Source organism: Muscardinus avellanarius (genome assembly GCF_963383645.1).
Source record: "Muscardinus avellanarius genome assembly, chromosome: 11".
Lineage (NCBI taxonomy): Eukaryota > Metazoa > Chordata > Mammalia > Rodentia > Gliridae > Muscardinus > Muscardinus avellanarius.
Window position 1 is genome coordinate 53,013,696 of NC_137797.1, and position 72,089 is coordinate 53,085,784.

Below are 72,089 nucleotides of genomic sequence, written 5' to 3' on the forward strand. Positions count from 1 at the left end.
ACCCTTCAGCGGCTGTCCTGGGTATGGCTGGTGTCCTCACAAAACTTCTACATATTGCCCGAAGAATTACTAATCTCCTACTTAAATATGTTGCACAGTCCATCTCTAACAGCAATGAGCCTCTCCCTGTATGCGATAAAAGGGTTATTTTTTTAAATTTTTCTCTTAACAAAGTAATATACATATGAAATAAAATTCAAACACTGCAGTATTGTGTCCTATTAAAAGTAAAGTTCCCAGCTGGGCATGGTGATACACACTTGTAATCCTAGTACTTGGGAAGCTTAGACAGGAGGATCACAAGTTCAATATCAGCATCAGCAACTTATTGAGACCCTCTACATCTTAGTTTCAAAATATAAAATAAGATAGGGCTTGGGGGTATATCTCAGAGGTAGAATGCCCCTGAATTCAATCCCCAGTAACACACACACAACACACAACACACACAGAGTTCTTTTGTAATTCCACCCTACAGAGAAAACCGCTTTCACTGTCTAGTAATCGTCAACTTTTTTCAATACTGGCTAGATTATTTTTATTTTACAGAAAGGAGGTCACTCTCTCCACACTTTTCCATTTTGCATCTGCTCTTAGGAAGCCTGCCCAGTTTCTCCATATGCTGAAATCTCAGTCGCAGTGGTGATTCAAAATGGCCTTGCTCCCACTCATTTTCACTCATCTCCTGTCTTTGACTGTATGGTGCAGATACTAGGTACGCTGAAGGGAGAGAGGGGTCTTGGTTTTCTTGCCTAATTCTGACCAGCTCACCGTGCAGCTGTAGACAAATCGCTCAACTTCTCTAGCCTCAAGTTTTGCTTGTAGCATTAAGGATCTTGGCACATGATCTCAAAAGCCCCTCGTAATTCTATCAGACAGAACCATTGGTAAAAGATAGGGATTGAGGTATGATTCGGGCACTGTCCCAGGTGCTGAGGAAGCAGCAAAAACAATAACAAAAACAAAAAACAAACGAGAGAGGACATCCCCGCCCTCACAGAACTTCCATTTCATGTCGAAATGGAGTTTTCTTTTCTCTGCATAGCACAGTCAAACTTTCGTATGGAATTCTATCTCCCTTCCCTCCATTTCTTCATCTCCCAATTATCTTCTAAAACAAGTCCAAGTAAGCTCTTACTTCAGCCACTCGCACAAAAGTGCTCTAACAAATGACAGTCATTACCTTCTAGCCATGCCTTCTGATGGATTCTATCCAATCTTCATCACATTTGAGTGCTCTGTGAAATGTGACACTATTATCTCTCTCTCTCTCTCTCTCTCTCTCTTACTAATAGTGTCCTTCTGGAACTGATTTCTCTTGAAAACCACCATTCCCTCCTGTAAATGTATGTACAGTCATCTCTTATGATTTCAGATTCTCTATTTTTGAATTCACTTCTGCTACAATTTATTTGTAATTCCAAAATCAACATTGCACGCTTTGAGTTGCCTTCTGTGCACACTCACAGCTGAGAGTGAGAGAGGGGGCATGTTCCCTTCAGCGGGCAAACTACAAATGAGTTTCCTCATCACACTGTGTTTAGTGTATGTTTTTCACATTTCTATGCTTTTAGTTGATGGCTGTACTGGCCATCATAAAAAGGGGCATAGTGTTCCAAGTATCTAAATGAATATTACTCACCTCCGGAGTTAGAGATGACTGCATAACATTCCTAAGCACAAGGAGTTTTCCTATGTCCTGTGGAGTAAATCTGCTTCAAGTCTTCTGCCTGTAGTCAGCCCACTACCTACCTATGCCTTCAACCCATTTTGACATTGAGGCCAGAGTGGCAGTTCTTGCAAAGTAATAGCTGACATTGATTTCACGTCTCTGTCCCATGTATTGTGCTAGAGATCTAAAATTTTTTGTTTGTTTTTATTTTTTATTTGGTAGATTATGATTTATATCATATTGGGGTATTAAGTGTCAGATAAGTGTATGCACAACACGCTTGGTGCCATCCCTATTGGGTTCTTTCTCCCTCCTTCCTCCTTCCCATGTGTGTCTTTGATATTGAAATTGGTAGTTTTGTATACATCCATAGCATTATTTCATCAATTATACTTTTTATGATTTCATCTCCTTTCCCTAATCCTCCTCAGTCACTCCCCTATGGAGACCAGTGTGGAGTTTTCTCAGAAGACTGGGAATGGAACTACCATATGACCCAGCAATAGTTCATCTTCCCAAAGGAAATGCAAGTAGAATATTATGATACTTGCATATCTATGTTCATATCAGCACAATTTACAATAGCTAAATTATGGAATCAGCCTAGGTATCTGTCAACAGATGAATGTATCACAAAACTTTGATATATATACTTAATAGAATTTTACCAGCCATAAAGAACAAAATCACACCATTTGCAGGAAAATGGACAATTCCAACAATATCATACTGAGTAGAGTCAGTATCAAAATGTGAGTAGATGTATGTTTTGTCTTATATGTGGAAGCTAGAGAGATATTCGGAAAAAAGGGCACCATCAGATAGATGAGCAGAGATCTGATGTTTTTGATTTGTAATGCAGACAGTCAGGTAGTTACACCCACTCTCAGTCAAATGAGACTGAGGACTCACACGTGATAACATTCTAACTTCTTCCACTAGAACCCTATATAATTTATTCTCTGGCTACTCTGCTAGCTTCATGTCTTGACTTCTTCTTCATCATCATTATTATTATTATTATTATTATTATTATTATTATTATTGCTTCTCTTGCACTCCATACTCCAGCAAATCCAAACTACTCACCACTTTTCACACATTTAATGCCCTATCTCTCTGCCACTATTTTATGACATCCTCTGCTGGCCTTGATCTTTCTTATCTATATGATGAGAACCTACTCAATTGACCACACTTGGCTTATGTATTACTTCCTTTCATAAACTTCTAGAACTTTCCAAGCACAACTGGCCACACCCTCTTTTTCTGTTCCAACTATTACCTGTAGAAGCTTCTATTGTAGCATCATGTTGCTGCATTGACCACCTAAGTGTCTTTCTTTCTTCATGTGGACTCCCTCCTCTGGGTGAGCTCTTCTGAGCTGTGACTTCTCTGACTATTGGTGAGATGACAAGTGTCTTTCGATATTGTGGTCCAGTGGCCCTGCTCAGCTCCACTCCATATCCTTGTCTCTAACTGCTAACTGACCACAATGGCCCAAACCAAATGAGACACCTTTTTCTCTACTTTTTTTCTTCCTCTAGATGTCCAGTAAACAAAACCTCGTCAGCTTGCTATTCAGGTCAGAAAGTTTGGAATTGTCAACTTTCCCCATACTTTTATTTTTATATCCCATCTATCTTTAAAATGCTTTTATCTTAGTTCAATTAGTAAGTTTCATATTCTCTTCATCCTCATAAGCCTCCTCAGATCATTATCTTGTACTGCACCAGCTTCCTGACTTATGTCTCTACTTCCTATCTTGCCACAGTCTTCTCTCCCCTCTTGTCAGAATGTTCTTTCTAAGGAACGGATAGGATCTCAGTGGTTCCTTTCCCTGGAATCCTCTGGTACCTTGCCACTGCTGTAGGAAAAAGTGTGAGCTGACCAGAGTTACTGGCCTTTTATGCTTTTCTCTCCAGCCCCGTCTTTCTCTACCTCTCCCTGTCATACAGTATAAGTCTTTTAGCCTCACCTAACAACTCACAGTTCATCCTAGGTGGGTTTGTTGCCAAGGCTTGTGGCATGCACCTGTAATCTCAATATTTGGAAGGCTGAGACAGGAGGATCACAGGCTAGAGGTCAGCCTCAGCAATTTAGAAAGGCCCTTAACAACCGAGCAAGACCTTGTTTCAAGATAAAAATAAAAAGGCTGGGGGAGGGGGTGTAGTTCAGAGATAGAATCCTCCTGAATTTAATCTCCAGTTCCACCCCGCCCCCCAAAAAGAGGATTTGTGCATATTGATTCCTCTTGGGCTGGGAGAATTGCATTTTTCTTTATGACATGCCTCAGAGGATCTCCAGTTTAGAGTGTCTCCTCTGTCTTTGGAAAGCTCCCTTTCTGACTTTGTACATCATGCTTTAACTGCCTTAAAGGCAAGAACTGTGTACCATCCTCCAAATAGCCTAGGAGCAGGCATGGAGGTGGTGTATATTTGATTGACCAATGGACAGTATCACAAGACATGCCAATAAACTTCTTTTGACCACACCAAGGGATGCATTCCCTGGAGAAACAAATTCTGGGCATCTTCTACATGCTCTTCATTCCTTGTGCCTTCAAAGACACATCTAAGCTCAGCCAGGCTCCCTCTCATCCTCTGAGTTTTAGCAACATTTACCATCCCGAGCATTGATGAAAATGACAAATAGCATTAGAGTAGGCAATATGTTACCTTTTGCATAATAATACTTGCATAATGCATACTGTTTCTATGTCGTTCATTTTTTTTCATGAAAAGAGAATGGGCTTACTGACTGCGACATCATTTTGACTTGCTTGTTTTAAATTCTAGTCATTCTTTCTTCTTGGTGAAGTTAAGCATGGGGTCAGAAGACTTGAATAGCCAGTGCCATTTGATGATAATCTGGAGCCACTAAGGAAAGAAAACATTTATTTCCTTCAATAGAGTATTTTTTTAAAGTGGTTATAAGTAGGTTCAAGCTGAACTTTAAAAAGTGCACATTTGTCGACTTAAGCAGAATTTTGAAAAATAAAACACAAAAAGGAAATTACAATAGTGAGCAAACATTATGTTAATGTATGTAGCATGACCCCATTTTTGTAAAATAGAAATAAACTGGTTATCATGTCTTAGAAAACAGTGGCGGGGGATGCACACTTGGCTGTTAAAGGGTTACTTTTACTTTTAACATTACTTATTTCTGATTTTGCTATTCAAAAACTGTGCAGAAAACTCTAGAAAAAAACATATTTATAGCTTTATCCTGGGGGCTATTTGGTTTTTCTCCTTCCCCAGAATGGAAGTGCTGTCTAAAACAATGAACAGTTAGGGGCGTCACCGCTGCTGCCATGTTCCCAGTTCCCAGAAAAGGACCTGCGTACCATCCTCAGAATGCAGCCTAGTCAACCACATAATGTTTTATCTAAGTACAAGGGGATATGTAATTTTCTAGTAATAGATGACTATATTATAAAAACCTAAGCTCTTTGTCATTTAGTGAATAATGATTTCCCAAATCAACTATTGATTTCCAAGTTGTGAGGCTACTTCAACAGTAGGTGCAACTCTGGGGTGGGGCTGGGGCTGGGGAGCATCTTGGGCAGTGAAGCTCATGTGGGCATGGAAACATGAGCCACACCAAGAGTCAGAAAAGAGATCAGAGGAAAGGGATTCAAATGCCCCTACTGGTCCCTGGACCTCCCTGTGACAACCACAACGTGCCAGGCACCTTTTCAAAATTTGTTCACAGCTTCCTCTTCTCATGGGGCAGGGTCCGAACTCCTTGATATGGTCCTTGATATGTCTTCTACAACCTGGCTTCTTTCTACTCTTTCCAATATTGTTTCACTTATTCATTAATTCATCAAATCATTCTTTTTTTTACCTTTTTTATCATTTGGTACTGGTGATAGAACTCAGAAGAATTCTATCTCTAAGCTCTACTTCCAGCCCTATTTTATTTCTTTTTAATTTGAAACAAGGTCTTTCTATGTTGCTGAGGCTGCTATCTTCCTATCTCAGCCTCCCAGCTACTGGGATTATGGGTATGCACTACCATGCCAGGTTATCTATTCATTTCTTTCTATTCATCAAATATTTCTGGGCTCTCACTATGTTCCAGGCACTGTCCTGAGAATTGGGGATATACAGCAGCAAATAAAAGAGACCAAATTCCTGTGGAGTTTATATTCCAGTAGTCTAAAAGAGGTAATAAATAAGTAAAATAGGTCATGCCAGGTGGTAATGAATACCATAAAGGAAAATGAAGCATGGTCGATGTAGTGATTTTAAATATGTCCACAGAGTCTTTGCTCTTCCTTCTTCTAAGACATAGCTTCCCAAAGCCAGTGAGACTGCCCCTTGCGAGGTCTCAGGAATGCTCCGCGGGGAGGCAGAAGCTCAAGTGCAGGTGGAGGCATTGGATAGAAATAAGGGGGAGGTGGAACTAACAAGGGGCTACTGAGTAATTTATTTTCTGAAAATGGATGGCAAGCCAATAAATTGGAGGATCTTGTCTAAGACGTTAAGTCTGATTCCTTTTGTTCTTATACTTCTATTTGGTGCATTGTAATTGTACATCATATTGGGGTATAGAGAGATGGAAGCAAACATGCACACAGCTCTTGGAGCATTTCCTTTTGATCAAAGATGTGATGAACTCAGGTAACAGAGTCCAGCACATACAATAATCAGAATTCCCAGGTTATCTACCTTCCTATAACCTAGCTTTCCTTGCTTCTGTTTTAATTTTTCTTACAATTGCACATATTGGTTTATAGAGACTACTGTGTGGCAGAAGCTTAAAAAAAAAGACTATTTTCTTGGTACTTTAAACAAATACAACCCCCAAGCTTCTTTATCAGTACCATCAGAATAAGTCAGCGATGGCGTGCGACTCTGGGGCCTCGGTTGCAAAGGGCATTGTAATTTCCTCCTCTCCTTAGATCACTGGCTCTGGGGGTTGATAACTGCCTTGTATGAGCAGCCCTACAGAAAGCAGTGCCACATTATGAGGACCTACTGCCTCCGACAGCAGGCCTCCCGGTGGAACTTCTTGGCCATGGGTCCTCTGGCCCCAGTCAAGCCTTAGAGGATTGCAGCCCAGCCAACATCTCCACCATGACGTCACAAGGGACCCTGAACCAGAACCCATAGGCATTTTAAGAGATGACACATGTTTGTTGGTTTAAGCTACTAGATCTTAGTGCCATCTGTTATACAAATAGGCAACTAAAAGAAAGGAGAATGAGCAATGCATATGGCAGACAGCGTTTCCAGTGGCAGGTAGTTAGGGCAGACGTCACAGGGAGGAGCCTTGGAGCACACACCTGAAGGAGTGAGAGAGTGAGCCCTGTGGACCTGTGGGAGGCTTCTTATGACTCTGTGTACTGTGCTGGAATCCCACAGAGCTCACCTCGGTTGGGAGAACACAGCAATTTGTCTTTTTGTTTAATATTAACACTATTAACACATATTAATTGTACAAGTTCCTGAGTTTCACTGTGACATTTCCACACATGCATAGATCATGCCTTGACCATGTTCATCCTTCCTTCTTGATCATGCCCACTCCTCCCTCTCCTTCCCCAAGTCCCTTCTCTTTTTGGTTTTTTTTTTTTTTAGTTTCCATATATGAGAAGAACCCTTGTCCTGTGAACATACCATTTCTTCTCAACTCTAGACCTCCCCATATGCTCATCCTTCTCCCTATACTTCACACTCCCTCTCCTCCTCGTGCCTCTGAACCCCACCTGTGATGCTGGCCACCTCATCCACTTCTCATCTTAGAATAGATGTCACTTTTTCCAGAAATCCATTGAGACCTGTCTGGTCTGGGGTAAGTACCCTTCTATGTGCCTCCTGATGGCCCCATCATAACACTTGACACACTGTATAATGAAGACCTCTGATTTTATTTTGTCTCTTAGATGGATTGTACTGGCTGTGAGGCTGACTGTCTGTCATGGCTGTGATCACCAGACCTGGTAGAGTAATTGCTCCTTGGTACAGACTTGGTAACTATCTGCTAAATGCACGAAGCTATTCTGCTTCTCCTTGAAAAAGCTCCACCATCAAATGGCAGCCACATAGAACCTCTGAATTCCAGTGTCTGCATCTTTAAAATGCCATCCTTGGAGCATTATGGTGAGGTCTCAAATGGGCTAACCAACCACCTGGCACAGTAGGCTCTAGAGAAGCGGTGGAAATTTGTTCCTTTATAAGGCCATGCTTTTATTTCATTGTTGAGAAATTCTATTTAGGAAAAAAGTTTTGCCTTGGTACTGGCAAAGCTGGTGATAAATACCTTCTGTGGACAGGGATAATTAATTTTTAATTACAGTTAGATGGATATTTTAGGACACAAGAGAACAATACTAGTTAAATCTGTCTTTCCGTTCATTAGGTTTATTGCACTATTTTACATACAGTAAAATTTACCCTTTCTAGGAATAGTTCTGTGAAGTTTGACAAATGCATGTCACCTTCTTATTACCAAATCACTTAAAATTTCTATTAATTCTGTGTTGATAACAACTCAAAGCAGTGTACGGTTCTTATGTGCATTGTTTCCACTCTCTGAACAAATGGGATTCTCTAATTTCAAATGATTTTGGGTTGTGTTTTCAGGTTTGGTGCCTGAACATGGATGGTGCTTGGGTGTTTTCAACTGAGTCTCTGTCACTCTGAAGGATTAGTATTCTGAAACCTAACCAGACATTAACCAGGCTGTTACTACATTGATTCTGATTCCTTCTCTTACTGTCTCTTATAGCAGAAGTTGTGAACAGGTAAAGATAACTCCTCATCTTCATTTGGGACCATGAATGGCAAATTTCCTTCTCTTCTCCAGTGAAAAGAGAAAAAGTAAGGTGGCAAAATTTGTAAACAAAGAAAATTTTAACAATAAATTTGCATATGCACATTTTTACTCTGATCTGAATCTGTTATAACTGATGCCACCACTGTTACGTTCATGCACCTTAAGTTTTTTTGTATATTTGTCTCCGCTCATTCAATTATAAAATGAGGAACTTTTCCTTATGTTTCTTCCCTCTTCCTTTATGAGAGACCAGCTTGTGCAGAGCAGTACCTTTCGGTATATTCATGGAAAGGTCCTTTGAGGATAGATCAGGAAGTCTGGGACTTCCTGACTTTTAGTTTCTTATTATGAACACAGCTCTTGTCAGTTAACTGTGGTCTCACAAATTCACAAAATAAATCAGCTAGCAACAGCGTAGCAAATGCGGACATCTAGGAAGGTGGATTATTGCAAAAGATCAAGGCAGAGGTTTGGTTCTTTCTATCTGTGGGTGCAAAGAAATGAAAGAAAGAAGCACTTGTGGCTCTTGAGGTAAAGTGATGATAGCTTCCAGTTCTTCCCCCAATCCTCCTCAGTTTAAAGTCATTGTCGAGAATACTCAACCACCAGGCTGGTATGGGGGAATCCCATAGGCGAACATTAGAATAGTGTTCTCAGAGAGGTCTGAGAGAAGTTTTCTGGGCATCCTGGACGAGGTGGTGGCTCTCTGGTTGTAAGTATGCAGTACGGTCCCTGAAACCAACCTGATGACCAACAATACAATCATTTGTTCTGAGACCTTACGCAAGAAGATTAAAAGTGCCTTTTACTTTTTGTCAGTGGCAGTGAGTGCAATTAACCACAAATATGTCCAAAGAGGTCACAGACATTTTAAAGGTATAAGGAAGTGAAAGAAAGAGCTGTGACCAGGGCTAGCCCAACACAAGTGTACGAGGCACAGAAAATTGCCAAGAGACACGTCTCCAAAATCTTTACTAAACAACCTTGTAATTTTATCCAGATTTTCTATTAGTTATTCCTTCAAGCTAAGATGATAAAGAATCTTGCAAAAATTCTTACTTGCCTTAAGCTTTCCTATCTACTAGTGCCTAGGCGTGGGATTAGTTGGCCTTTACAAAGTCTCAGTTACCTGGTGCCACTGGGGAGTAGCATCTTAGACCAGGTAGGCTTTTGACAAAGCTGGAGCAGGATGGAGGGTCTGAAACACGGGGTGCCTCCTCTTCTGGTGCCTCCATTGGGGAAACCTGGCATCTCCGAGTAGGTTGGGGGTCAGCATAAGGGCACTGGTGTTGGTAGGACAACAGGACAGGTCTAGTGGAGAAGCTGGATGTGGTTATCACTGTGGTTTGCACCTTGAGTGCCCTTGGGATGAACCAGCCACTGATGGGGAGAGAGAAGATTGGCAGTGGGCTTAGGTCCGCTGGCGATAGACGTACCTGCCTAAGGTAGGAAGAAATGGGAAACTCTCTTGGGACACAGAGGTATCATTGCCCCTCCCTACCCAGCAGGAATAGAGCAGGAGGGCAGTCTATCCTCCTGTGCCCTTGGGCTTTTGTGGCACTCTGTTTTTTTTTTTTATGCTATCCTCTCAATCTCTGTAAAGGGGATATTTACTATAAAAATCTTCCATATTCAGCTTGACTCATCATGTACTTTATTGGAAATTAGATAGAGTAGCCATCCTTTCATTTCCTGTTCTTTTCATTTTAATACAAGCCAAACCCAGGCTAAATAGATTATGTGTAGTGTGTCAGGCATGATGGTACATACCTGTAATCCCAGGACTTGGAAGGCTGAGACAGGAGGGTTGCAAACTTGAGGCCAGCCTCAGCAATTTAGAGATTCTCTTTCAGAATAATAAAAAAAGGGTTAGGGCGTATAGCTTAAAGGTAGAATGTCTGTGATTCCATCCTTAGAGAGAACATAAGAGAATGGTAGTGTGTTGCATTTACTGGAATTGCAGAAAAAAATTAAAAATTGACTTGTCATTGCCTTCTTCCTTGATGGAACAGGCCAGCTAGTTGAAGAGGCAGAGACGTAACCAGAATATTTTATTTTGGATTGACATAGGAGTTAATACAAGGTACTATGCATTTTAGTGAGAAAATGCTCTATTTTCACGGACTTCAGGAAAGTCTCTTTTGCTGACCAAGTATGTCCCCTGCCTGACACTCTGTAAGTGAGGATGCACTTAGCTTGACCCGTCTTTCTGAGATAGCACGGTGCCTGCACACAACCCTTCCCTAGTCCTGGGTTTGTCACTGTGCAGCAGTGTGACTTGGAGAAAGTGATTTCACCTTCCTGCACCTTGTGCTTCTTATCTATTCTATTTTTTTCTGTGTGGTACTGAGAGTGGAACCCAGGGGCCTTTCTACCCCCGGGCTATACTCCCAGACCTATTTTATACTTGATTTGGAAACAGGGTCTCACTAAGTTGCTTAAGCCTCACTAAGTAGCTAAGGCTGGCTTCGAACCTGTGCGATCCTCCTGTCTCAGTCCCCCAAGTGCTAGATTACAAGTGTGCGCCACCACACCCGGCTTATCTATTCTGTTAATGTGAAATAACATAATTTGATAGGTTATTATAAAGATCAAATAAGATAAAATCCAGGGAAACAGCTTGAAATGATAAAACAGACTGGGAAAAAAGTGGTGGTTGGAGAGAAGGAAGAGACAATAGTGAGTGAAAGAGTAAAAAATGGGAGAGATGAAGGGTCCCCAAAGCACTCTTGTATTATTCCACAATTTTTCATGAAGGTAGCCCTAATTAGGATAACAGTTACTTGGGAATGCAGATAATTGACCCTAGTGTTGATGGGGGAAAAGAAAGAAAGACTAGGAAGTGTGTGGGTCGGTCTTCACGACAGCTCTGTCTACAGATGCACCATCTTATTTCCTTTCAGCAGAAGCTAAATCCACATCATCTCAATTCCACAAGCTCTGGTGTGGTTCTAGAAAGCTCAACAGGAGCACATGTTCATGGCTGGCTGAGAACAGCCCGAGCATTTCTAAGAAGTGCCGAGAGCAAAGCAGATCCCAAGACCAAGATGATGCCAACTATGAAGAACCTGAAAAGAGGCATTCTAGAGGCGGGAAGGTTTTGAATGGGGAGAAAAAACCACATTGGGATGTTGGGGGTGTTTGGCTAAGAGGGTAAAAAAGGTCAGACCAAAGAGTATCCTTAAGCAGGAACATCTCTGGCCACTTTCTTGATACTTTTGGGTAATGTCTGTCCTTGAGGTAAAATTCAGCATAAGCCCCCTTCCTGAGTTCTTCTCTCTCAGGCTCAGCTGGCAAGGCAGGCTGAAGCTGAAGAAATCAGTTTTCATCACTCACTCGCCTCCTTATTGTCTGAGTCTCCAGTGAGAAATAGAGCAGTTTTGGTTTAACTCAGCGCATGGTCTTGCTCAGGCTGTGTTGAGAAGTTGTCAAAACAAGAAGCGGAGGGCAGATCATCTTTGCCAACCCACTTCTGATTTAGGAGTAAATCACACTTCTCTGGCTTCTATGTGTCTAACCCGTCTTTCTAGGAGCAAACCCCTCCTCTCCCAAAACATTCCTGTCCCTGTGCTCCATCCCACTCCACCCCTTCCACAGGGGAGCCCTATCTGACCTCTGCGCTAGCTGGCACCCACACCTGTCATTCCCGAGGACAGGGTGGGCTCCCAGGCAGCTGCTTCCTTCCTCCTGGGCCTGGGAGCCAATGAGAAGAAAGTCTGTGTGAGGTATTTGGACTGCTGCAGCTGGAATCTGTGTCAGGGGCGGTGTGGTGATTCTGCCCAAGGTCTTCCTTTGAATCTGGCCTGCATCTCCCTGAATCCTAAGCTTTGGGTCCATTTGTCTTTTCCCCCTAAGTGGCTTGGCCTTTCTTAGAGACTTAGAGTATGTCATCTTTGCGTTCTGGATATGCCGTTTATTTTCCAGATCTTTCAGAATGATCACGAGTACTGGCGGGGTGATTGGTTTATACGAGTTCCTTCTCCGCTCAAGTGACTGTAGTGGCTTCTATTGCTCGTCATCCTGCGTGCAGACTATCCTGGCTGATAGTAAAGATGTTCTAGGCTTCTCTCTCACGCTCCCTACCCACCCTTTCTTGTTGTTACTTCTGTACATTCCTTTTTAATCCAACTGGTCATTTCTCTTTCTTCTACTAGCTCTATATCCAAGCTATTTTTCCTCTTTCCTATTCTCAGAAAACTTGTCTTTCATTTTTTCAGCTGCTCCCAATACTAATGCTATTTAATTTTTTAGTCAAACACAATATCCTTTTAGACCTTGGGTGTGCTTTCAGTATCAGTGTCTCTGTCTCTGTCTCTGTCTCTCTCTCTCTCTTTGCAGTACTAGGGGTTGAACCCAAGGCATTCTACCTCTGAGATACACTCCCAGACATATTTTTTATTCTTTATTTGGAATGGGGTCTCACTAAGTTGTGGAGAGCTTCACTAAGTAGCTAAGGCTGGCTGCGAACCTGTGATCTTCCTGTCTGTCTCCCAAGTACCGGGATTACAAGGGTGCGTCACCACGCCCAGCGCGGTATTGTTTCTAAAGAGGCATCTCTTCTGTAGTGGTTACAATTCCCTTGTAACATGCTCTTTTCATTTACAGTTAGTTTTTATTTGTGGCATAGTACATAGAATTGTTAGTTTTTCCTCTCTGAATAATTTTCATCTCCATGATACTCTGAGTGCTCCAAAAGCAAAAGCAAAAACAAAAACAACCCTCAAAACAAAACAAAAACCGAAAAGGTCTTCCTCACCTGTGCATCCCCAGTGCCTGGGGCACAGCAGTTGAGTTGCAAATGTATAGGATGCATTGTGTTATTAAGTTTTTTGAGGACACAACCTTGTCTTGGTTGCTTTATATCCCTCAAAGTCTATGACAAAACTAGACACATGGCATATATTCAGCACCATTGCACTGAGTATTCAGAGTAAAGAAGCAGAATTATCATGCTAGGGCTGAGTAGAGATTAATGTAGGTGGAGGGAAGTCAGTTCTCAAAAACAAATGTGCTATTCGTCTTGTTCAAGACCTAAGGGGAGAATCCTGAAGAAAATGCAAATGCCAACACTGGCCATTTCCTGGGAGATACAGAACAGAGGAGAGGAAGCCCTCAAGGTTATAGTCTAAATTAGAGAAAACAGGGAGCAGGAGACAGCTGGAAAGGTTTAGCTGATTCTGAGCATTAATGACTTCAGAAACCTCCTTTTAAAACTATAAAATACACATAGAAAAGTCAATAAATCATAAATGCGTGGCTTAATAAATATTCACCAGATTAGAACACCTATATGATTATCCAGGTAGAGAAACATAACATAACCAGCATCTCCAAAGCTCCTTCTGCCCCGTTCCAGTGTCTTGTCGCCTACAAAGGTAACCACTCTTCTGACTTTTAACACATGGACACATTTTTCTGTTTTTGAAATTCTTATGAAAGTAATTATGAGGTTTGTATTTTTTGTGTGTTTGTCTTTTTTTTCTCATCATTTACTTATGAGCTTCATACTTGCAGTTACATGTAGAAATAGCATGCATTTTATCATTACTATATGGCATTTTAGTGCATAATTACATTGTACTTTATTTACTTATTTTTGTGGTACTGGGGGTGGAACCCAGAGGTAGAACTCCCAGCCCTATTTTATATTTTATTTGGAAACAGGGTCTCACTAAGTTGCTGAGAGCCTCACTAAGTAGCTGAGGCTGGCTTCAAATCTGTGTGATTCTCCTGTCTCAGCCTCCCAAACGCGGGGATTATAAGCATACGCCACCATGCCCGGCTGCATTGTACTTTATATTAATGTTTTCAGTGTGGGGATATTATGGTAATGCTGTTATGAGTATTTTGTATGTCTCTTGGAAGACAAACTCATTTCTCCTGAGTATGTGACTAGAAACTGAATAACTGAGTCATAGAGTATGGCTTTAGTAACTATTGCAAAAATAGTTTTTTAAAGTGGTGTATAAATTTGTACTCCTTCAAGCAGATCATGAGAATTCCATTTTTTCTAGATGCTTGGCAACAACTGGTAACAAACATCTGTCATTCTTGTTTTGGCTATTTGATGAGTGTGTGGTTTTAATTTTGCATTTTCTTATGTCTAATGAATTCAAACCCCTCTCATATTTTAGCAGATATCCTTCTTTAAAAAATGTATGTTCAAGCCTTTGTTCATCTTTTACTTTTAGGTAGTCTTTTTATTAAAGTTTATAAGAACTCTAGGTATTCTGAATTTGAGAAATTTGTCATATATATTACAAATATCTTTCTGATATTATTTTAATAGCAACTCACCTAAAGTGGTTTCAAAAATAGAGTGTCAGTAGATGTTTAGATAGGAAGACATATTTTTAAAATCAAGACACGTGTGTGTGTGTGTGTGTGTGTGTGTGTGTGTGTATATGTATATATATACATATATATACATATATATATATATGTGGTACTGTGGTACATATATACATATGTATATATGTATATATACATATATATACATATATATATATATATATATATGTGGTACTGGGGTTCCTGAAAGCCCTTCTACCTCCAGGCTACACTCCCAGACCTATTTTTATTTGGAAACAGGGTCTCTTAAGCCAGCAAGGCTGGCTCCAAACAACCACGATCCTCCTATCTCCGCCTCCCAAGCATGGAGATTACAAGCGTGTACCACCATACCTGGTGATAAGACATATTTTTAAAAGGGAAAAATATTTAGAATAATTTGATGGTAGGAAGTGAAAAAAAGGACAACTCATGCTAAGATTTCAAGTTAAGAATAAGAATTCATTCAACACATCTGGCCTGTGTAAAATAAAACACCTAGTTAAGTTGTAGAATACCTATTTCTTGACTCTTGGTTAGCTTATCACTATTTTTATGCCTTTCTATTAGTAGTTCTGTCGGGGATCCAGCCCGACAGCTGATGGGGCTTGACGAGATGATGAGTACCGACGACTCGAACACAAACCCACGAGCCGGGAGTCAAGTCAAGCGAGATCTCATTTATTTCTCTCCAAGCAGTCCTATATATAGCACCAAGCCACGAGGGGAATTTCCATGAGAAATAGCCTAGCCTATCTGGGATAAAGATAACTAGCACGTAGTTTACAGCCAATCCCAGGCCAGTACATGAGCCATTCATGTGTGCGGAAAGCTCCTTTAAAGGTAGAAAGGGAAAAACCGCTCAGTCTCCCCACCCATAATGAATGGGGAAAGCACGCCTTCCTAGCCTCCTTCAGGCGCCATCTTTGCCCCTTTTTTGCTGAATCACTTTACTTAAAGTTTTGCCTTAGGCCGTAGGCCGCTCAGGCCGAATCTCCTTAGGCGCTGTATGGACACACCCCATCAGTAGTTCCATATCTTGTCCATGATGAAGCTCCTGGTTAATAGCTAACATTTCCTTAACATTTAATATGTTTCTGGTCCTAGCACAAGCACTTTATACAGATTGTCAGTAATTCTACAGGTACATAGTACTATTATCCTACTTTTATGGAATATTTAGGTAACTCAGCTAAAGCCATTCAGTTAATAAAAGGCAGAGCAAAGATTGATTGTAGACAGATGTATGAGGGAGCTCACATTCTTAGTTGCTGCTTCTCTGCAGTACCACACACTGGGCCTACTGTCAGCCACTGGACTTCCTTCTTTAATTCAAACCCAATGGAGGTCTTACCAAATGCATGGCTCAAAGTGACCTTCTGCAGTGAACTTAAAGAAGATACCAACTGTAGAGGACTGAAAATAAGAGTAAAGTCCTGGCCATTAAATTAGAACACCTGGATGAAATAAAATTCTGGCTTTTTCATGATGACTCTGGCTTTGAGTGAGTCACAGACAAACTTTCCTCTCCCCAGCTCAAAGAATGGATAAAACTATCTTCATTTTCTTACTTTACAGAGTGGCTGCAAAAAGAAGAAGTACAAAGGATGAAAGAGTGTGTGTGTGTGTGTGTGTGTATTCTTCTTCTTCTTCTTTTTTTTTTTTTTTTGGTGGTACTGGGGTTCCTGGAAGCCCTTCTACGTCCAGGCTACACTCCCAGACCTCTTTTCTATTTTTATTTGGCAGCATGGTCTCTTAAGCCAGCGAGGCTGACTTCAAACCTGTGCCATCCTCCTGTCTCCGCCTCCAAAGTGCGGGGATTACAAGCGTGTGCCACCACACCCACTCTTTTCTTTTTCTTTTATCTTTTCTTTTTCCTTTCCTTTCCTTCTTTCTTTTCTTTTCTTTCCTTTATTTTTTTTTCTTTTGCACTAGGGATTGAGCCCAGGGGCATTCTACCTCCAAGCTATACTCCCTCACACAATAAAAAATGTTTCTATTTTTATTTGAAGCAGGTTCTCTTTAAGTTGCTGAGGGCTTGGTAAGTTGCTGAAGCTGGCCTTGGACCTGCCATCCTCCTCTCTTAGCCTCTCAGATATTGGAATTATAGGAGTGTGACACTGTGCCTGAAGAGTTATATTTTCAACAAATATTAATTTGTTCCTTCAACTAAGAGGCAAGTGACTTAAGTGCCTACTGGATGCCAGGCACTATGCAAAGAGGCTAATAAATGGAATGATTAAAAGATGCTTATTGTCATGCCATTAAATCATCTGTGATGATTCTTTCAATCATCTAACTAGGACTTACTGAGGTCCTAAGTTGTGCTGAGAACTATGCCAGTAAACAAAAGTGTGGTCCATGGAGCGGATGTTAGAATGAATGAATGAATGAATGAAGCTTATTGCTTCCTTTTCTCTTATCCATTGCCCTGTTCATAGCTCTGTATCTCTGCTCTTTAGTAAGCAAGTTTCACCTAGATATCTCCTCTCATACCCATGTATTCACAAGCAGAAGATTTTTATAAGTGATTCTATAAGGCCTATATATTTGGGCCACATTACAAAAATCCCCCCCTCTAAATATATATACAAATATTCCAAAATCTGAAAAAAATTCAAAATCTAAAACACTCTGGTCTTAAGTATTTCAGGGGTTATTTAACCTGTAATGTTAATATGGTTTAAATTAAAGTTCTTTAATTAGTGTTTAGATACAGTCCATATTTTTTTCATAAAAGCAAGTTCACTTCAGATTAATCCTAAAGCCATATGATCATAAAAATAATCCTCATACTCATCCACAATTATGGTTAGCTATTTTTGTGTTTCTTAAAATATTTAGTGTGGGTCCAAGAACCTGTTTTTGGTAAAATGTTCAAACAGCAACAAAATAATACTAGTTAAACAGAATGTAATATTATTAGCTTAGTTTATTTGGTGGTTAAAAATTTGGAAGTAATAACAGAATCACAGTTCTTGTAAAGCACACTGAATTTCAGACTTGACTCTGACTCAGGGTGTTATCTTGTCCAACTAACCTGAATTTGTTATATTAATCCTATTTATAGCACACAGGCAGTCTTTGAATTAGGACAGTGAAAAGAAAAGGGAAAAGGGGCATTTTCTGAGGATTGACATTTGTCAAATCATCTCAGAACTGAAACAATGTTTAATTATTCATAATTTTAAAAGTTTACCAGGGTTGGAGAAGCAGGGGTGTGGGAGAGCACCAAGTACTGTGTGAATATATGCCATTGTCAACATGATCCACATTATGATTGCGACTACAGTGCATCAATAAAATAAAATAAAATAAATAAAATTGCAAAAAAAAAGTTTAACAGGGTTGTGAGAATATAGGAAATATTTAGTGTTCTATTTTCATACTTTTCTCATCAGAGGCTGAGAGGATCTGGAAAAACAACATCAAATTTATAGTGTTTCTGAATATGATTTGTGTATTGAAGCCAAAGACATTCTACCTCTGAGATATACCCCCAACCGTAATTTATTTTTAAACAGAGTCTTGCTAAGTTGCTAAGGGCCTCACTAAGTTGCTGAAGCTGGCACTGAAACTGAGATCTTCCTGTCTCTGCCTCTCAAGTACTGGGATTATAGGCATGCCTTGCCACATCTGGATATAAGTGGGAATTTTTTAAAGTTATGTTTTAAATAATATTTAACCCATGCAAAACAATTATGAGAAATCTTAATAATCCTAAACCTGATTAGAGAACTAGGATATAATGAATACTCACTAACCTAAGATATTAATTGTGCCTTTGAATTCCCAGTGGTATAAACTAGTGTGAGTTATGACTCTTTACCCCTAATTACTAATAAAAATAAATAAAAAAGAGATTGAGATGCATCTGTGGACTTTTAAAATGCCAGTGGAGGGTAGTTATTAGGAAGCCAATATTAAATTCTGTTTGCACCAGAGTCATAGGCATTTGCATAAATGTTGCTTTCTTCCATCTTTTAAATTAGTTTCAGTACTTGGCACTCCTAGTAAAGAAAATATACTCATGTCTGTTGTGATACAGTTCTGTGGATAGAGGCTCCCTTTTAAGATAAACAGCAGAACTGATTGATAACATCTAGTTCTCAGGAAGAAGAGAAAAGTGACCATGATTGGCAAGTGTCTTTGTGGGCAGGTGAGGTGAGTACCCTCAGGGTGAGCTTGCAACAGAACGTAGAAGTCAGTGACATTTCTGTTTGAAAACATAGATTCTGCTTTTGTTCTTGCTGATACCTCTACATCTTCCTCTCCAGTTACCCTAGATCTGAAAAGATGTATTTGCTTTTCATGTTCTCTAAAGATGAGCATCCCAGTGGTCTCTTTCTCCAAGCAACTTGGTATCATATGAGAAGATTTTGGTAGAGATATGGTCAGTGCTTCTGCTTGGAATGAGTTTGCTTTACAAAGATGTTAATTCTCCTGAAATTAGTCTTTGCATTAAAGGAAAACCCAATAAAATTTTCTGTTGCAATTTTTCCAGGAACTTGACAAATTTATTATAAAATTTATATAAAATACACACGAAAGGCTCATAAATATTAAATCAGCTTTGGAAAAGTAGAGCTGAGAGGACAAGCTTTCTTGCACACTTACAGAGACTTCTTGGTATCTTCATAAAATGTTATGGAACTGCCTCAAGAACAAGATGAGAAAAATAAGTGAATTGTGAAAATAAAGAGCCCAGAGAGAGTTATTTTTACATGTGGGAAATTCACATATGATAAAGGCCTCATTGTTTCATAGACTGTACTGAGATAACTAGCTTATCATTTGGAGAAAAGTAAAACGAATTCCATACCTCTCATCATCCATAACAAGCATTAAAGAACCAAATGTGAAAAGTAAAACCATAAAATAAATGGAAGATAAGATAGAAGAATGTCTTTGTGACCTTTGGGATTGAGAAGGATTTGAAAAAGAAAGGCTTGAAAAGTACAAAGCATATAATGAAAGATAAGGTCTTAGATGACATTAAAAGTTTTCTGTTCAGAAAAGGCTGCATAAATAAAGTTAATAGATAGACTACAAATGAGAAAAGAATTTGTTATGCCTTTCAGTCAAAAAAGAAGTAATTTCTAAGTTATCCAGGAACTCTTACAAGCCAACAAGAATAACAGAAGACCAAAGCCTACTAGAAAAATGGGCAACTAATTTCAATACTAATTTCAATACTAATTTCAATACTAATTTCGTGTACTAAAAGTACACGAAGAAGAGTGTAAATTCAAACAATAATGTGATGCCATTTTTAAGCTGACAAAGGCTGGCGAAGTTAAAGCTAGATAATAGCACTTGTGGGTAGGCAAACAGAGAGAGCTTTATGCACTTATGTTAGAGAGAAGATTAATATTGTCTTTTCAGAGTGCAATCTGGCAGTATTCAGTAAAAGCTAAGAAAATTATCCTTATAATCAAGTGCATCTATTCCTGGGTAAATATTTCAAAAATATTCTTTAGAATACCATTAATACAAGGTAAATGAGGTTACTTAGTGCTACGGTGTCTGCTGATAGTGAGCAACTGCAGGCAGTTCAGGTGTCAGTCACTAGGGAACATGGGTAAATGAAATGTGGCTGCATACTCTGGAGTACAGGTGGAAGCAGAGGCTTGGACAGACTGCAAGACCATGATGCTGAGTGAAGAAGTGAGAAGGAGAACCATTTCTATAAAATAAAAATTTCTGTACACACCAAATAATATTTTGTACAAGGATGCATATACATTCAGAAATATCAGGCATATACCTCTTACAGCCATAGCCTATGGCAAGGGTAGAGGTGGTGGTGGGTTTTTGGTGGGGAGAAAAGGAGACTGATGAGAGTGGGAACACACACACACACACACACACACACACACACACACACACATGTACACACACATGAACTTGTATTAATCAATACTTATTTTCATTGAACTTAGAAGTATGATGAATATAAATCTTTTAATTTATCATAATAAAAGTCTTCTTTCTCCTACAGAGATTTATAAAGAATGCATTTTCCTTTCTGGATTTTCATCCACCAGCCAATGCATTGGGAAGTAGGTGTTCTTCATTCAGTCAATGGATATGTATTCATTGTCTGCTAGACAGCAAAAGGCAACCTTATGGTTGGGATTTTCATTTGCCTTTCCTGGCAGCAGACCTGATAAATTGTTCCATTTATCTAAGATCGACCATGAGCAGAGTCTGTCTGGAATCCAAGAGTGTGGCAGTTGCTGTTCATCTGGGGTGGCTATTGAAGAGACTTGAAAATTCGCAAGGAAACCACCGAAGAGACCTACTGTGATCTGAAATTATTCAGCACACAAATGTCTCCAGCTGTCTTTTTACAGGATTAGTGACATTATATCTATGCTCTCCCCTAATGGCAAATATTTTTAGACTACTGGTATAACTGTTCAGAAACCCATATACAGCTCCAAAGCGGATGTTTTATGAGTTTTATACAAGCTCATGAAAAATTAGTCTTGGCTTTATTAATACTATGTTATTAATGGTTGATCCACTGGAGTGGATAATAAAAGAGAGACATATCACTGCTACTAAAGACTTCTTTACAAGTTTCTGGCATTTTATTTTTGTTTCAAAGTGATTTATCCCCATTTGGGAACAATAATGACGCTAATAAGTAGGACTGGTTCAACTTCAAAAATTGCTATAATATCTGTCCCCAAATTACCTTCATGTTCCCAGATGGGAAATTATTTAAATTCATAGATATATTAATTCATCCTATGTGTTTTTACTGCATCTTTTCTATGCATGCGGAACTGTTTTAAGTGTTGGAGTTGCAAAAATGAAAGAAAGACTTTCCTCAAATACATAATTTGATGATGTACAATTTATTTTACTGTGGTAACAAAGTTATAAGCTTGTCAATTTTCCAGGCAACAAAAAAATAAAAGCCCATTTATTAACAGAATAGATTAAGTCTAGTGCTAATATTGTTATACAGAGTGTGGGCAAAAATGCCCATGCTTCATGGATACGCAAAAGGTTTTTCATTTTTTCTTGCGCTCATGAATGACTCCAAGAAAATGTTCGGAACCTGTCTAGGTGGTTGCCATTTTTTAATTTAGAAAATTTGACTTTATTTTTAATTGACAAATAAATGTTGTAATTATGTTGTACATCATGCCATTTTGATATGTGTATACAGTGTGGAATGACTAAACAGAGCCAATTAACATCTGCATTGCTTCACATGAATGTTTTTTATGGTGAGACTTTTAAAATCTATGCTTTGAATAAATTTTGAGTATATAATATATTAATTATAATCATCATGATATACAATAAATTTCCTGAACATATTATTTGATATGTACCTTTTTATTATCATCTCCCCAAACTTTTCCCAGCCCCTAGTAATGACCATTCGACTCTTGCTTTTCCTCCTTCTCTCCCTTCCTCTTTACATTCAAGATACAACTCAGCCCTTTTTTATTTTTTGTTTTAAAACAGGATCTTGAAAAGCCGGGTGTGGTGGTGCACGCATGTAATCCCAGCACTTGGGAGGCTGAGACAGGAGGATCACGCAGGTTCGAAGCCAGCCTCAGCTTCTTAGTGAGGCTCTCAGCACCTTAGTGAGACCCTGTTTCCCAATAAAGTATAAGATGGGTCTGGGAGTATAGCCTGGAGGTAGAAAAGCTCCTGGGTTCCATCCCCAGTAACACAAAATACATAAATAAATTAAAATAAAACAGGATCTTGCTAAATTACTGAGGGTCTTGCTAAGTTGTCGAGGCTGTAATCCTTCTGCTCAGCTCTGCAAGTACTGGGATTACAAATGTGCACCACCACGACTGAGTTTGACTGTTCCTATGAGTTAGACATTTTAAGGTCACACATCTAAAAATTATATGTTTTCATTTAGTCTCATCTTCCCTGTCCTGTCTCTCTCTTAAGGCCACCTTCTCAAGTGCTCAGTATACTCATGTGGTTCTGGTCCTCATGGCAGCACCTCTCTCACACCTGTGCCATTTCTAAAATGGTCAAGAGTCCACAATCATTTGAGCCCCTTCTTCTAGTTCTTTAACACTGAAGAAAACTCTGATCAAACTAATTTTCGCCAATTCACATTCCTACCCTTGGCAACAGGTGCTTGCATTTTTATTTTTTGGTGGTACTGGGGTTCCTGGAAACCCTTCTCCCTCCATGCTACACTCCCAGACCTATTTTATATTTTTATTTGGAAACAGGGTCTCTTAACCCAGCGAGGCTGGCTTCGAACCTGCGTGATCCTCCTGTCTCCGCCTCCCAGGCACGGGGATTACAAGCGTGCGCCACCATGCCCAGCCCTGGTGCTTGCATTTTGATAGCTCTGTATGTTCCTCCCACTCCTCTGGAGGGTTTCCAATCTAGTTTTTAGGCGTTATTTAGAATTCAGTATAGCTTTAATAATTAAAAGTCAATACCTAACTACTTTATTCCTGGATTCTCTTCTTGAGATATCCATCTATATAATAACTTTATTATATACAACATATATAATATGTCTTTAGTAATATATAATAGAAATTATTATAAGATTATTTGGAAACAATATTTTGAGACTTGTGTGTTATTCAGAATGAGTATAGATGATCACTAATGCATGCTATTTTTTAATTAGAAATTATATGTTAGGAAAAATAATTTTATTGTTCAGCAGTAAGCTTTCCCAACTTAAATTAATTTCGTTATTATTCATTAATAAAATTATTCTATTGTTATTCCATCATAAAACTCTATTTTTATAATTTTTATATGTGTTATGTTAGAACCATCGTTGTTAGGATCACTTAAAATTGCCTCAGAATGGGAAGAAAATAGTGATCAGGTTGTAAATGCCAACACTAATTTTAAAACATAATTCTAGCTTCAGACTTAGCATATTAAAATGAGATAAATTATTTTAAAAATTGAAATGATCTCCAAGTTATCATTACAACTTATTTGAAAGTAGAGGATCTAGGGCATGGGTCCTTTATTTCTGGTCACTTCTCAAGAGATAAAAATCAATGAGACGGGTAGGAAAATGAGTCCGTGACCAAAATGCTTACTCAGTGGCTGGCTATAGGAGATCAAAGAAGAGTGTACTCAGTCTGGAATCTACTAAGACAAAGCAATTGTTTTCTCTGAAAAAATAGGTAGAGTTTAGAAAGTTTCTGGGATTTATCTGTAAAAGCACCCTCCAAGCCGTCATGGTGACGTTTTAGGGAAACACTTGCATCTCAAGGTGGGAAGAACAGGAGGTAGCGTTTTTGTGGCTCCTATGGTGGTTAGGTAGTTCTCAGAAGACAGTACTGGAAATTAGATAATTGCTGATGTCATACTTTACACAACCAAAAAATTTTTGGTGTCCTGGGGGCTATAAAAGCAGCGGCTTCTACCTCTCCCATCACAAGCAGAATCGCCGAAACAGGTAAGTGTTTCAGCAAACCCATAGAGTTGGCATGTTTGGTATGATATTTCTTACTAGTTTATTTCCCTCATGTGGTCTTTTACCTCTTGTTCTAATACCAGGTTCTTCCCGTCGCCAATCACTCCACTTCGAGTTGTCTGCAATGGCTGCCCTGCAGAAATTCATGAGCTCTTCCCTCTTGGGGGCGCTGGCTGCCAGCTGCCTTCTGCTCCTGGCCTTCACGGTGCAGGGAGGAGCCGGGGTGCCTGTCGCTTCCCACTGCAGGCTGGACAAGTCCGACTTTGGGCCTCACATCACCAACCGCACATTCAGGCTGGCTGAGCAGGTACTCGGCGGGGTCTCTCCCTTTCTCACCATATCTATGGAGACTCAATGGCTTCTATTTGAGATAAAAATAGTTCTTAAAAATTTCTTGGTAGCACTTCTAGCATCATTAGGAACCGATCATTTACCTTCACAGGTAGATACTTTTCTACATCTTTTCAGAGATTCTTTGAGCAGCTTATTTTGTTTTTATCATAATTCCTTCTTTCCATTTTGGCTTTCAGGATACATAACATTGAGTTTTATCTAAAGAGGAGCCACTCAGCAACCCATCTGATTACTAATTTTTTCCTTAACTCCTCTGTGCATTATTCTAAACTTATGCACACATATTTATTCTATTTTTGGTCTTTATGGAAGTGCTCTGGGCAGAGGGGAAGGTATACAACTCCACTTACAGATGTTTCTTCTATCTCCTTAACGTCCCAGCACTTAATCTTTTCTTCTCTTCCAGGCTAGCTTTGAAGACAACAACACGGATGTCCGTCTCATTGGGGACAAACTGTTCCGAGGAATCAATGTAAGCTATTAACGTCACAAGGAGCAGGACCCTGAGCCCTAGGTGGTTAGTTGAAGTGGTGGACGGGTCTTCAGGAGGTCCCTGAACATGACCCTTGCTGCTTCTCTTCCCCCTGCAGAAGAGAGAGCACTGCTACCTGATGAAGCAGGTGCTGAACTTCACCCTTGAGGAAGTCCTGCTCCCCCAGCCAGACAGATTCCAGCCCTACATGATGCAGGTGGTGTCCTTCTTTGATGGGCTCAGCAACAAGCTCAGAGCATGTGTAAGTCCTCTCCGCTACATCCACCAATGTCAGTCACCATCCTCCCTCCTGCTTCCGATTAAAGCCCCACTCCACCCTGCCACTCTTCCTCTAGTTCTGTTTCCTGCCTCAGCAGCTCTGTTATCTGGAGTCATCTGGAATAGGAGAGTGTTTGCTTTTGCTTTCTTTGAGTCACACTCAGGTATAGTGGTGAGTGGGATCTGGAAGAGAAGCTCATGGAGCCTCATTGGGTTTCCAGTGAAAGGAAGCTATTCAGATGACTTATAATGAGCAAAATGGTGGGAACTGTCAGGAAATGCCTCTGTGTGGAAATGGATCCACTGAGTATAAATAGCAGGTGGGAGAGAATGGCAAAGAGAGAAAGAGGAAATGGGGAAGCTTAGTGATGCTGGGAAGGGACAAAATCACAGGGTGAGAATTTAATGTCTCTGAACACTTAAAACTATGAGACGTTTTTGGAAGAAGTGGGCAGAGTGACTGGGGACTGGTATTTATTGAGGAGGACCTTCTGTTCACCTAAGATGTTCTGCATGTTTCTTGTTCTAAGCATGCAGCTTCGTTGAGGTGCAGGTAAGGTTTTGTTCCTGATGGAATTGCATAAACCTCCCCATGCCATCCACAGACTTTAACCTCAGGAGGATTTCTCAAAGATGAAGGGAGGTCCTCTGGAAGGGAAGTGTTTGTCCAAAAGAATTTAAGAGCTCAGTAAATCTAGGTCACTGGTGAAATCTAGGTCATTGTGGGTGAAATTACTGAGAGCTTCCATTCCAGGTGAATTGTCACATACCTCAGAAGGGCACTAAGGTTCACAAAGCTTCAGCACAACCAGTCTAAAACAGTTAACTCTTGTTTTTGTTTTGTAGCATATCAAGGGTGATGACCAGCACATCCAGAGAAATGTGCAGAAGCTGAAGGACACAGTCAAAAAGGTACTATTGATAGATATTTATGACAATTATTGCTTCTCCCTCACTCTGTCAGGCTGATAACCTAAGATGTATCTGTATATGGATATACCTATGCATCTAAATCAATTTCCAAATTTTTCAAATCAAGTCCTAGAAGTAGTGGGCAATTTAGGTCATCTAGTATCATTATGATGTGTTCTGGGGATGGTCAGTGGTTTCTGCTTATTCCCAGGCCAGCACCTATTCAGCAGTGACATGTATTCGTTTTAGTATTATTAATTCTTTTGGATTTGTATTGATTCATGTAATCTGAAGAAGTACTTGCTCAAAACCGGAAAAATAGCTTATACAATTTTCTTGGAAGTGATATTTTTTAAAGCCATCAATTTGATGCTCTAGAACTTGAAAAAATAACCACCCAAAACAAAAGAGTTGGACTTGGATATAGAATAAATTTTTGGAATAATTGATACTTCTATTTAATTATCATAATATAGCACCCAATCACTATTGATTTTAGTTTAAAAGCAAGAGTGGGTGACCCTGGATTTATTTCACATGGTTTCAATTAGAGTGAAAATATTAGTCATGGATTTATTATAGTGAAATGAAATCTTCACTCTCTCAACAAATCCCTACTAAGTATCTATCTACTATGAATTATTGCAGTGAATTACTATGTGGCCTATTTGGGGAAAAGCTCCGAGCTCAGACTAGTAAATATAATTCATCTCCAAACTAGAAGAATGATTGGTAGCAGTGAAGGTGATGGTTTTTGTAAGCAGGTGCAATTAAATGCTCCGAAACATGAAGGCTCTTGTTGATGGAATTTTCAATAACTCTTAATATCAATCCTCCCTCTTTTCTAGTTTATTTTTTAATTATATATTTCTTCCTGAGAATAGTGTAGTGCATATGACTGCTAAATCCTTTGATGGCTTGAAGGCTTTGAAGTTTTTGAACTGTGAAGTTCAATTCTCTTGTTATAGAGCTATCACCTAGACACATGGGGCCGAATGTTAGCAAGCAGTAGAGAAGACGTGCTTTGCAGTTGTTTTAAAAAAAAATTCTTGATGTCATTTTACTTTGTTGTATTTACGAAAGTGAAGTGTGAGAGAGAAAAATCTCATGAGTGATGTGATCTGCATGGGAAAACAGCTTTTAAAAACCTTGAATCCATTTTGAGATAAACAACTTTCATTTTTTTTTTACAATGGGTTGCCATGTAGAAGAGCTATTATACTTTTTCCTCTAGCTCCAGAAAGCAGAGGCAGGAGAGTAATGTTATTCAGAGAAAGCTCAACAGGAGGAAAAACTGGTGATAGGTGTTTGAAATGGGAGAGCAGTCCTGGGAGGTATTAAGTCCCTGTTGCTGGAAGTGAGAGCAGAGAACAGGCTGCATTTGGATAGATGGCAGATAGGAGGGCAAGATGAGCTGCAAAATTCTTTATAGTCTTGGGAGTCTTTGAGGTATAAAATAATATCTTTTGGCATCGTGTCAAAGGAAATATGGAAAGGTAATAGGGGGAAGAAAGAAGAGAAAAAAAAGAACAAAGTAAGAAGGACAATGATGGCAGGACTTTTACTGGAATAATCCAAAGTGATTTTAATAGATTCTGTGACCTTCAGAGGAGGAGGCTTTGGATTTTAACTTGGGTTTTCTCTCCCAATGAGTATAAGAGCCTCGTCTACATTCTACTTGAAAGGAGGAGAAAAAAAAGAAACATTAGGATCTGTATCTAGCTTTTTACTAATTAAAGCACCTGAAAAGGACATATTTGATATTTTTCCTATATAAGAGAAAGGTGTTTGGCAAACCATATTATACTCAGGCTAAAAGGGTATTGTTTTCATTAATCTTCTGCAAAAGACTAAAACCTGGCTTTTGCTCCTAGCAATCTGATCATGCAGTCTCCCTCTAACTTGTTTCTCTGTAGAAAACATGGCATAAATGCTCAGACACGTTTGTGTTCTCATTTTTACAGCTTGGGGAGAGTGGAGAGATCAAAGCAATTGGAGAACTGAATCTGCTGTTCATGGCCCTGAAAAATGCCTGTGTCTAATAGAGTGAAGCTGGACACTGAATAACCATTCTTGCCTGTTAAAAACAGCAATAAAATTCCCCAAAAGATTTCTTACTAAAAAGAAAATGGGAAGCCAAAATCTATCATCAGGAGTGGATTCTACATGAAATTCTGCTTAGCTTAAAAAGGATACTAAAGCGGCATTAGTCATGAGACAGAAGGTAGACTTACCAAGAATAGATTTATTGATGACATTGTATTATAACCAGCATTTTATATGACAGAAAAAAAATTGTTTTTAAGCAACTATTTCTATAAAAATTACTTCCCATTCTTTTCATTTCCATAATGAATGTTTTATATTTATGAATTTATTTATTATTATAACTATGCATTTTATTTATGCCATTTTATTAATATGAATTTATTTATAGAAATGTGATTGATATTGTTACTTGAGTACAAGGCTAACATTAATATTTATGACAATCATTATGGAGCTGTAATATGTTTAGTTGACTTCAATAAATACAGGGATGCCATAAGTCTTGTGGCTTTGTTATTTTTCTCCTTTCATACCATTAATATCACCATTGTCATCATCATCCAACCATTCTTATGACTTTGTGCTTGACTCAAGGAAATGAGGTAGCTACCGGTATTATACTGCTAAAATTTGGATTGTGAATGTGTCCCAAAGGCTCATGTGTTAAAGGCTTAGTCCCTAGACTGGTGCTTTGGAGAGGTGGTAAAGCCTTTGGGAGGAGTGGCCTAGTGGGGGCTCTTCATGCCACTGGGGGTGTTCCCTTGAAGGGGAGAGTGGGACCCAGCCCCTTCCACTTCCTCTTTTCTTTGCATTATGGTGCTAAGGCGAGCAGCTTTGCTCTGCCATGCGCTCTCCACCATGATGTGCTGTCTCCCCACAGGCTCACATGCAACAGGGCTGACTGACCATGGGTGGAACTCTTCAAAACTGTGAACCAAAGTAACCCTTTTCCCTTTATAAGCCGTTTACCTTGGATATTTGTTATAGTGATGGAAAACTGACTTACATGGATCTCCATTGCTCATGAGAAAACTGAATCAGAAACATGTTAAGAAACATTTTATACTGAATACTGTAGTGATACTTAGTTAGGATACTACAGTGATACAGGCATATCCATGTTTATAGCAGCACAATTCACAATAGCCAAATTACTGAACTAGCCTAGGTGTTCACTGACAGGACAAATGGATAATGAAAATGTGGTATATATACACAATAGAATTTCGCTCAGACATAAAGAAGAACAAAATGATGTCATTCACTGGATGGGTGTGATGGATAGAACAAGAGAATTTTATGGTGTGTGAGATGAGTCAGTCTCAGAAACTCAAGGGTCGTTGCCCTTAATTGAGATGGTCTATGTGATTTCAAGAGTTTTCTGCTCTATTGCCTATATAGATTTATAATGTTGAGTCAACATGCAATTCTAAAAGAAAAAAAAGTCAGAGATTGAAAAGAATTTATCTGCATCATTAGCAGTTTGTGGATAAAACAAAGGGTGATGTTTCTGGGGAGAAATGCATGCAGCCCCTCTTGTAATAGATGAATTGCTGTATTTCTAGGTCAAGCATATTAGAGAGGGTGCTCTTCAGCCTCCCTGTAAACAAGCTGATCATGTTGGGGAATATTTTCTACTAGTGGAGTTTAGCACCGATAGAAAATTCTCAGAGCATAAGATGAATAATATGAGGTATACAGAGAAGGAAAGGGGTACATCTTTAAAATCTGGACAGTGTGACAGAGAAGAGAGAGCAGGGGTAAAGATGAAAGTTGGAGTAGTTCTACCCAGAAGGATGGAAAAATGATACCATTATCAGAGAGCTGTTCTTTGGCCATGGGTCTTTTCCTAGAAGGTCAAGGTCGGTAGTCAAAGGAAGTCAGTGGTCAGCTGTCTAAAGAGTTTGCTTCTCCACACAGCCAGGAGCCATGAGTTTATTGTACAGATCACTTGCCAGTGGCTTACCAAATTTCTACTGGATTAGGTCAAGCTTAGTAGGGAGAGAGGTGTAAAGTGTGGGCTCAGTCCTGGAAAAAGTAGAGTCAATACTTCTGGATCTGAGATCCAAACGCTGAGAGACAACAACATTGAATGCCTTCTGGGATGCTAGAATATAATTATTTCTGGGCAAGCTGATTTTGAGGACTTTTCCCTCTCCTCTTTCAAAAGAGGTCTAGTGAAGTTATTTGACCAAAATCTGGTATTGTATTTGCTTTTGGTCAGTCTTCTAGAAATTGAGGTGTAATTGGAAGAATATTTTTCCCTAAAATTGGACTGTTTTTCTAAGAGATTTTAAGAACATTTTCATGATGTCAGATACATTTCAGAAACAGCTAGAGTTGACCTTGACTTCTCTTCCCCAGCCCTGAACATTGAATGAGTCAGAAATCCCATCTGCTCTAACTCCCAAATAAAGGTTGATTTTTCTCATTCCCTCTGTAGTTAAACCTTCCCTAAACCACTATTATCTTTCTGATGAATTATCCTAATTATTTATAAACATCCTCCTACTGTTTATTTTCAACCTAACAGCCCAAATAAACTTAAAAAGAAAAAAAAAACTCAAACATTAGACTGCTCAGCAATGCCTGACCTTCACACCAAGAAGGAACTCCAGTGCCCTCATCATGATTCCTGCCTCCTCGCCAGCCTCATCTCCTCCCATCCTTACCCCTGCCTTCTGCTCCAACCACACATTCTCCTTGCTGGTTCTGTCCCACACCAGTCTTGCTCCTACCTAGGGCTTTGCACCTGTTCTCTCTGTGCCCAAACTACCTTCCCCCATGCATTTAATGATCATTTCCTCCCGCATCCACATTCTTCCTCAAGTGTTACTGTCTCAGATGGACCTTCTCTGACCACTCTATCAGAAGCCACGTCCTCACCACCCCTGCCTGCCTTTCCTTTCCCATAACCTCACTTCAGTTTCCCTTCTATTACCTACCACACACTAGCTATTTGTTCACCCTGACCATTCATTTTATTTTCCATGTGTATATATTATTTGCTAACTTTAGCCATGGGATACAGTGATGAATGCCATATAAGCAAAGCCTCTGTCCCTGTGGAACTTATATTCTAATGTAAATATAACAGAAGACCTATAATCATCATTCATCATGATGTGCAGACAAGGAATCAGGATAGAGCTCAGTGGGGGTTATCTTAGACAGGGAGAACAGGGAGGATGTCTCAGAGGAGGAGATGCCTGATGGAGGGATGGCACAGCTCTGTGACTGTCTGGGGATATGATAAGAGATAAGTCCTTAGATGGGGCAAGTCTGGGGCATCTAGGAAACAGCAAGGAGGTTGGAGTGAAGTTGGATGGCTGGGCGGCAATGCTGAAGATAGGAACAGAGACTTGGCCTGGACCAGGTGTATGCAGCTTTGTGGACCAGGGCAGGACTTGGGATTTGTTCTAAGGCTCACGAGAAGCCACTGGAGGGTTTTAAGCATAGGAAAGACCTGGTGCAACTCATGCTTTATTAAGATCACTCACTGCTAGTGGAGAGTAAATCCAGGTGGGTGCAAATGGAAGGGCCGGTGCAGGAGCTCAGGAGAGAGGAGAGGATCAAAAACCTGGTGTGTGACTGTTATGGTGCCACTCAGCATGGGTTGCCTGGGAATATGAGCTCTGTGTGCATGATATTACCTAGTAGGAGAAGGAGCTTTTTAGTTTTCTTTCTGGTTCTTCGCTTATATTATTTGCCAGGGTACGGTGCTTTATATAGGAATGAAGTAAAGACAGAGAGGAGATTTTGTTCTGAAAGGAGGGTGAGATTTTAAGATTGGAATAAATATACTTAAATGAGAACAAAGTGATACCAAGAGTTGAAGGTTGAGAGATCTTATTGACCCAGAGGCAACCACAGCCACTGTGAGAATTTATCTTTAAAATTCATACAAGAAGGTATCACTACCAATCTCACTAACAGTTCTGGAGAGGGAGGAAGGAATAGAAGGAAGGAAACGCACCAAGTGATGGGGTGGATGTGTGTTTGTATCATTTTGAATCTCACTGTAATGTAGAATTGTATTGGACCAATAAAAGTATATAAAAAATTCTACTCTCAAGGAATACTTGTTGAAAGACAAAGTGGAGAAGATGAAGATGACTGATCCTGTTCACCAAAGGGAAATGGTATTGCTGCCACACCTGGACGGCTAGGTGGACTCTGGGGTCCCTGGGAGACTCACTGCCCTGTCCTCTACTATCCTTTCTTTATAGTCTCATTAGTGGAGAATTGCAGCAACCCAGAGACTGGGTCATATGCATTTCATTTCTGCAGGAATAAGGGTTTAGGCCACTTTACCAGGTGAAGGACCCAATCTCACTGAGGTCCTGGCAGGTAAAGAGAGAATGGAATGGGTGAAGGGAGAGGGAATTCATGATTGTTAACTCAAGTTTCATGAATAGCTATAAGAGTAGGAACTATAGCAGGCATACCTTCTACCATCTAATTATCCTGTCTTCTCCTCTTCTTCCCCTTATATAAAGAATACATGTGGTGGCTAATATTTTTGTTTTCAGGTGGGAATAAGATCACATTGACATCATCTTGTGGTGATATGGTAGCAGGTAAGATTCTAGTGTTTCCTGCGTTGGGATGCATTTTTTTTCCTCATTGGACAAATACCAGAGTAGATGCTGAGGACAAACGAAATGGCCTGTGTCCATCTGGCCCTCCAATTCTCCACTCTGTTCTTCTCTGGGCAGTAGTTTCCTCTGTGACATTTCCCTTGTGCCATTGCTGCAGGGACTATTTTTAGGCACAATGACTGCCCAGGAATATGAGTCTTATGACTTTCACCACGCTGCTTGCTGCAATGGCAACCTTAGAAAGCCAATTCCACTTAGTTCAGTAAACAACAATTTGGATTGTAGGCTGTGCACAGTCAGGGCTATGAAAGAACAGTTAGATTTTATGGTAGGCATTGTACTCAGGGACCCTGCACTGTGGAGGAGAGGAAGACAAGCTCACGCTGACTAGGACACACACGAGCTGAGCTGTGCACCAGGAGAGGTGCTGATAAAGTGACACTGGTCATCGGGGAAGGCACAGAAGGTTGCCCTTATCTTTTGAAAAATGGGAAAGATTTTGACAAGTTCAACTATCTCTTCTTTAAAACGTCCCCTTTTTTCTTTCCTTTTGCAAACTAGGTAGAGTTAGTTCCTCCACTTTCAAAGCATAATTTACCATGCTGCAGTTTAATCATTTGTGACCCTATCATGTGTGTGTGTGTGTGTGTGTGTGTGTGTGTGTGTTACTGGGGATTGAACTCAGGAACACTACCTCTGAATACACCCCTAACTGTGGTTTTTTTTTTGTGTGGTACTGGGGGTGGAACCCAGGGGTTATACTCCCAGACCTATTTTATACTTTATTTGGAAACAGGGTCTCACTAAATTGCTGAGAGCCTCACTAAGCAGCTGAGGCTGGCTTCGAATCTGTGCAATCCTCCTGTCTCAGCCTCACAAGCATGGGGATTACAAGTGTGTGCCACCACACCTGGCTATTTTTTAAATTGAAATAGAGTCAAGCCAGGCATGGTGGCGCACGCTTATAATTCCTGCGCTTGGGAGGCAGAGACAGGAGTATCACGCAGGTTTGGAGCCAGCCATGCTGGCTTAAGAGACCCTGTTTCCAAATAAAAAAGTATAAAATGGGTCTGGGAGTGTAGCCCAGATGTAGAAGGGTTTCCAGAAACTCCAGTACCACACACACACACACACACAAAATTTGAAATAGAGTCTCACTAAGTTGATGAGGACCTTGTTAAGTTGCTGAAGCTGGCTTTGAACCTGTGATCCTCTTGTCTCAATCTCCCAAGTACTGGACTAGCTTGAGAGTTTTTCAAGGACAGAAACTGTCATTCACACCTATTCTTTCTGGAGATGGAGCAACATTCTGGGCCCATAGATGCAGATAAGAAAGGGTTAGAGACATGAAGTAGGGCAGAGGGCTGAGGGGAAGGGCAGAGGTCCAGGTGCTGGAGCACAGGTTGTGTCCCTATGCAGTGGGACACGGGCAGCCATGGTAGCACTAATTCTTTATGATTTTCTATTTCTAGCCTCTGGAACTCAGTTACTGATGGGCTTATGAAAAGGGAGCTCAATGGACCAATAGGATTTGAGGTCATACAATGCCTCAGTCTTCAGTGTGCTGAGGGCTGATAAGATCACAGCACCGACCCTTTGTACTTTAGTCTTCAGGTTGGATGGTTGACACCCACGTATGCAAACACAAATGAGAAAGCGGATGCAGCTGGCATCATGCAGTGGCGTTCATTCAAATGAAATCAGACGCACCCAGGCAAGAGATGCTACCTCCAGTGGAACATTTAAAATGTAGAAGCTCTACCCGCAGCCGGCTTGGAGTCTCTTGTTGATAATCACCGATGCCAGGAGGCTTCTGGGAGTCCCCTGCCCTAAAGCCTGGGTGACGTCATCCTGAGCTCCTGCCCAGGCCCTGGGACTTGTCCCCACAGTGCCCAAGACCTGACCTTCACTGCCTCATGATCATTGAACTGTGGAATCTTTGTCCTTAACAGGAGAATGACACCTGCCTTCATGGAAGAATTACATCCCTCCATCTTGGCTGGAAATGAAATTTTATAAATCCAATCTTAATAATAATCAGAAAGGAGAAATAAGGTGCAGTCTATCCCAAGCCTTTCCTCTTCCCTCCTGATGTGCAGCCCAGGTAGGTGCTGATTTGCACTACCCCCAAAGTGAACCTGCCCCAAGCTGACTCCCCCTGACATCTGCTTAGCCAGAAAAGACTCTATGTTCATGACAATCATTAGCATAGACTAGGGATGGGAAAACATTTTCATAGAGGGCAAAATAGCAAATATTTTAGGTATTGTAGGCCACACATAGTCTCTGCTGCATATTTCTTCATTTTCCTCCCCCTCATCCTCTTTCTTCTCCTCCATTTCCTCCTCTCTTTATAGCCTCTCTTCCATCTCCTCTTCTCTACTCTTTAAAAACATAAAAACTTCCTTAGCTCATGGACCTAATGAAATGAGAACCTGGTCAGGCTTGGGTCACAGAGTGCTGGATTCTGGGTTAGATCATTCACAGTTCATTGTTTTGGCACTACACACTTCGGCTTCCAAGTGGAATTCTGTGAACAAGATTAAAGGGGAGCTGACTGTGGTAGCTGACACCTGTAATCCCGGGACTTGGGAAGCTGAGACAGCAGAATTGAAGATTCGAGGCCAGCCTCAGCAATTTAGCAAGGCCCTGTTTCAAAATAAAAAATAATAAAAAAGGGAATGGGGGTATAGCTCAGATGTAGAATGCCCCTGAGTTCAATATCCAGAAAAACAACAGCAACTAAAAGATGAAGGGGGAATCATTTTTGTGGGCGATTAATCAGATCTACAATGGGCAGCATGGTTGCAAATATATCTGGCATTGAGTGTGACTCAGAGTTAACAAAAACTGCATTAATTTTTTTTCTGTCAACCACAAGTTGTTATCGTAGAACCATATGAATCATGACGATAGTACCTGCTCATCTTGTTAGCCATTTTTAAAATGGAATTTATTTTTTAAGAGAGTTATTAAATTCATAGCAAAATTTAGCAGGAAATACAGAGATTACCCATGTATCCCCATCCCCATAGATGCATAGTCTTGGGCCATTTTAAATATACCACCCACCAGAATGTTAACAATATTTGTTAAGTTGCTCTCAGTCACTTTTGATGACATTTTTTTTTCTTTTGGTTTTAGAAGATAAATCTCTGTATCACCATGTGAATCATTTTTTTTTTTTCTCTTGGCCTGTCTTGTTCCTACTTGCCACTGCAGTGATTATTTCTGGCTCCACCTGCCAGCCTGGACCAGACAGAGTTTCAGGAAATAGGTCTCAGAATCTGTCTTCCTCTTGGCTGATGAAGGGGCCAGGTAACACCCAGAAATGTGAGAAGCAGGATTGACCCCGGGAACTTCCATGGGAGGAAGCTGGCCTATAGCTTCCATCCCTTCTCTCCTTTCCTTGGTCTGACCCGTCGGATTCTGCACGGTCTACACAGAGGCGTCCTGCATGGCCAAGGACAGGCTCTCTCCCTTCACAAAACACGGCCACGTTGTTCAAGCATGGCCACGAATTGGCTCTCTGTCCTTGTTGGCTTAGTTTCTCTTTTTTGCTACTTACTGTTCCCAAGTAAAGCACCAACATAAAGCTTATCCGCAGGGTCCATTTTCTGAAACTTGGCTAATTTCCTACAGGAATCAAAGCCCCACGAGAGGAAGATTTTGTTCTATTTTGCTCTTTGTATAAAATATTGCCTCATCAGCTGGGTGCAGTGGTTCACACCTGTGATCCCAGCACTTGGGAGGCTGAGACAGAAAGATCACAGGTTCAAGGCCAGCATGTGGTAATTTAGCAAGACACTGTTAATAAAATAAAATAAAATAAAACCCCAAAGAGCTCAGAGGTAGGATGCCCCTGGATTCAATCTCTAGTATCTCTCTCTCACGCATGGCACACACACACACACACACACACACACACACACACACACACAAACACACATTTTCCGGGCACCTGGTATATGCTTAATATATATTTGCATTTTGAATTAGTTACTGAATATATTGGTTCAGGGCAGAACTCCTGGGCTCAAGTGATCCCCCTGCCTCAGCTTCCCCAGTAGCTCGGACTAAGTTGCACACTACCCTGCCCAGGATTCTGACTTTTATTCTGAGAGTGAAGGGGAATCCTTAAGGAAGAAATTATGTTGCTAGTGTGCAGCAAGTTCAGGCTCTGATGCATTACTCAGCCCAAGTGGAGGCTATCAGGTGCTTATACTGACCACCCTAGGGACACAGGGTAAAGAGATGGAGGGACAGTTAATACACTTTGACAGAAAAGACACATCTATTTCTAGGGCTTTCATTATTGTGACTTCTACATGTTGCCCCAATTTTTCAATAAACTTTTGTTGGTGCATTGTAGTTATGTATCATAATGAGGTTCCCGGTGATAGAAACACACATCACATGGTTCTTGGTGTGTTTCCCTCCAGATCCCGCTGTGTCCCTCCTCCTCCTCCCTGTGCATGTAATTGAGATTGGATGGATGATTTTGTGTATGTATAACATCATCTGGACTGTTTCTCTCATCAAGTCTCCTCTCCCTTAAATCCCCTTCCACTATTTTACTGGAATTTTTACTCATTTATCTACAGTTTCTTTTTTCCCCAATTTCTCTCTAGGTTTCAAATATGAAAGAAAGCATCCCTTTACTTTCTGACATTTTGCCTCAATTCTTCATGCTATTATTGTAAGCCTTCCTCTGTTTTTTTTTTTTTTTTTTTTTTTTTTTTTTTTTTTTTTTTTTTTTTGGTGGTCCTGGGGATTGAACCCAGGAGTATTCTACCTCTGTGCTACAGCCCTATTGTTTTTCATTTTTGAAACAGGGTTTTGCTAAGTTACTGTGTGCTGCTATCTTCAAAAGTGTGAGTTTCCTTTTTCAGCCTCCCAAGTACTGGTATTACAGTCATGTGCCACCATTCCTGACTACGACTCTCCCTTTTGCTGCACCTAGAAAATGAGATAAGGGACAGAAGGCTGTTTTTTTTTTACATCATTTTTTAGTTTATTTTCTTTGATATTTTTAAAGTGCCAATCAATAGGGATGACTGCAAAATAATTTTTCAAAACTGCATTGACAATACTGTCAGCGATCTGTTTCATCATTGCTATAACATTTCATTTAATTGTTAATAAAATAAGTTTGTTTTATGCCAATTAGTAGTGTATGCTTATATAGATATGTTTTTATTAATAATAAAACTTTAAAACCTAAAGAAGAGAAGGGCCAGAATAGAGAATTCTAAAGCATGATTTTTCATCATTTTACATTTCATGGAATCAATATATGTCCACTGAATTGGAATGTCCTGCAACATTAATGAGAAGAATCACATTTTTTTCAGACTGACTTCACGTGTTGAGCAGAAGGCTGTTTTTAAGTTACACATACTTTTGATCAAAGTTTTTTGGGCACTTGAATTGGTGCACCATGCACCTTTTCGGCCTTTTCCTTTTGCAGGGTGGCGAGCAAAGACCTATTTTCCATCATCCTTTGTGGGTCTGTTGTGAGAAATCCGCTTTTGACTGATATTAAGACTATGGCTAGGAGATTTGTTTGTTGCAGAATTTGTGGACAATGTGCCTTTTTTTGCCAGAGAATGAATGACCAATATGTATAAAAGCAATTTGTTAAATCTAAAAATACTAAAATAACCAACAACCGCCAAAGTTATGGGGGGGTACTGACATTACATAAGAGATACAAGAATGAGCAATACTTTTCTACAAAAGTACCTTTATTCTCACACCATCCCTAACAATGTCTGGAAACCTTACACAAGTAAAATTAGTGTATGAACCAGAGGCAAGACAGAACAGTGCTCACAGTCCCGGGTTTGCTGTTTGTAGACACTGGTCAAGGCCCAGGCTCATTACTTCCTGACTTAGTGTCTGCATCGAGTGCTAGTTTCCTCACTTATCAACTAGAGAAAATAAGGCCTCCCACTTCCTACAGAACGGTTAGGAAGACCAAGAAGAGTATGGCTTGTATGAAACACTAGGTAAAATTAGGTGTCATTGTAGTGTGTAGAAAAGAGGCATGAAGCACCATTTGCATTTAAGTCTTATGATTCTTTGGGTCTTCTTCTTGTTTCATTCCTTCCATTTTCCTTAGGTTACGACCTCACCTCTTATCCCTATAGTGATTGTCACAGCCTCAGACCTGCCTGCATCCTGCTCTGCAGTGTCAGCGAGGCCTCAGATTGCAGGAAGCTTGTGGGCTTTGTAGTTACACAAATGTAGATTAGCATGCACTGTCCTCTTCCTGTTATGAGTGGTGTGACACTTGACATGTGATTACACCTCCCTGGGGCTCAGATTTAATGCCAGCTGCTCTGAGGACAAACACTGTCTCAAGTAGAGTAGGGAGCATTCAGTTACACCTCATATTTTAGGACATAAAGGTTGCCTTCCCTCAAGCAGCCAGTGGAATATAAACTTGTCACATATGAGGCTCAAGGCCTCACAAAAACCATCCACTCCTAGTTCAACAGACAAGTAATGGGATCGTGAGTCCACCTCTCAAAAACAAACAAACAAACAAACAAACATTTAAATGGGTCTAAATATATTGGATGAATAAGATTCTCTATTTAAAAAAAGAGTTATTGGTGCATTATAGTCATACATCTTAATAGGGTACAAGATGGTGGAGGCATACATGCACACATCACTCATTTAGCCCTTCCCCAATTCCCACCCCATTCAAGATTCTCTTCTTTTTTTTTTCTTTTTTTCTCTTTTGGTGATACTGGGGTTCCTGGAAGCTCTTCTACCTCCAGATTACACTCCTAGACCTATTTTATATTTTTATTTGGAAACAGGGTCTCTTAAGCCAGTGAGGCTGGCTTCCAACCTCCCCAATTCTCCTGTCTCCACCTCCCAAGCGCGGGATTACAAGCGTGCGCCACCACACCTGGCAAAGATCCTCTTCTTAAAAATATTTTTCTATAGCTACTTAAAAGTTTAAATCTATGACATAGCTGAAAAAATACTCTTCTACATTATAATGAAGTAAAGTTCCAGGATCACAGATAAGGGGTGGATGGTGTGACACAAGCTTGGTGTCTGCTCAGATCTGCATTAGAGGCTGGGCTCTCCTGCCCCGCCTTGTTTTCCTTCTCCCCCCTTCCTCCCCTCACTTCCCTTCATCCTCCTCCTCCTTTCTTTTATTTTTTATTAAGATGGAATTCACATAACATAATATTAACCACCTTAAAGTGAATAAATTATTGGCATTTAGTACATTTGTAATATTGCACACCCAACCTCTACTTTCAAAACATTTTCATTACCACAGAGAGAAATCCCACACCCATTAGGCAGTTACATCCTATTACTTCCTCCTTCTATTCACAGACAACCTTCAATCTCTTTTCTGTCTTTACACATTAACCTATTCTATGTATTTCTATACCATACAATATATGATCTTATTGTCTGTTTTTCACTGAGCATACTCTTTTCAAGGCTGATCTATGTTGTAGCTTGTACTGGTGCTTTATTTCTTTTCACAATTGAATATTATTATACTGTATGTATGTATGTATGTATGTATGTGTGTGTGTGTATGTATGTATGTATGTATATATATATATATATATATATATGTGTGTGTGTGTGTGTGTGTGTGTGTGTGTGTGTGTGTGTGTGTGTATGTAATCTCACAGTTGGCTTATCCATTCACTCATTGATGGAGATTTGATTCTCATTTTCTTTTTAAAGAACACAAAGCAAATGATAGGGATTCTCTGCTCAAGGCTTTCACCTAACACAGGATAGAAGGTAAAATCCTACCAACAGCCTAAAATGCTCTGGTCCATGTTTCCTCTCTGACCTGACATTCCCTCCAGTGATCCTCACTGGCTCTATTTCAGGTACACAGGCTCCCTAGCTTTATTGAACATGCTAAGTGTGCTTTACCCATAGGCTATCACATTGACTATTCTTTTGAATGCAACAGATATCATTCAAACTGTTGCTTAAAAGTTATTCTTATATTGAAACCTTCTATGATCATCCATTTTCTATTTCTATACCCATCTCAGCATCTCCATCTGCTGGGAAAACTGGCAGAATGAAAAATGGAGTCACTACTGTCAAACCCTAACACAAATCAGTGAATCAGTCCAGGAAGTGATGAAGAAGAGGACTTTATGCACAGATGCCTGATAAGAAGAAGTGTCACAAAAGGCTCGGCTGGACCACAATTTTGCACGAAGGTCCTGGCCACCTTACACAGAATGCACTTCTCTGAGTCTGTTCTGTTCACTGATGTCTGCCTAGCCTTAGTACAGTCTTGAGAATAACAGGCACTTTATAAGCATTTGGTGCATGAATGCATTTGTGAAGCAGAGGGAAAACCTCATGATGGGGTCCTGCTCCCCGTCAATGGTACGGCTGATCAGGAAGGTTGAGTGCCGACGGCTCGAACACACACACACAAGCCGGGAGTCAAGTCAAGCAAGATTTCATTTATTCCTCTTCAAGCAACATATATATATATATATATATATATATATATATATATATATATATATATAATCACAAAACCACGAGGGGAATTTCCAATGGGGAAATAGCCTAGCCTATCGGGATAAAGATCACTAGCACGTAGTTCACAGCCAATTCCAGGCCAGTACATGAGCCATTCATGTGTGCGGAAGCTCCTTTAAAGGTAAAAAGGAAAAAACTGCTCAGTCTCCCCACCCATAATGAACGGGGAAACCACACCTTCGTAGCTTCCTCCAGGCGCCATCTTAGCCCCTTTTCTGCTGAATCATTTTACTGCGGAAGTTCTTAAACTTTACCTAAAGCTTTGCCTTAGCCTGCAGGCCGCTCAGGCCGAGGGAGGCTGCATTTTTTTAGGCTCTGTATGAACACACCCCAACATCTCCCCCTTTTTCTTTTATTTTATCAGGACTGGGCCTGTCTTAGGTTGTCCCCATTGAGTACCAGGGATTACCTGTCATTGGAGAGCACAGATCTATGCTGTACCTCCTGTCTTAAGTTTCCCTGGCCCATGGGGATCTTACCTGCCATTGGTCACCAGTCCTTTAACATGTTGCGATTTCCCCCATCTGGGGGACTTGTAAGGTGGGAGAGGGGCAGTCATATTCAGAGCTCCAATCATAAGATTCATTTTCTTTGCTGGCAAGCATTTGGTAATGCAATTCTATTTGGTTGATTTTAACAGAAACTGAACTAATCTATTAAAAACACAGGAGTCTATGATGCACAAAACTATGATAAACAGCAAGGGGCCCAACAAAGGAAGAAAATAGGGCAAAAGTCCATGAGAGCCGGTCCAGAACAGATTCTCCTGAAGATCTCCTCACCACCTCTCCAGATCATGTTGGAGCTTCTTAATCTTATCTTGTTCTTGCAAAAATAAGCAGATGCCTCCCTTTTCGGCTGTTAATAAATCCAATCCCCATCTTTTTTGTAATACCACATCGGCTAGAGAATCTAATTGGGCTTGTAAGTCTCGGATGGTTTCTGAGACAGCCTTAATACCATCAATCATTTGGAGGGAGAGTTTCCTATGTAACTCAAAGGCCATCCCAAGGCCAGCTGCACTCATGGCAGTTCTGGCAGTAATCTCCAGGCCGATTAAGAGGGGGATGGCTTATACTGCTCTCCTTTTTCGCCCTCCCCAATCAAAAGGGGGGATGGGCATTGGTTCCTCCCCAAGGATAATATTTATATTGGGGAGCAGGGAGGCAAGGGTGCAAAGGCCTGCATTTAATATTTTCCTTGCCTTACCTGGGTCTTCAAAGCCTGGCATACTATACCGTATTTTCAGGGACAGGATGATGAACATTAGGGTTTTTATGACTGTCTTCTTTTAAAATAAAAAACAAAGGACTAATCTCAGGGATTTCCTCTTCCCTGGAATCGTAATTATCAGTTATTGTAGGCAGGTGTTTGATATATCTTGCTGGAATCCAAAGTGGTCTTTTATCGTCATAGGGGAAGACATATCCAAAGCCCCTTCCTGCAGTTATGAGGGGATCTGGGCCCCTCCACATTCCTGTCAGGGGATTTCTCCATTTTACTTTGATGGAGAAAAAGGGAATCTCTGTGGTCCAATGCCTAAGAAAAGGGGACAGGTTGGAGTCTTTTGAAAAATTTAAAATATTTAGGATTAATAATGTTTTTCTTAATTGATCATGTGGGGGTAGCAACTCCTCCTTTTTGTTTTTGTAATTAAACTTTTAGGGTATGATTATATTTTTCTATTAAAGCTTGTTCTTTTGGGTTATATGGAATGCCTGTAGTGTGAATAATTTTTTATAATTGTAGGAAGGAGGTGAAATGTTGATTAATAAAACAAGGGCCATTATCAGTTTTGATTTGTTTAGGAATATCAAGAATAGCAAAACAATGAAGAAAATAAATTATAGCATGTTTTATCTTTTCACCCGAATGAGCTGAGGCCCAATCAGTCCTGGAATAGGTATCTATGGAAACAAAAATATACTTAAGTTTTCCAAATGGTTGAAAATGAGTTACATCCACTTGTCATAATCCATTGGGGTGTAGGCCTCTTGGATTAACTCCGGACGATTGAAGGGGGGGGGGGTATTTGTAAGAAGGGTTGACATGATTTACAAGTGCGAACAATTCTTTTAAAATCCTTAGTAGGGATTTGAGGGTATTTGTGTTTTAATCCTCTCCAATATATGGGTAAATCAATGAAAATCTATGGCCTCTTCTACAGATAGGGCTTGAACCTTTGTGCAGGCCATTACCCGTCCCTTCAGAATGGTGCTCGCCCATCTCTTCAGGACCTACTGACCCATGTTTAACTGCTGTTGTTCTAACATGCCAGAGGCTGTTTACCTTGGAGACCTGCTGCAGATATGGGTACGACCCTGCACGAGATTTACACCCTCTCCTCCAGTGCCAAGACATCCTGCTGCCTCAGCATCTATGTGTTGAGACCCCACTCCACATAGTTAATCGGCAAAAAAGCCCCAAGAAGGAGATATCGTCTCTGGCCAAAGTACCCCCCACTTTTAGATACCCTTCACTATTATTCCTTTTAACTTTCTACACAAATTGCTCCAGTGATGTGAAATCAGGACTATAAAAAGAAACTGAGTCCGTGGAAATAAACTCTCTAATAATTTGTCTAAACGTCCTTGGCTCTGCTCAACAATAATGAAAAGACTGGCCAGAATTCAGGTACTGTGATAAGCACCCCAGCTGCAGCAATCACAAATGGCCTCCGACCTTCATCACTATCCATTAACTCCGACAAAGTAGCTCAGTTCAAAGTAATCGTTTACCCTTGAAATCCTGCCTAGAGACAGAGAAAAACCTTGTGTGTGACCTTAGAGCAATTTAGTTGATAAACAACTTAGCTGCCCAAATACAATAGACCCAAAGAAAAAGACTGTTGACTGACCGCATAGTTAGAAATGAATATGACTAAATAAAGGACAGACGTTCTAAATATATATGTATGAAGGAAAGGAAATACCATAAGAGTAAGAAAAGCATTTTTTCATGAAGAAGAGCTTATCATAAGAAAGTCCCAACTGGGAAAGGAAGGAATTAGAAAGTTAGAAGCAGGTTGCAGAGGGTTTGTGACAGGGAAGTGGATTATTAAAGATGAGTAGGCTTTTAATAGGCTTGTTGTCTAAAGAAGAGTGCTTAGCAGTTAAGGAAATACATCTGACAATTAGAACTAAGAACCTTGTGGTGTTGTTTGTGGTATTTTGTCTGCCAAACTGTGTTGTGAGTATGCTTAAGCTTTCAGACTTAGAAGATAAGGTACCAACACCTGAAGAAACTCCATCACATCCACCTGAACCACCACATTTCCCCACACTTGCTATATGAACTGAGCCCAAAAAGATGGAAAAGTTCCAGGAAAAGTTAAAGAAGATTCCCCGAGAAGCTCCCAAGCCTTGACTATTCTGGGAGGCTGCCACCTGGAACTGCTTATCTACAAGACCTTGGAGAGGAACAGGAGTTAATTCTTCGAGGGCCAACAGCCAGCTGAAAGACACCCACCCCCCTTGTTCTCTTAACTTTACTGGTGAAAGGTATAAATTTCTTGGAATTTTTGTAATAAAGTGTCATTGGCTCAAGAAGCCTTTGTCCACCTCAGGTTCTTTCCAAAGCGTCGTCATTTAGGGACCTAAAGAAAATTTAGTCCCTAAAGGGAAAGAATCGCTGCAGATGAGATTCTGTAGTACTTCACCTGCCTTTTGCCCCATCTTTCTGAGGATTTGACCGGGAGCGGACAATAACGACCCGACTGAGATTAGTCGGCAACACCCCAGATTTTCAAGGGCCAGCGAAAGCTCACCAGACGCCGTCAGAACCGTGATGCTTTCCAAGGCATGGGCCCCTCTCTTGGGGCGAACCCATTCCAGGGCACCCTGCCCTTTACAAAGAAAAGAGAACTCTTCTTGGGGCTCCTGCCAGCTTCTCCGAGATCGGTCGCATTACCGCACTGGACGCCTCGCGGCGACCATCTCCGCCACTTAGGATTTGGGGATCTGAACCCAATTCTCTTTTGATTGGCTCTAGTATCAATTAAATATTTAGAATTTTTATCTCCCATTGTGATGACCATCTTGGGTCTTAACCCGGTCACCAGAGGTACTGTCCAATGGGTCTCAGTGGAACCATTCCCCTTTTTTAATGGGGCTAGGGGAAGCCCCCTTGGGAGATTAAAGGCTCCCCCTTTTAAGTTAAATTTGGACCAGCAGTCCCGGGCCCAATGAAAGCCCTTAAGGCATTTGGGGCAGGGCATCCGGGGGGTTTTTCCTTTCTTCCCTCCTCCCATAGAAGGCGTGGCCTGGGACGCACACTTTCGGCAGAAATGGCCCTCTTTTTTGCATTTGAAACACGTGGGGGGGAGCAACCCTTGACTGTTGCATTGCCTCTATCAGGAAGGGCCCTCCCATTGCCCTTCCTTACCGCAGCTGTCATGGCTTGAAGTTGGTGGCTCATAGAGCCAACATCCTGAGAGGCCACGATCCATCTCTCTAAAGTATGCCCCTTCAACCCTGCGCAGGCCAGCTTATGGTCGGCTGTCATCCCGTCCCACACTAGCATTTTGACAAATTTGTCTCTTAATGGACCGACCAGAAACTTCCTCTTAAGGCTGTTATATACTCTTTCTATAAATGTAGGTAGATCCTCACCGGGCTTTTGAGTGATTGCCACAATAGGGGACTCAGTGTGCCCATCGTCTAGTTTTTTCCATGCTGTCAGTACAGCCGCCCTAACCTGATTCTGGTATGGGGGGGCAAGGCCACCTGTTGTAGGCCAGTGGTATGCAGCTCGGCCATCCCCGTAAGCATGCCATAGGTTAAGGGGATGGCGGGATTGGCATCTAATTTAATATAAGCATCTATTAAAGTAGGTAACAAATTTACTACATATAAACTATCTGAGAATAAATTTATAGACTCAAAAAATCCTTGCAGGGCTAGGGCTATGGCAAAAGGTTCTTTGAATTGGGGGGATCCTTTTACAGGCTGGAAGATGGTTTTTTGGGGCTGAGGATCCATTCTTTTTACAAAAGGGGGATAAATAACCATGGAGGCCCCTTCACGCCCTCAGAGCAGGGCCGAGCCTAGGAGCAGCAGCCACCAGGTGAGGGTGGCAGCAGGGCGCACAGCCCTGTTCCAGGATGGGGCTGGGGCCACTGGGGAAGTGCAGCCGCAAGGCAGCTGGGGAGGCGCAGCCTGCGGGGCCAGCCCTTCCACTAGGGTTTCTGCCCAAGGGGAATTAGGACCATCCTCCACCACCGCCTTTCAGAGCTCTTTGAGATCCTGTGGTTCCCAGGGGTACCAGGCGGCTGGACAGTTTCCCCCGGGATTTGTGTTGATAGTTCCTCTGGCTCCCACTTCGCCTGCATATAGTGGCGGAGCCGAGGGTACGAAGAAGGAATTGGCCAGGGAAAGGGGCTGTGGGGAGTCCTTAGCGTCCCCAAAGGGATTGAGGGAGGGATCGGGAGGTTTCTTAGGGGATTCGGGACCGGAGGAAGGTATATGCTTGGCGGTCCCCTTTTCTGCTGGCTTGGGGCCACAGTCATCGAGTTTCTTTGGGGGTTGCAGGGGAAAACAAGTTTTAAGCGCAGAGATGGTGGGGAGAACCGCAAGGGGGGGGATCTCCCCTTGCTCTGTCTGGGCTCGCCTAACCAGCCCCTCAACTTGATCTCAGGTATCCCAATCATAAAGATTACTTTCAGGGAGCCATGGGGCAGTTTTTAAAAGGTACCCCCAGGCCTGGGTGGCTTGGTTATCAGCGAGATTAAGTCCTTGGCTCTTGAGAAATAGTCGAAGGGATTCTAGGGCAGGGTCAGGTTTAGAACTGGACTTCCCCATAATTTATGGGGGGACACTCACCTGCGGACCGATTGGCCTGTCAGCGTTTCATCAAGAAAGAGTTCCTCACATGGGGCACCAGACTGATGGGGTCCTGCCCCCCGTCAGTGGTGGGGCTGATCAGGAAGGTTGAGTGCCAACGGCTCAACACACACACACACACACACACACACACACACACACACACACAAGCCAGGAGTCAAGTCAAGCAAGATCTCATTTATTCCTCTTCAAGCAACAAAACCACGAGGGGAATTCCCATGGGGAAATAGTCTAGCCTATCGGGATAAAGATCACTAGCACGTAGTTCACAGCCAATCCCAGGCCAGTACATGAGCCATTCATGTGTGCGGAAGCTCCTTTAAAGGTAAAAAGGGAAAAACTGCTCAGTCTCCCCACCCATAACAAATGGGGAAAACCATGCCTTTGTAGCTTCCTCCAGGCGCCATCTTAGCCCCTTTTCTGCTGAATCATTTTACTGCGGAAATTCTTAAACTTTACCTAAAGCTTTGCCTTAGCCTGCAGGCCGCTCAGGCCCAGGGAGGCTGCATTTCTTTAGGCTCCTCTGTATGAACACACCCCAACAACCTCAGAGATGGAAGGTCTCACGTTGCCGAAGCTGGACGCAAACCTTCAATCCTCCTGTCTCAGCCTCCCAAGTCCTGAGATTACAAGCATGCACCACCACACCCAGTTTAATTTTCTACATTTATTTTGAAGCAGAGCCTCACTACACTACTGAGCCTGACCTCAAACTTGTGATTCTCTTTTCTGTTTCCCAAGTATTAGCTTACACTACCACAGCCGGCAACAGCAATTTTTTATGTTTCTGTATTAGAAAGTTGTGTAAGTAAGCTGGGCGTGGTGGTGCATGCTTGTAATCCCAGCATTCGGGAGGCTGAGACCAGAGGATCGTGGTTCATGGACAGCCTCAGCTACTTAGTGAGGCTCTCTGCAACTCAGTGAGACCCTGTTTCAAAATAAAGAATAAAAAATAGGGCAGGGGTTGTAGCTCGGAGGTCGAATGCCCCTGGGATTCATCCCCAGATCCGCAAAAAAAAAAAAAAAAAAAAAAGAAAGAAAGAAAAGAAACTTTTGTAAGTGATATAATAAACACAGATGCAGACAGAGAATGATCTTCTCAATTGTTGCCCTTAGGACACCATACACTCATTCTCATGGTCGTCTGTTACTTAGAGCACTTAAAAAAAATTTTTTTTTAATTTTTATTTTTTTAAATTTTTTATTGGTGCACTGTATTCATACATCATAGTGGGATACAAACTTTTGTAGACATACATGCACACATCGCCCAGTCAGCCCCCACCCGATCCCCACCCCATTCTCTCCCCATCCCTCCCTCCCATGCTTGGCTTAGTGGTTGACATCTAGTATTATAGCAATTTATCCAAAATTAAAAATGATAATCTCACATAACAGTTTCATTTGTCTGATACCAAGCTTTTGATGACTTAAAGATAACATTTCAATATTTCTTTTTACTTTCTTTCTTACCAGAGAATATTTTTTTTCTATTTTTTTTAGGTAAAACTGTCATATATTTATATATTTATTTTTCAGAAAAAACTCTATCCTAATATGGAATATGGACTCTAGATACCCAAAACGATCTTGAAAAAGAACAAAGCTAGAAGATATATATTTTATGATTTCAAACCATATAAAGCTACAATAATTGAAACAGTGTAGTACTATTCTAAAGGCAGATATATAAACCATTGGAGTTAAATAAAAGCCTAGAGCTAAATTCTTCCCTGTATTGTCAAGTTATTCTTAACAAGGTTTCCACGAACATTTGGTGGAGGAAATAATAATATTTTAACTAAATATTGTTGAAACAAAATAATTACATGGAAAAGAATAAAGTTGGACCCTTACCTAATCCCATATACAAATATTATCTCAAAATAGATAAAAGACCTAAATATAAATCTTAAGACTATAAACTTTTAGGAGAAAATCTGGGTCATAAAACCTCACAACACTGAAATTGGCAGTGATTTCTTGGATATGATTTCAATGGCACAGGCAACAGAAGAGTATACAAACTCCCTAAAAAAAATATATTGTATATCCAAAGACAATGTAAACAGAGTTAACAGTTACTAATAGAATGGGATAAAATATTTCCAAATGCTATATCTGAAGGTATATTAATATTCCAACTAGAAATCCTAAAAATTAACAACAATAAAGGCAAACAATACCATTTAGAGATAGGTAACAGACTAACATAAGTAATGAATCTCCACAGATAACCAATCTTAGTTGACTGTTGGATGGAAACTCTTGTTTCTCTGGTTCTGGTGTGTGTTACCTATTTCTTCTTTGTAGTTAATCTCTTTGAGTATTTTCTCCAGTGCTGGTTTTGAAGACAAAAATTCCTTCAGTTTCTGTTTGTCATGGAAGCTTCTTATTTCTCCATCTAATTTGATAGAAAGTTTTGCTGGGTAGGAAATTTTTGGCTGGAAGTTGTTTTCTTTCAGAGTTTGGAATATGTTACTCCAAGCCCTTCTGGCTCTCATGACTTGGTTTGGGAAGTCTGGAGTGATTCTAATTGGCTTGCCTCTGAATGTCACTTGGTCCTTTGTTTTTGTTGCCTTTAAGATTCTCTGCTTGGCTTCCACATTGGTCATTTTGACAATTATGTGGCATGGGGATCCTCTTCTCCGATCCTGTCTAAAGGGAGTTCTATAAGTTTCTTGGACCTGTGTATCAACCTCTTGCTCTATGTTTGGAAAATTTTCTGCTATTACTTCCTTGAAGAGATTGTTGATCCCTTTGGTTTCACTTTCTTTTCCCTCCTCTATTCCAATTATTCTTAGGTTAGCTCTCTTAAAATGGGCCCATATTTCTTCAGTATCAGATTCCTTGCTGTCGAATATTTTTTCCTAGATTAGAAACTATGCGTTCATTTTTGGAATGATCATCTTCTAAGAGCGAGATTCTGTTCTCCATGTGGTCTAATCGGTTGTTTGTGCTTTGAATTGAGGCCTTTACTTCATTAATTGCATCCTTTATCTCTTTTTGGCTCTCTCTGAGTTCTTTTCGAAGCACCTCTATTATTTCTACAGTTATTTTCCTGATTTGATTTTCTAGAAATCTCTGATTTTCTGTTTTATCGGGTTCTGATGTTGTGGGGTTGTGGGCATTCATTGCTCCAGTATTATTCCTCTTTCCCATGATTTCGGAAGTTTGTGCCTTCTTTGGGTTCTTCCCTTGGGTCACTATGACTTCACTTAAGGTGTTCTGGATCTCGGGTCAGTAGTATCTCAGACCCCACTACTCCTTTACTGGGTTGTATCACAGAGTCTCTGACCCAAAGAGTCGATAGAGGCTGCTTTAGACTGTGGGGGTGCCAGGTTCCACGTTATCCTATGGTGTGATATCTCTGCCACTGCCCCTCCCCCACTGGGTCAAGTCCCAGGGAGTACAGTACTGGGATTTCTCCTCTGTGGCCCGCAATTTGACTCACTGTTCTTGAGTACGCAGATGTAGCTGTACTGGATTCGTTGAATTCTCTGCTGCTGCCGCCGGTGGCAATATGGCGCCGCTGCCACGCCCTCGGCCATGAGGCTGGCGTATTTCTTCTTGGTTTTGATTTCCACTCTGAATCCCTGTGGCGTGTGCTGAGCTCAGCCACTGAGAGCTTTAGATTTTACCTGCGGCGAGAAATCCCACCTGGCTGTTCCGCAGCGGCTCACCTCAGCTTGCTGTAGCCGTCTGGTGAATTTGCCGCTACCGCCGGCAGTATGGCGCTGCTGCCGCGTCCTCGGGCGTGAGGCCGGTTATCTCCTCTGTGGCTCTGAGCTCTGTTCTCAGTCCGCTTTCTCTCTGGAGCCTGGTGATTTTTTTGTTTCTCTGGTGATGGTGTTTTCTGGCTATGAAAGGTGCTGATTTTGTGGTAATGGAGATTGGTTGTTAGCGGGGCTCTTAAGCCCCGCTTTTCTCGGTCGCCATCTTCCCGGCACTTAGAACACTTTTGGAACTCACCTTTGGAATTGCTTTTGGGCTCTGTGTGCTAAGTATCCTCTATGGTCAAACCATCCTTTGATGCTGTGTTAACCATTTGCTAAAGATGCCCAATGAGCCCAGTGAGGCGGGACCACTGATCCCGAAAGCGATACCTGTACAATAGGGTGAATGGTTCCAGTCCCAGAGACAGAGCAAAGCATGGACATTCTTAAGATATGTGTGATCTTTGGGAGATGATGATTTGAGGGATATGAGGCATTTGTGGAAATGAAACTACCAGGGATTTAAAATAGCCAGAGCTCACATCAACTTTTTTTTCATTACTCGCAATGTGAATTGTGCAGGAGTTTTGTTGGAACACATCAGGGATCCAAAATTGGCCACTCAAAGCAGTCCATGGCTCCTGGAAGCGTTTTGTCGGGTCCTTTTATTGCACCCACACGATGTGTTAATAGGCTATGCAGTTAGGCAGATTTTAGGTCTGGTGACAATATAAGCCGTTTAGACAACGAGTGTCCTACATCCAGCCTGGCAGGGTGTTTATGTTAACTTCCCGCCCTCTGTAGGCCAGTGAGCATTTGTTCCATCCCTAGAGCTCATGCTTTCTTTCCAAAAAATCTTTGAATACTAGGCACTCCTCTGCTCACAAAAAACCTGCAGGCATTTCATGTTCCAGTTCAAACACCCTTTCTTCCGCTCTAAGCCAAAAATAATTCTTCCTTTTCTTGAATTTTTATACAATTTCTGTGAGCCTCGCTTGGCATTCCCCATCTGCTGTGTCCTGCTGTCGCTCTTTGTGAATGGTTCTTTGTCATTTAATAGAGTGTCTTGGGCCTTTCAAAGGGATCCACTCACTTTTGAGATAACAGCAAATACTCCCAAGGTTTTAGACTTCTCGCCTTATTCTTTTCTTTGTCCCTGCTCCTTTGATGGCTGGCTTACCTGATTTAGAGTTTAGTCTTGGGTTCTGATGTTTACTGACTTTGGCTAGCTTTGATGAGTTTCTCACAACCATGTTCTTAGTGCTGATGTGCCACTGTTACTACATTAACTCTACTCTTGCTGGACCTTGGTGATCTGTTTCCACTTCTTACACTATATTCCTGGGCTGCGCCCACCTCCTATTTGAGGGCTTCTAACCAAAATGAAACTTACTTACTGCTGTAGGAAAAACTGTGACAGAATTGAGGGTGACAGTCCATGGGGCAGCAGCCTGCTAGTTCCCTAGTATCTAGAATTGTTCTTTGAATAGGCAGTTCCTTAAGAAAAGTTGGTGATTGGAATAAATTAAAACCATGAAATCAGCTATAGTAGCATTTCATAATGAGAAAAGATAATCCATGTTGGATGTACTTTTTTCCTTTGTAGGGGTAGTGGAGATTAAATCCAGGGGCATTCTATCTCTAAGCTACACTGCTATCCCCTTTTATTTTTTATTTTGAAATAGGTTCTCACTGTGTGCTGGGAACCTGCAATCTTCCTGTCTCAGTCTCCCAAGTACAGGGATTACAGATGTGAATCACTGCAACTGGCAGGATGTGCTTTTTGTTTAGATGAGGCGTATGATAATGCTGAAGATTCAGAGATGAAAAGATACGGTCCTGTTATGGTGTGATCTGGAAGATCCCCTACAAGCTCCTGTCCCCTACAGCTAGTGGCATTACAGGGAGGGGGTGGAAACTTTAGAAGGTAGAGCCTAGCTGGAAGAGATGAGTTGATGCGGGCATAGATGCATGGTCTATCTTCTCCCCAGCACATCTTTCCCTCTTTCTCTGCTTCCTTGTCACCATGAGGTGAGCAGCCTTCTCTGCCACACGTTCCCGTTACCTGCCAAGACTTTCTTCCCAAGCAATGGAGCTGGTCCACCTTGGACTGAAACCTCTACCCATGATCCATAATAAATCTTTCTTCCTGTAAGATGTTTTTCTCAGATATTTTGTCATAATGACAGAATGCTAACACAGCCCCTTTCCTCGAGGAATTCCTACTCTATCGGATGTAGAGCTGGATGCAAAGTCTGAATGATAAACTTGGATAGAGATGGCAGAGCACCTATTCAATTTTAAACCTTATCCCAAGTCCATTTCCAAAGAAATCTTGAAACTATTAGGGGATTTACAACTTCTGAGGTAGAAAAAGTTTTGCTGCTGAGTGCAGAGTGATGGTTCTAGAGGAAGAGGCTAATACAGGCGAGAGATTTGCAAAGAAGCAAGCATAAAACCCACTGGGATCGTAAACGGGGCTTCCAGGACCGCCCTTTCTAACCCATGGTTAATTTTTCAGGGATTTTGGTTAGAAAAGGAGATTTTCTTTTTCTTTCTTTCTTTTTAAATCGGTGCATTGTAACTATACATCATGATGAAGTTCAGAATGATAAAGACAGACATGCACAGAACACTTGGTGAACTTTCCCCCTGGCTCATACCCCAATCCTTTTCCCTCCCTATGCAGGATATTGAGATCGACATTGATAATTTTGTATATGTACATCACATCAATTGAAGCATTTCCACCACCAGATCTCCCTCCCACCCATCTGCCTCCCTCTCCTAGACCCCCTCCATCACTCCACTAGGGGGTCTCCTTCCAAAAGGAGGGTTTTATACAAGGAATAAAATGAATGATCATCCCGACTCCTAGAGCTCAGGCTTTCTCAGTGGTGGCACAACTTGTTAAAAAAAAAATCAGGCAATGTGCTGCGATTAGCATTTGAAGTTCTGAATTCTTTTTGGCTATGGGCCCAATTTTGCCAGCCAACTTGAGCTTTTATATAATGTCATCACCGATGGTGTGGTCAATGTCTTTAGATAATAAGGCATGGTCTAAAAATAGAACAACCGAAGCAATCATCCATCCTCTCTATAAACTGTAAGTCATCGTCCACAGCGTTTCATGAGGGAGGTGGCTTTGAGGGTTGCAGAAGTAGGTTATTCTCTCATCTAACCAACGCCACTCAGTCTCTGGCTGCTGTGACACGAGAGCCGAGGAGGGGGAAATGTGGATGAGCTGCGCTTTGAGGTCTGGGCTGCTGTGTGTCTCACTGTCTCTTGCCATTGCCAAGCATGGGCCATCTCAACCCTCCTTCTCCAAAAGCTGTTATTCAAGGGAACTACTGTCCCAGGCGGTTGACACCCTCTATGTCAAGGCAGGCTGGCTCAAAGCAACAGTGCCAGTAAGTATTAGGCTGTGCTTACGAGGATGCTCTAAAGGACCTTGCAGTCCTGGACACAACTGATTTATCTTTGTTTTTGTTGCAGAATGACTGCATAAAAAATGTTAGACTCTTAAAAAAGAGAGCAAAGAAGTTGTTCATGGTAAGCCCGGAAGCCTTTTTCATTTCTAGATTTCTACTTGGTTGATGCTCTTTTCCCTGTGTTTTAATTTAGTTATTAAGTGGTACTCCAGGGGCTGTTTCAGTGGCATTAAAAAAAAAACCCAACTATTCATACCTTAGGCAATTTCTTATGTCTTCTTCGTAGAAGAGCTGCAGATTCCAAGAACAGCTTTTGTCCTTCTTCATGCAAGATGTTTTTGGCCAACTCCAATTACAAATTTACAAGGAGAAAAACTTTGTGGAGGATTTTTATAGCCTTAGGCAGAAATTGAGCCGCTGTGTAAGTATACAGGACAAATGTGGTGAGTTGGAACCTAGAAACTTACCTAAAAACAGTGAGTGGGAAGCCGTCTCCATACCAGTGGGTGAGCAAGAAGGGCTTTCCTTTTCTTTTTCTTTTTTTTTTCTTTCTTTCTTTTTTTTTTTTTTTGTGGTACTGGGGATGGAACCCAGGGGTATTCTACCTCTGAGCTTCACCTCCAGCCCTTTTTATTATTTATTTTTGAAACAGGGTCTCACTAAGTTGCGGAGGGCCTCACTAAGTAGCCGAGGCTGTCCACGAACCACGATCCACCTGTCTCAGCCTCTGGAATGCTGGGATTACAAGTGTGTGCCACCACGCCTGGGAAAAAGGGCTTTCTGATTGTTGGCCTGTAGTCCCAAAGGTGAGGTCGTAACCAGGGAATAGCAGAGAAGCATGAGCAGCTCACAGTGCCACTGCCTATTAACTCTTAAAGGTTACCACGTACAATGTTGTACTGAAATAACAAGAAATGTTCCTCAAGTAAATATTCTTTTAATCATTATTTTATTATATAATGCTTAATTCATTCCTCATTCATTTATCAAATGCTCCCTGAGAACAACTTTGTGCCAAAATTTATTCTAGGCTACTTTCTTCTTAATTATTTTTTCCTCCTTTCCTTCCTTCCTTCCCTCCCTTTCCCCCTTCCTTCCTTCCATGTTCTTTCTCCCTTTTTTCCCTCCCTTTTCTCTGTGTCTCTCTCTTTTAGTACCATGATAACAAGAACTTTTTACATTGCTCTTTTCTTATTCATTTTTAAAGTAGTTGTATCCTTTTTAAAAGGCATAGTCACAGTAAAAAATCTCAAATTAGAAGGGGCATGTCTCCTTTCAAAGTTAAATTATTTGGTGCCTCAGTATGGTTACTGTCACAGTAAGCAATGGGGAATTAAGAAGGTAAAAGTGACCGTGTTCCTACAAAGGCATCTGCAGTAATAATACCAGTGCAGGGGTGGGGGAAGCCAGGGATTTTGTAATGGTAGTTAAATTGCTTCAGCTAGAAGCATCAATCTCTTCTGTGACTCCTCTGGGCTCTAGCAGCGCTTCTCTGAGCCTGCTGTGCTTGCCTGCACCTTGGAGGTAGTGTAAAGGTGGGGGAAGGGATTACTGTTGCAGTCCTTAGATGCTGGGTAGAAATAAGTTTTCCAGCTGGGCATGGTTGCACATGCTTGTAGACACGCAGTTTTGTGACCAGTCTTAACTACTTAGTGAGGCCCTCCTTATTTCAAAATAAAGAATAAAAACAGGGCTGCAGGTGTAGTTTAGAGGTAAAATGCGCCTGGGTTAATCCCCCATACCACAGGAAAAAAAAAAAAAAGAAAAAAGAAAAAGAAAAAGAAAAAGAGAGAAAGATATGGCTACCAGTGATACTTATCCAGTAAGTTTTTATTTTGTAAGAGTTAGAATGTTTTTTTTTTTTTTGGTCCACTACAGCACTCATAACTCAATACCTCCCAATTGCTGAGGCATTTTATGACTGCTTTGGTCAATTGGGTAAAAAAAAATTTTAACACATTTGCATTCTCTTTTTCCCGGTTTAGTTTGTGTTTAAGTTAAGTCTTTGCAACTTGGGATGCATGGGTTATCAAAAATATCCTGATAAAGTAACAACAATGATAAACCTATAAACTGGTACTTCTTTGTAGAACACAGAGAGAGGGCCCTGGGTCAGTTTCTTTGCTTTAAATAACAAAATTGTCATCATTTACCTTTGGTTTATTTTGTGCTTAAGCCTATAAGGTCATTTTCTTGAGACAATGAGTAATTAAAAATAGTATCTTAGAGCCAGGTGTGGTGGTGCACGCTTGTAATCCCAGTACTTGGGAGGCTGAGACAGGGGAGGATCTGAGTTTGCGGCCAGCCTCAGCTACTTAGTGAGGCCCTCCACAACTTAGTAAGACCCTGTTTCAAAGTGAAGAATGAAAAATTGGGCTGGGGGTGTAGCTCGGTAGTATAATGCCCCTGGACTCAATCACCAGCACCACACACAAAAAATAATATCTTACATGTAAATTTAATTATTATGTTGCTTTACATTACATTCACCACCAGTTGATTATGTTTTCACTCTCAATAAGTTTTATGCTACAGAAAGACAGGGAGAGGAGAATAAAGGATTTTATATGGGGAAATAATGAGACCAAGGCTAGACACCGCAGGCCAGAGTGCAGCCATGCAAAGGGACAAGAGAGCCTTTCCTGCTTCTGTGTCTGAAATACAGCCTTCTTAGTGGGAATTGGGTTTCTGCCTCCTCTGTAGGTGCTGCGAGGTTCATTGACCCTGGGATTTAATTGGCAGTATTCTAAGGGGAGTTTAGTAATGTTGGTGAGGCGCTGCTGGTATCCTCCCCGATACCAGGTGTGTATGAGGACTCTTGGACATCCCCCAATCCATGACTGTTTTATCATTGACTTGATTTCATTCACTCAAACAGGTAAATAAGTCATGGTAGTCATAAACGAAACCAAGAAATATTCTAGATGAACACTTTAAAGAATCAACTCCTTCTAGGAGCTCTGGTCTTTCTTGACTTGTTTTTGAGTAGTTTTTTCCTAAAGGAACCTTGATCTGTCAGACATGCTGCTTTCACAGAGAGGGGTGGAGCCCGGGCACCTCTTAGTGACTGGCTCCCCCTTGTGGAACATGAGCGCACCATGCAACCAAACAGCCCCAGTGCCCAGAACTCTATGGCTTCCTTCTTACACTTTCCCTCCACTTACATTTTGGGGTGAAAATATTGGAAATTTCCTTTCAACCATATTAAAATACAAGACATTATTATTATACTATATCCACGATGCTGTGCAATATGTCTCTTTTTGGTAGTACTGGGAATTGAACCCAAGGTGGCTCTACCACTGAACTATACCCAAGCACTTTATATTTTTTTATTTTGAGACAAAGTCTCTAAGTTGCCCAGGTTGGCCTCCAACTTGTAATCTTCCTTTCTCAGCCTTTTAAGCGCTGGGATAACAGGGCTGCACCACTGTTTCTGGTTGCCGTATAGTATATCTTACAATGAAAATCAAAATCACCATTCCTCCTGTCAAATTAAGGTTTGTACCCTTTGGCTATCATCTCCACATTCTGTCCAGTTCTGATTTCTGTAGCCACCATCCTACTCTGTTTCTTTGAGTTTATTTTTTTTAGATTCCACATGAAAGTGAAAACAAGCAGAATTTGTCTTTTGGTGCACGGCTTATTTCACTTTGCACAATGTTCTCCAGTTCCATCCATGTTGTCACAAATTACAAATTTTCTTTTAAGGCTGAGTAGTATTCCATTGTGTGTGTGTGTGTACATTTTGTGTGTTTACATTTTCTTTTTCCATTCACTTAGTGATGGGTGCTTAGCTTGCACTTGATTACTATGAATAATGCTGTAATGAACATAAGACTGCAGGCATCTCTTAGACATATTATTGATTTAGAATATTTTGGGCAAGTATCCAGAAGTGGGATTATAGGGTCATTTATACTTAGAAGTGGGATTATATTGTTTAATAACTTTTAGTTATTTGATTATTTGATGAGCCACTGCATAGTTTTCCAGACTAGCTGCACTAATTTACATTCCTACCAACAATGTATAAATGTCCCCTCTCTCTGCATCCTTGCCAACATTTGTTCTTTTCTTCACTTTTACTGGGGCACTGTAATCATACACCATGAAGAAGTTCAGAGAGACAGTGACATACAAACACACAGCACGTGGTGAGCGTTCCTTTGCCCACTGCGCTCCCTCCCCTTCCCCAGACACAGTATGGAGGTTGGCCTTGGATTATGTGTATGATCTCCCCCCTCTCCTAGATGCCCACCATCACTCCACTGGGGTTTCTCCTCTTTTGTCTGGAGTCCCGTTTGTTTACCAGTTTCTCTCTAGCTTTCATATATGAGAAAAACATATTACCTAACATATATGAGAAAAATGTATTACTTTTTTGTATGAGTAACCTCACTAACATAATATTCTGTAGCTCCATTCATTTTCCTGAAAATGACATAATTCATAATTCTGTTCTTTTTTATGGCTGAGTAGAATTTTATTGTGTGCATATATACCATATTTTGATAATTCACTCATCTGTTGATGGACACCTAGGCTGGCTCCATAAGTTGGCTATTGTGAATTGTGCCTCTATAAAGATAGAAATGCATGTATTATATAATATTCTGGTTTCAGTCTCTTTGGGTAGATACCAGGGGATTGATTGAACTCAGGGGCATTCTGAGTTCAGTTCAGGAGTGGTATAGCTGGGTCATATGGTAGTTCTGTTTCTGTTCTTCTGAGGAATCTCCACACCATCTACCAAAGTGGCTGCACTATTTTGCAATTCCACCAACCATATGTAACAGCTCCTATTTCCCCACATTCTCACTAGCATTTATTATTGTTTGTGTTTTTGACAATTGCCATTCTAATTGGAGTTAGGTGGAATCTCCGTGTAGTTTCGATTTACATCTCTCTGACTGCTAATAGCGTTGAACATTTTTTCCCCCATACATTTACTGGCCATTTGTATTTCTTCTTTTGTGAAGTTCTCTTTTTGGCCAAATGTGGCACAGGGTCACAGGGCAGTGTGAGCAGAGCCTGAGGAAGAGGGTAGAGTCTGGGATGCGTCCTGCTGGCTGGGTGCCATTCTCTCAGAATACAGCGTGCAGCTTGCAGGAGAGCAAGTGGGTTGCTTTACACCTGCAAAAATGTGAGGATTCTCATATATAAAAGTAATTCCAAAAGTAATGCTTGCTTTCCATATATATCTTGAGTGTGCTTCATATTTACCAATGTTTTTATGTTTATTAGCTTTTTGAGGTATAATTGACATACATTTAGCTAAGCATATTTAAAGTATATAAGTAGATGAACACATACACACATACACACACTTGTGAAACCACACCACAACTGAGATAATACACATATCTATATATCTATTACCCTCAAAAGTCTTTCAGTGCTTCCCTGTCTCTGTCCTTCTGTCCCCAGGGAACCACAGATCTGCTGTCATTATAGTTTAGTTTGACTTTTTCAGAATTTAATGTAAATGGCAATTTAATGTAAATAGTAGGAAGAATTAAATTCTTCCTACCCAGAATTTTTGGGTAGGAAGGGTCTGGTTTCTTTCACCCAGCCATTAAGTCATAATTATTTTGAGATGCACTCCTATTATTTCAAGTATTGATAATTCATCCCTTTTTACTGTCAAGTGATAGTCCACTCTCAGTTACTGAACAAACCTTTGTCCTCACCCCACATTTAGGCTGACATAAATGAAGCTGCTATGAACATCATATACAAGTCTTTGGAGAGAGATTTTGGTTACTCTTGGGTAAATATCTGGGAGTGGAATGGCTGGATCACATGTTAGGTATATGTTTCACTTTATAAGAAACTCCTAAAGTGTTTTCCAAATCTTTATAGCTTTATATTTATATCTCTAATGTATGAGAATTCAAAGTGCTCAATACTCTGGCTATCACTTGGTGTAGTTTTTTTTTTTTTTTTTTTTTTTTTTTTGGTGGTACTGGGGTTCCTGGAAGCCCTTCTATCTCTGGGTTACACTCTTGGACCTATTTTACATTTTTATTTGGAAACAGGGTCTCTTAAGCCAGCGAGGCTGGCTTTAAACCTATGTGATCCTTCTGTCTCCACCTCCCAAGTGCAGGGATTACAAGCGTGCGCCACCACGCCCGGCTCACTTGGTGTAGTTTTAAATGTCAAATGTTAAATGTGTTTAAAATGTCAGCCAGCTGGGCATGATGGTACATGCTTGTAATCCCAGAACTTGGGAGGCTGAGACAGCAGGTTCAAGGCCAGTCTCGGCAACTTAGTGAAGTCCACTATAACCTAGTGAGATCCTGTTTCAAATAAAGTAGGGCCAAGGGTGTAGGTCATAAATAGAATACCCCTGAGTTCAATCCCTATAACACACACACACACACACACACACACACACACACACACACACACACAGTCAGCCAGGCTAGTTGGAGTGTAGCTTTTTAAAAATGTTTTTTATTGGAGCGCTATAGTCTCACATCATAATGTGGATCATGTTGACAGCGACACACATTCACACAGTACTTGGGGTCCCCCTTTCCACTTTTCCTTCCCTCCCAATACTGAGTGTCCAGGTTAACATTGTTATATTCACATGTATACGTATATTTGAACGTGGTTTTTTAAATTAATTAACCTCAGGCTTCTTTCTCTCCTATCCCTCCTTTCAGGCTTTGTTTAGGTTTCCCCTCCATTATATGGAGTCCCTCTGGTATCCCTAATATTCCCTAGCTTGAGCATATTAGAGAAAACAAATGTCCCTTCTCTTTCTGTGCTTGGCTGATCTCACTTAACACAATGTTCTCTAGGCCTTTCTGTCTTCTTGTGAATGACGTGATTCTGTTCTTTATTGCTGAGTAGAATTCTGTCGCATCCCTAAGGCTCCGTCCTGCAGAGCCCCGGGAAAGAAGACACAAACGCCGAGTCTGCTGATGATGCTTCCTCTTTAATGCTTCCCCTTCAATGCGCACAGCAGGCAAATATAAATCAGTCTCATAACCCCTCCCTCATCACTCCACCAACCCCAAGCTTCCCACAGCTAGGGCATGCACATTTTTAACCCTCTCATAGGCGGGCTGGTGGTAGCACGAGGCCCTGCGTCACTGATCATCCGTAGGGCGCCTGATAGGGCTCACTGCGCAGGCTCAGGGCACCGCCAGCCTCGTGAGGCTCGTGACTTGGCAATGTGCCTAGGCGCCATCTTGAACCACCGCCCCATCCTGGTCTAGCCGAGCGGGCCCTGACAGAATTCCATTGTGTGTATTTTCCATAATTTTGCAATACATAGTGTTTTTCATTTTTTCCCAGTGATTAATAATTTTGAGCAACTTTTGGTTTGCTTGTTTACCAGCAATATATCTTCTTTGGTGATGTGCTTGTTCAATATTTGCCCCATTCTCTTTTAAAATTGGATTTGTGGTTTTCTTACTGAGTTTTGAGTATGTATTTTAAAATATGTTCTGGAAAAAAATGATCAGATATATAATGTGCAAGTATTTCCTACTAGTCTACTAGACTAGTCTATTATTAAAGTCTTTAAAGGAGAAGATATTTAAAATTTTATGATGCCTAATTTATCACATTTTTTTCCTTAACAGACCAGACTCTTTTGGTCTTATTAAAGAAATTTTTATTTAAACAAAGGTCACAAAGAATGTTCACTCTGTGTTCATGTAGAAATTTTCTAGTTTTACTTTCAGGTTTCACTTTGAGGTCAATAACTATTCTACATCTATTGAGATGATGTAATTTTTCTGTTTTAGACAGTTGAAGTAATGAATTACATTGATTGATTTCAAGTTAAGCCAATATTGCATTTCCAGGAGGCTATATTTGGTAATAATATATTATTCCCTTCATATATTGCTATTCTTAAGTAGTTAAAACAATGTTAAAAATTTTCATTGACATACAAAGAATGTTAGTCTATAGTTTTCCTTACTTGTAGTATCTGCCTCTTTTGATATTAGCACAATGTTGGCCTCATCAAGCAAGTTGGAAGATGTTCTTCTCTATTCAATTTTCCGGAAGAAGTTGTATATAATTGTTATTTTCTTAAATGTTTGGTATGATTTACCAGTGAAAACAATTGTTTTTTGCCTAGAGTTTTCCTTGGAGGGAGTTTTTTAATGAATATTTTTACTGGTCCACTGTAGTGTCGCATCATAACACAGGTCGTAGTGATGGTGACACACAGGAACTTGGCGGGCTTTCCCTGGCTCCCTCTCCGGCCCCCTCCCCACGCATGATATTGAGATTAGCACTCACAATTTCACACATTTATATAACTCCAGTATAGTCTCCATTAATTCTCCCTATTTGTCCTCATCCTCCCCTAGACCACGTTCCTCACTCCACTGGGGTTTCTCCTTCATTATCTAGAGTCCTTCTTGCATCCTGAGTACTCCCTAGCTTCCACATATGAGAGAAAACATATAACGCTTCACTTTTTGTAACTGGCTAAGCTCACTTATTGTTCTCCAGGCCATTCATTTTCTTGCAGAGGGATATTCATTCATTCATTCATTTTATGGTACTAATGAACTCAGGGACATTCTACCTCCAAGCTACAACCCTGGCCCGATTTTATTTTTATTTTGAAACAGGGACTCATTTATACCCACAGAAGTTATATTCACAGAAGTATTCATGATGTCCAGCTTAATAGCTTCTGAATAGCTGCATGCTGTGAACTTCTCTAAATCTCCTTCAAGTTCTATCAGGTTTTACTTCCATGTATTTTGAAATAATGTTATTAGGCACATAAGCGTTAATAATTATTGCATCCTCCTGGTGAATTGACACTTCGGTCATTATAAAATTACTCTTACTGTCCTTGATAATATTCTCTGTTCTGAAATTATATAATTTTCAGGAAACTAGATGGACCTGGAGAGCGTGATTAGCCAGTCCCAGAAAGAGAAGGGTCCTATGTTTTCTCTCATATGCAGAAGCTAGCGAGTAATCGGGATACCAGAGGGACTTCAGATAACGGAAGAGAAATCCCAGTGGAAAGAGGGAGGTGGTCCAGGGGAGGGTGGGAGTGGATAGAAAGATTTAATGGAGAAAACACTGCGACTGAAGTTATGAAATTATGAAGTACATGTGTGAAATTACCAGTGCCAATCTCAGTATCATGTATGGGGAAGGGGGAGTGGGGAGGGACCTGGGGGAGAGCTCACCAAGAGCTGTGTGCATCTATGTCCCCATCACTGTGAACTACTTTATAATGTGAGACTACAGTGCATCAATAACGATATTTTAAAAATCCTCCTCAAATATTTTTTATTCTTGAATCTACTTCTTCAGATACTACTAGACCCATTGTAGCTTTCCTTTTATTAGTTTCAGTATGCTATATTTGTTTCCATACTTTTACTCTTATTTGGACCTTTTGTTTAAAGTGGATTACTAGCTGGGCGTGGTGGGGCACGTTTGTAATCCCCGCATTCGGGAGGCTGAGACGGGAGGATCTTGGTTCGTGGACAGCCTCAGCTACTTAGTGAGGCCCTTTGCAACTCAGAGAGACCCTGTTTCAAAATAAAAAATAAAAAAAGGGCTGAGGGAATAGCTTGGAGGTAGAATGCTCCTGGGTTCCATCCCTGGTACCGCAAAAAAAAAAAAAAAAAAAAAATAATAATAATAAAATAAATAAAAATAAAAAAATAAAGTGGATTTCTTTAGGCAGCATTTATTTAGGCTGTGCTTTTAAATAAACTTACTCTGGAGGTCTTTTCATTGGTGTGTTCAGACAGTTTACATTTCGCATGGTTATTAACACAGTTGGGGTTCCCTGGGCTTGGTGGTGCATGCTTATAATGCCAGTACTTGGGAGGATGAGACAGAGGACAGCCTCAGCAAGTAGTGAGACTTTCATCAACCTAGCAAGACCCTGTTTCAAAATAAAAGAAATTAAATAGGGCTGAGGGTGTAGCTCAGAGGTAGAATGCCCCCGGTTCAATCCCCAGTAAAACACACACACACACACACACACACACACACACACACACACACACACAGAGTTGGGGTTAAAATTTTCACTTTGCTGTTTGTTTTTATTTATCCTGTCTGTTCATTATTCCTCCTCTTGATTGATGGTTTAGCTATTCCATTTTATTACCTGTATTGAACTATTCTATAGCTAGAATCTACCCTTTACTATTTGGCTATCTGATAACTGACTATCTAAGAAAGACCGGGTAAATATGTATTTTTTTCTTTATTTGCCAGTTCCAATATAAGAGATTGGTTTTTAAATATTTACTTGTGATTACTAAATTGTTATTTTTGATGTCATTTTCTCTCAGTTTCATTTTTGACTCACGAACTTAAATTACTTTTTAATTTTTGTGAAAACTTTTTGATTGAAGGTATTCCTTTTTTAAACTTTTTTATTGGTGCATTGTAGCCGTACATCTTAGTGGAGTACAAGGTGGTGGAGGCATACATGCACACGTTACCCAGTTAGCCCTTCCCACCCCACGCCCTCGCCCTCTCTCCTCAGGTTTAGCTCAGTGATTGACTTTAATATGTTTGTGAATATTTGGCATCTTCTTGAGCCACTCTTAAGGTTCAACACTAGAAAATTATGATAGATTCCAAGGTTTGGAGTACCCTGTACCTCTGTTTGGGGTAACATTCTAAGCATTTTGCAGCACCCAATAAAATACTACTTTTCCCAATTAGTTTCATTTGGGTAATTTGATTTCATTAGTTCAATGGTAAAATTGTTCAAAGAAAGCAAGTTATGTGTAAAGATGCTTTAGAGATTCGTATAGAACTCAACTGCTCTCGGGCTTAAAAGGGAACTTCATAGTTGTCTCATTGGATTCATGAAATAACTTGCCTAATTGCTAGTGATCAAAGTTGAAACTGAAAAAAAATTCATCAGTTTTCAAGATTTCATGATTTGCTTTAATTAGCAGTTTGAGAGCCTGAAGAGTAATTGGTAATTAGAAAGGCATGCTTTTCCATATTTATTGCATGTAATTACATTTAAAATCTGATGTCTCGGCAAATAGAATATTTGTGTCTCTATTTCTTGTAGGCAGTTTGGTAAATAATTGGTACCATCAATTACACTTAGCATATCAACTTGTGAAACGTTATTCATCCTTGTAATTTCAAATATTTTTTTATTGCAATTGCTTAACAGTTAAAGCAAGAAACAAGAAGTGAAGCCCATATGGTCTTATTCTTTAGCTACAAAGTCCAAAACTTATGTTTTTTAACAATAACTAACTTTATTGTGAGGTTGTTGGGAGAATGAAATAAAATAATATACAAGTGTCTAGCTTATAGTAGTTCTGAAATGTTTCTTTCAATTACATTTTTCTTTTTTGCGGTACTGGGGCTAGAATCCAGGGACATTCTATCTCTGAGCTATACTCCCAGCCCTATTTTTTATACTTTATTTTGAAATAGGATCTCACTGAGTTGCAAAGGGTCTCACTAAGTAGTAGCTGAGGCTGTCCTCAAACCGCGATCCTCCCGTCTCAGCCTCCCAAGTGCTGGGATTACAAGGGTGCACCACCACACCCAGCTCCTTTCAATTACATTTTTAAAAATAATATCTAAAGGTGTTTCTCTTATGTAATTAAATACCTCTTTATTGCTTAACATAATTATAAAATGTATAATGTATTTAATTTATAGTAGCAATTTGACTTAAAAATAATTTGAATAATTGGTTTAATTTTATTATATATGTTTTCTTATATGTGTGGGAATCTTTTTGCTGACACACTCATTCCCGGGTTAATGGTATATAATATCTCTGCAAATTATGAGGCGCAGCTCTACTGCTAGGTTAGGAATTTCTTCACATGCTAAATTATATGGACTTTTTCTGAATGAGTGATAATTACATTGAAAATTTTAAAAATCTGCAACTTGGTAAGGGTCTATGATTAATCTAGGTAAGAGAGTTTATCTATGCCATATTAGACCATTCTTGTAGTTATAGATAATATACAAATTAGACAGCATTTTATAAATTCTTCTGTTACATATTTACTTGCTTGTTAGCAATTTGTTATTTGTTGTGATAAAATTAAATGTCTGAGTGTGAATTTGGTTTTGCAAAGAGATACTTGGCTAATAGTTTAGTGATTCGTTCTTTTCATGAATATTTAGTTTAAATGTAGTTGTGTTTTCTTCTAATCAGAATAACTTTGTTATTCTCTCTTTGAGTTTCCTTGTCTTTCTGGACTCAGTAATTTTGTGTTGGTGGACTTTATAAATTAAATGAATCAATGCTTTATCGTCTACTTCCCCCACAGAAAACTGTACGCCCTATGAGAACAGAGACCGTGGTATTTGCCGTGTTATTTGTCCATTGCTCAGCACATACCTACTCAATATTTTTTGAATGGATAGAAGAGCATTAGTGTGGGGGGTGGTGGTGCATGCTCATAATCCCAGCATTCGGGAGGCTGAGACGGGAGGATCGCGGTTCGCAGACAGCCTCAGCTACTTAGTGAGGCCCTCTGCAACTCAGTGAGACCCAGTTTCAAAACAAGAGAATAAAAAATAGGGCAGCGGGTGTAGCTCGGAGGTTGAATGCCCCTGGGTTCCACCCCCAGGCCCGCAAAAAAAAAAAAAAAAAAAAAAAAAGAGCATTAGTAGTGCCTCCCCAAATACTTTATATATACTTATTGTTGATTCCTTAGATTTCCTGTGCTTCTTCAGCTAAAGAGATGACATTTATTGTCAGGATGAAAAAAACATTTTATAGGGTAAGTGTTCCAAATCTTATTTTTTTTTAAAATCATTTGTTTCTTAAAATATGAAAATTTTTTGCTTTTATATCTTTATTTGCAGATTGGAAACAAAGGAATCTCTAAAGCCATCAGTGAACTGGATATCCTTCTGTCCTGGATTAAAGAACTCCTAGAAAATATTCAGTAAATCAAAAAGCCACACACATTGATTTTATAGTTATTTTGAAATATGACAAGAACCGCTACAAAAACATTATAATACCATCTTTATTTTAAAAATTTTGCATGTATTACTGACTATAAGTTAGATGATTTAGAATAGATTTAGTTTAATTAATAAAGTTTTGACAATAAATAAATTGTCACTAATTTGTACATTTTATGTTTTTAAAGAGTGTTCTAGTCCTGTATTTCATTATTCACAAGTAAATTATTTACTTTTTTTTTTTTTGGTGATACTGGGGGTGGAACCCAGGGGATTTTCTACCTCCAGGCTATACTCCAAGACCTATTTTATATTTTATTTGGAAACAGGGTCTCACTAAGTTGCTGAGAGCTTCACTAAGTAGCTGAGGCTGGCTTTGAACCTGTGTGATCCTCCTGTCTCAGCCTCCCAAGAGCTGGGATTACAAGTGTGCACAACCACACCCGGCTGTATACATTGCATTTATAGGCATACAACCTATATTAACTCATGTAATATTTGTAGGAGAAAAATGACAGATTTTTCAGATACATTATAATGCTTTTGAGACTTAAATACATGATTATTGTATACTTAAGTGTCTGATGATTATTAATTATGCCTGGTGTGAACTTAGCTCCTAACAGATTTTGATTTAAATTAAACGGTGTTTCTTTCTCCTGGATGTCCTTTCCATGACAACAGTGGACAATAGCAAGATCTGATTAAATATAATACCCAGGTCAACTAATTATTTGGAATATTTACTAGGAATACCTGTGACAGATAACCCACACCAAAAAGACTACAAGCCCCCAAGCTGAAATGATGCTGAGGTTTGACAATTCTCCTTCTGGATGTCAAACACCAGGAGAAAAGTGTACAGAGGCCAAACCAAAGTAAAACAGATGTCACCAGTCAACTTTTGTAATGTCTAAGACCTTCATTTGCACAACTGGCTCTTCGGTTAACTGAATAACCTGGCCTGACCATTGCTTTTTCATTAAAGGGACTCTGTTTCACTGCAGCTTGATCATGGCATGGAAGGCACAAGGAGGAGGTATTCTGACAGCCTGCTCTGGGCAGCCAGCCAGTTTACACCCCAGCCAGCCAGTTCACACCTCAAGGCATTCATTAGGCCCCTGCGGTGTGCTCATACAGCACTGGATTTGGTGCCCTGTGGTGTGAACAGGCAGGCTTCCCCAGGTCTCCATGTATGGTGTCCTTATCAACTCTTCTTTTGTTTTCTTACCATCTAGTCCTTTTTAAGCATGCAGCCCATGGGCTGTTTGCTTGGGACCACTCTCTCTTGATTGATCTTATATTTCAGTGTTACCGCTTTCTGCCTTGCCCATCAACTGTGCCCCTTATCTTGTCTCCATGGGAGAGCTCATGACTAGACAATCCACAGAATGGGTATGAGGAAGAAGAGCACAGGCACGGCTAAGACCCCACCTTTACATATGATGATGTCAAGAGACCTGTTCTCTGCCCACCTGTAGATGCCATAAAAGCCGTGGACCTTTTTCCTTTATTAGAGTTAGCTGGGATTTTTGTTTCTCACATGATGCCTCCCTTAGGTTTGAGCATAAGAATCAAGATTCTTGTTCCAGTACCAACGTGCTTCTTTTATCTGATTCTTTTTGATGGGGAACACAAGACTCCAAGGAGTTGGCAAGAAAGTGGCTCTACTCCGGAGTCACCTGGCTTGCCCCAACTCCTTTGCATCCTGCCTGTATCATCAGGTTTCACCCCCACAAAACTGCAATTCCCTCCCAGCCAACCCCTCTTCCCTGTTCTTCACTTTTCTCTAAACCACTTCTAACTTGTTGGCATGCATGTTTACTTACTGTCTCTGGCTCCGCACGAAGGACTTTGGTTGGCTTGTTCTTTGTAGTGTATCTGCTACCTGAACAGGACCTGGACATTGGGGCACTACACAAACATGGGTGAGATGTACAAAGTCATAGGAGGATGGGCTCACACCTGGGTCTGGCTGTTCTCAGAGCATGTGGCCCATCTTAGGACCCGTGGCTGGGTCACTTTGCCTCCCAGGCCCTTGTTTCTAGATGGGTCCTGATTGCAATGAGTTACCGTGGTTACCTTGCAGACATAAGCCGGCACTCTCAGCTCTCACCTTCTCTCTTCTCTTCCCAGTGATGTTCCTAGATGTTCCTCTCACATTAGCCCTGCTCTGCCAGGTTAATTTCTGCTGATCTTTTGAGATTTCATTCAAGTGTCACCATGCTGATACTGGGTTCATATGCACTGTGTGCCTTCATAGAACCTATATAACTATATTTTCTTTACGGGGTGTATATTTAATGTCTGTCCTTCCCACTGGACTTTTCTCTCTGATTCACTGCAGTTCTGCCTAGAATCTTTTACACAGAAAGTGCATAGTAAATATTTGTGCAGTAAATAAGTAGATACAATAGTGAATTGAATAGGACAGTCTCCAAGGCTTCCCAGCTCTGGCATCCTCTGCTGCCATAATTTCACTGGTTGGTGTGAACCTGGAGGAAGGGAATATAATAATGTTTTCCAACACTGATCCTCTGAAAGCACCTATATAGTTACATGCACAGCAACAAATTTTAATCCATACTTTTTTTTACTTGCCTAGGTAAAAGGAAAAATAACTATCTAACTTGAAAACTCGATCACTTAGACCTAAATAAATGCATTCTTAACTAAAGCACATTCACATGAACACCATGAGGCACCATCCTGCAGACCTCTGGGTAGAGTGTGTCTCACACCTTGGCAAACGCTGCATTTTAACGACTTTCCACTGCCTCATTCTGGCCCAACTGAGAAATGCACAAAGTTGGAACATGTCCATTTTAACCTACCCACAGACACCAGTTTAGAAAAAGTCAAGCCACGGCGCTCAGGTTTCAAACTGGTTTCCGAGCTCCTGTCATTTTTTCCGGAGATGCAGGGACAAAGGCGTGCGCACCCAGTCAGTCCTTCCACGGTTCTGATGACGGCGGCTTCTGACGGAGGACGCTGGCGTGACCCTGCGCCCTCATCCTTCCCATCACCCTGGTCGGGTTGCCACCATGGACGCAGCCTCCGAGAGAGGGAGGCTGGTGGAGCCACTGCCTTCCCATTAGTGAAGCTTCCGGGATGTTCATTTGTGCGCTCGGTGGCAGGAACAATAGCGAAAGCCCAGTCAGGCAGAGCAGGAAGAGCATCTGAAAATCTCAAAAGCAGATGCCGCACTGTGCTGCCATTGGCCGTGCATCATTAGAGACCATGAGGATGGACGTCCTCCAACGTGGCTGCCAGGTACCACTGAAAGGAACCCCAGTCAGTTCTAAGAGCATTCATGGAATGCTTGCAATCTGCTAGCAACCCAGGCACAGCTGGGGTGATAATGATAAATAATCCTTGTAGGGAGGAAGAAAGCTATTAAGACAACCAGACAATGCCAAGCGAACAATCCAGGAGATGCGTGCAAAGTGCAGTGAGGCGGGGGCTGCACATGCTTTACTGCAGAAGGGAGGACTGAGTTAACTTGACCTTCTAGACTCAGTTCAGGGTCCCCTCTTCCTGGAGTCCTCCCTGTGTCCCTCTTCCCCCCACTGCTAGGCTGGGTTAGATGTCCCTTGCAGAACATATTTTCAGGATATCATTTTCTCCTTGTGCTGTAATTTTCTAGTTTATTGCTTATGTCTGTCATGAAAGCAGACTTGCCTCTTATTTAGCTCAGCACCCAGCTTAGAGCCTGTGACACAGTGGGGATCCAGGAAACAATTTTTTAAAAATTACTTTTATTGGTGCAGCGTAATTCTACCTCATATAGAGGTAGGTTTGACGTGATTCGAACATACATGCACCCACAGCGCTTGGTGTGATTCCCTCTGCATCCCACCCACTCCTCACATCCTTCCCCATACATGTTAATGAGATGGGTAGTGCTTGCTTCATATATGGGCAGAGCAATATTTGAACTGTTTCCTTCATCAAGCCTTTTTTCCTTCACCACCTCCCTCTCTCGATCCCTTCCCAATGTTCTACTGGTTTCTTTCCTCGTTTATCTAAAATCCTTTTTGTTTTCCCATTTTCTTCTAGCTTCCACATATAAAAGAAAATATATGACCCCTTGACTTTCTGAGAGTGGCAGATCTCACTTGGTATAATGTCCTCTGGTTCCGTCTCACAGATGACATAGTTTTATTTTCTATATGGCTGAGTAAAATTCCATTGTGTGTATATTCCGTGTTTTCTTTATCTGTTCATCCTTTGATAGAAACCTAGGCTGGTCCCACAATTTGGCAAGTTTGAGTGGTGCTACTATAAACTGGAATATGCACGTTTCACGACAGTATGCTGATTTTAATTCTTTTGGAAAGAAACCAAAGAGTGGCATAGCTGAGTCATATGGTAGTTCAAAGGTAGAATCTTCTGGGTTCCATTCCTAGCACCACCACCAACTAACTAATCAACCAAATAAATAAATAAAATAAAATAAACTGGCTTTAAGCGCAAGGATTTCTATTCTATTCCATCGGTCAATGTGTCTATTTTGTGCCAATTCCATGCTATTTTTGTTACTATGTTTCTATGGTATAATTTGAATTCAGGTATTGTGATGTTTCCAACATGGTTCTTATTGCTCAGAATTGTTTTGACTATTGTGTGTCTTTTATTCTTCCATGTGAATTTTAAAACCATTTATTTTCTAACTCTGTAAAAATGATATTTTTGAAACAT

At 40.7% G+C, this 72,089-nt stretch overlaps 2 protein-coding genes across 2 annotated transcripts; both read left to right on the forward strand.

The window, feature by feature from the left end:
• Positions 1-24,363: 24,363 nt before the first annotated feature.
• IL22 (interleukin 22) lies at positions 24,364-28,298 on the forward strand (the record flags this gene model as incomplete). The annotated part of the gene is made up of 5 exons (XM_080705080.1): positions 24,364-24,546; positions 25,000-25,065; positions 25,184-25,327; positions 26,191-26,256; positions 28,221-28,298. 5 exons carry the CDS (start codon positions 24,364-24,366, stop codon positions 28,296-28,298), a joined length of 537 nt encoding a protein of 178 aa, XP_080561206.1.
• Positions 28,299-54,260: 25,962 nt separating this feature from the next.
• Positions 54,261-67,370, forward strand: IL26 (interleukin 26; the record flags this gene model as incomplete). The annotated part of the gene is made up of 5 exons (XM_080706050.1): positions 54,261-54,437; positions 54,523-54,579; positions 54,745-54,879; positions 67,133-67,198; positions 67,284-67,370. The coding sequence occupies 5 exons, from the start codon at positions 54,261-54,263 to the stop codon at positions 67,368-67,370; spliced, it is 522 nt and encodes a 173-aa protein (XP_080562176.1).
• Positions 67,371-72,089: the final 4,719 nt, after the last annotated feature.